This window comes from Nycticebus coucang, chromosome 9 (assembly GCF_027406575.1).
Source record: "Nycticebus coucang isolate mNycCou1 chromosome 9, mNycCou1.pri, whole genome shotgun sequence".
In the NCBI taxonomy this organism is placed as follows: domain Eukaryota; kingdom Metazoa; phylum Chordata; class Mammalia; order Primates; family Lorisidae; genus Nycticebus; species Nycticebus coucang.
This window is the reverse complement of record NC_069788.1, coordinates 1505687-1572822: the sequence shown is the minus strand read 5'-3', so window position 1 is coordinate 1572822 and position 67136 is coordinate 1505687. Positions and strand designations below refer to the sequence as shown.

Here is a 67136-nt window from a genome sequence, read left to right as displayed (position 1 = left end):
CTTTAGCCTCCTATGTAGCTGGGACTACTGAAGCCCACTACAACAGCTATTTTTAAATCTGGGGTCTCACTCTAGCTCAGGCTGGTCGAACTCCTGAGCTCAGGCTAATGTGCTGATTGTTATTTTAGAATCACTTAATAACTATCTTAAAAAATTTAAGTTTTACTTTTAATATAATAAATATAGTTGATATAAACAAAAGCTTTTTAGGGTCCTCAATAATTTTTGAGTTGTAAAAGTATCTTGAGACCAAAATATTTGAGAACATCTGGTCTAAAGTAAATCCTAACTTATCAACTTATTCAACTGGCACCTGTGACCGGTCAATGGACACACATTTGTCCATTTGTATTATCTGTATTTTCTCTCCTCAGTTTTTCATAGTTCCCCTCGTAGAGATACTTTACTTCCCTGGTTAAATATATTCCTGTGTATTTTATTTTCTTTGTGGCTAGCATGAATAGTACGTAGTCTTTGATTTTGACTCTCAGTTTAATTATAATTAATATACAGAAATGCTACTGGGGTGCGTGTACATTGTGCAGCCTGAGACTGGTGGGTTTATTTATCAATTCTCGTAGTCTTTTGGTGGAGTATTTAAGATTTTCTAGATACAAGATTCTATCATCAGCAAAAAGAGACAGTGTGACCTCCTCTTTCCTAATTTGGAAAATGAATTTCTTTATTTATTTCTCCTCTTTATTTCTTTCTCTTGCCTGACTGCTCTGGCCAGGACTTCCAGCTCTGTGTTGGACATAAGTGGTGAGAGTGGGCACCCTTGTCTTGTTCCAGTTCTTGGGGGAATGATATTAACTTTTCCTCACACAGTATCATGTTGGCTATGGGCTTTTCATGTGTGGCTTTTATAATTTTGAGGTATGTTTCTTCTATGCATAGTTTGTTGAGGGTTTTATCACGAAGGGGTGCTAGATTTTATTAAATGCTTTTTCTGCTTTCGGGAAGATGATCACATGGCCTTTGTTTTTTCTTCCATTGATGTGATACTTATTGATCTGCATGTGTTGAGTCAGCCTTGCATCCCTGGGTTGAAACCTGTTTGATGATGGTGAATTATCTTGCTGACGTGCTCTTGAATTTGGTTTGTTAGTGTTTGTTGAGAATTCGTGCCTCTATATTCATAAAGGGATATTGGTCTGTAGTTTTTTTTGTGTCCTTCCTGGCTTCAGTGTCAAGGTGATACTGCATCACAGAGTGAGTCTGGGAGGTTCCCTTCTTCACATTATGGAATAGTCCCTGTAGGACAGGCACCAGAGTATTTTTGTAGGTCTGGCAGAACTTGGCTGTGACTTGTCCTTGTCTGGGGCTTTACATTGTTGCGAGACTTTGATCCCCCTTCAGTCTCGCTGCTGGTTATGGGTCTATTCAGGATGTCTGTTTCGTCCTCACCAAGGTCGTGTATTTCCTGGGGTCTGCAGGGGTTGTGTAGTTTTTGTGGGTGATATTTTCTATTTCTGTTTATTGGTTGTGATGGTTCCTCTTTCATTTCTGATTGAAGTCATTTGAGGTCTTCCTGTTTCTAGTGAATCTGCCTAGTGGCCTATCAATTTTTTTTTTCTTTCTTTTTTTTTTTTTTTTTTGTAGAGACAGAGTCTAACTTTGTTGCCCTCGGTAGAGTGCTGTGGCGTTACAGCTCACAGCAACCTCCAACTCCTGGGCTTAGGCAATTGTCTTGCCTCAGCCTTCCAAGTAGCTGGGACTACAGGCGCCCGCCACAACGCCCAGCTATTTTTGTTTGCATTTTGACTGGGGCCAGGCTCAAACCTGCCAACCTCGGTATATGGGGCCAGCACCCTACCTACTGAGCCACAGGTGCCACCCAACTTTGTTTATTTTTTCAAAGAATCAGTTTTATTTTTCTTTTGGTCTTCTGGGTGGTTCTTCTGTTCTCCATTTCATTTAGCTCTGCCCTAGGCTCTGTTATTTCTTTTCTCCTGCTGGCTTTGTGTTTGACTTGTTCTTCCTCTTCTGCTTTCTTGAGATGTGACAGTAGGTTGTTAATTTATGAGCTTTTTTGTATTTACCTTGTTTATTAAAAGCTATACTCTGCTGATACAATAAAATTTAATGTATACCTTATCATAGAAGAACAATTACATAAAACTGTTGATTTCAAGTTTGATATGGTTTAATAGTATCTGTAGATTTTCCATTTTTAGTGAATTTAAAGTCAAAAATTATATTTTTACCTCCTTATTAGTATTTCTTTATTTTTAATATCTGGGTAGAAATGGGGGGAAATGGACATATCCTATTAACCAGCTCTATGGCCACGCAACACACTGAATGTGCATTACTACTGGAATATGGGCAACCTTGTTCCTTTCCAGATCATAATTTATTAGCCTTCATTTTTAAATAAGTCTAAATGTGGATTATTCACTAGGCTTCTAAGAAAGACATAGTACTTTTATTGACGGTGTCATTAAATCTCAAATGTGTTAGCATATGGTCTGTGATTTATCAATACTCTCTCCGCTGGCATTCAGCAAAGTTCCTGACACCTGTGACATACTCAGTAAATGTTTGTCAACAGCTGACTCTGAGTGACCAGAGAAATGATGAGGTAAGTGAATAAATGGACAAATGAAAGGATCCTTTCATTAAAGGTTAGGTTTAGCCATCTGCATATTATATGAAAAACTGGACACAAGTATGAGGCTTTGAGTGTGTGTTAGGCTCCTGCCCCAGGTCAGAGCTGCCTTCCTGACCCGCAGGTGGTGTTAGGCTCCCGCCCCGGGTCAGAGCCTCCTTCCTGACTGTACACAGGCTGGCCTGACAGCCTGGACCCTGTCCATACCTCCCCACAGGCTTCCTTGATAGCTTCCTTAGCCTGGACTTCTGAGTGCTATCTACCCCAGGTCTGACACAGCCCTTTACTGGGCTTTACTGGGAAGCATCACAGGATAGGGATTAAGGGAGTGGACTCAGGAGATGACTGCCTGACCTGGCTCTACCACCTCCTAGCCAGATGACTTTGGGCAAGTTTTTAAGCCTGTTAGTGCCTTTATTCCCTCTGCATGGTAGGGATCACAGCAGCATTACCCTTATGGGGTTATTACAAGAAGAGATCAGAATGGCAGCTAGCACACAGTAAGCTCTCTATAAATGTTCATTAAATAAATGTGAAACTCAGCATGGCCTGGCTGGCATTTGGATGCCTTCAGACTCTGGCTGGAGAGGAGGGGTTGGGAGTCTCGTCCCCCAGCACCTGCTGCTGCAGTGGGAAGCTCTCTGGACTGGACATCCGAGTCCTGGCTGCATCTTGAGACAGAGCGACATACCTACACTGGGAAAATTTCTACATATAAGACCAGTGGGACAACTGCCATTCAAACACAGCTTTCATGGGGTTTCCTTCTATATTTCTGATATATAAATATCAAAACTGATCAGAAGAAAGCTGAGAAGAACGTCCTCTAAAAATATTAATTACTCAGGGTAATGAAATAGAGGAAGACAGGAAAACAGGTTCAGGCTGGGAATCAGCACATCTGGACTGGGTCACATATCACACGTTGTTGGGAAGAGTCATCCTTCCTGAAAGGGTCATTAAATCTTTTCTGCCTGGAGCAAACTCTGTCCAGATGCTGATTTGAGAGGCCTGTCTCACGAAGGCCCATGGCCTCTGGCGGCTGCTTGCTCACGGGTCATTATTACACACCAGAGTCAGTCTCACTGTAGTGGCTGAGGCTTCAAATCACTTCTAATTGGATCAGTTGAAAACCTTTCTTTTTCCTGTTTAAGCCAGGGTACCTGTAGTTTAGATGTGTTTCATTTCCTGTGAGCTGTTAATGAGGATAATGTTCTTCCTTAAAAGTTGAAAAGGAAGAATTATCTTAAATAAGCACCCCTAAGAAATTTCATGGAACTATTATGCCCCACAGATAGGGCCCAGTCATTTCATTGTAGAAGAAATATCTTAAGATATTAATAGATAGGGCTCATGTGCTTTAATCACCATGCTGTGTGTACAGGAGAATGCCAGTAACAAAACTAGCGTTCAAGAAAGAACCTCCATGAGTCAGCACCTGGAGGCCAGAGCTACAGCCCTTGCCGGCGATGACACTGACCGAGTCCAGACACTGACTACGTCCAGCAGCCGGACCATGCAGGAACAGCGTGGGACCTCTGGAGTTGACTATGCGCCCCTAGAGCCCCAGCTGTGACTCTTGCAGCACAGCTGAGTTCTGCCTGTTTTTGTATTTAAGTAATGGAACCATCTGAAGTCTTTGATTCTGGATTCTTTCCTTCATTGTGGTCTGTGAGATTCAGCCATGGCACAGTTTCATTTTAAGCCTTGCTACTTGCAGGCTCTGTAAGCTCAGGAGAGCTGCTGTAGGGTCAGAGTGACAAGGACTAATTCTTCCATCTGGGTGAGAATGAAGTGAGACCACGTGAGCAGACCCCTCACCTCATGCCCGATTCTAGCAGGTTCCCTTCCTACCCTGTCTCCCACAGCCTGCCCCATCTGGCCCTCCTGTTTGACCCTGAGAGCCTGTGGCTCCCTCCGACACATGGCCTGAGCATTGGTGTCCCTGAGCAATTGGCACCCAGGCTACGGGGGGATCTGTTTTGTCTATCAACAGGCTTCATGAGGGCCTCCAAGTGAGAAGAGGTGGCACAGGCTGAGAAGAATAATTTGAAAGTCACATAACTGGTAAAGAACTTAATCCAGAATGTAAAAGGACCTTTCAAAACAATCTGAACAATTTCTGATCAAAGAAGATAGGTGGGTGACAAGCACATGGAAGCTGTTCAGCGCCACAGTCATCAGGGACACGCAGCCTGAAGCATGGCTGGACATCCCCGTACATCTGTGAGTATGGCTGACATTAAAGAGACAGACACACCAGGTGCCGGCAAGGATGTGGAGCAGCCAGACCCCACTGGTCTATGGCACGGGTGGGAGGTAAACTGGCATAACCATCCTGGAAGACAGTTCTGCAGTCGCTTAAAAATAAAACCGAGTGTCTATCTGGTGACCCACCATTCCTCTTCCATAGATATTTGTTCAAGAGTCACAAAAGCATCTACTCCAAAGCTTGTAAAGAAATGGGCAGGTGACTTTATTCGTGATGACTGCAAACTGGAGACACCCAAATGTCAGTCGGATTGGCAAGAAGAAGGAATTAGCCATCAATAAACACGACAATGTGGATTTGAATGTGATTTTGTGGAGTGAAGGAAACTAGACAAAAAACTGACTACATGCTGTGTGACTCCACTTACACAAAATGCTGGGAAAGCAAACCAATCTGCGTGACTGTGACCGTGACCGCAGACCCGGGGTTGCCAGGGGTGGAGGGTGTGGGCTGGGAGGAGGGACCGCGTGTGGCCCCGTGGTTGTGTGCTTGCTCCAAAACTTACAAAATCAGGCGCATTCAACATGTGATACCTGCTCTGTGTCACTTATACCTCAACAAAGCTGTCACATTTTTTTTTAAAGGTAAAAAGAGGATTCTGGAGCCTGTAGGTCTGAGTGGCACATGAAGCATTCTCAATAATTGGAGTACTGCTTTGCTGGATTATAAAAGGTGATTTTTTTTTTTTTTTTTAAGAATAGCTGGTGACTTTTTTTGTATCTGTTGGGGCTCCTCATGATCTGTTGCTTAGTTGCTCAGGGACCGCTTAAGTGCCTAGCAACCCTCCGGGAACACGGCCGTTCTGCAGACCAGGCTCAGTGGGCTGTCCATTTTAACAACCAGGGAAAATTAAGCTGGGACAATTTTTTTTTTTTTTTGCAGTTTTTGGCCAGGGCTGGGTTTGAACCCACCACTTCCGGCATATGGGGCCTGCGCCCTACTCCCTTGAGCCACAAGTGCCACCCAAGCTGGGACAATTTTTAAGATGTCTTCCACCTCTTGTCTGAAAGTATTTTTATTTTACTTTACTGCAGACATGCTAAAGAACTATTTTTATTCTAATTTTTAACTTAACATTATTTTATTTATGTATATTATCATTCTGCTGATAACCTTTTTTTGAAGATAATTTATATTTTATTTATTAATTTATATTTTTTATTAATATTAAATCATAGCTGTGTACATTAATGCGATCATGGGGCACCATACACTGGTTTTATAAACAGTTTGACACATTTTCATCACACTGGTTGACATAGCCTTCCTGGCATTCTCTTAGTTATTGTATTAAGACATTTATATTCTACATTTACTAAGTTTCACATGTACCCTTGTAAGATGCACCGCAGGTGTAATCCCACCAATCACCCTCCCTCTGCTCATCCTCCCCCCTCCCTCCCCTCTCTCTCCCCTTTTCCCATATTCTTAGGTTGTAACTGGGTTATAGCTTTCATATGAAAACCATAAATTAGTTTCATAGTAGGGCTGAGTATATTGGATACTTTTTCTTCCATTCTTGAGAGACTTCACTAAGAAGAGTATGTTCCAGCTCCATCCATGTAAACATGAAAGAGATAAAGTCTCCATCTTTCTTTAAGGCTGCGTAATATTCCATGGTGTACATATACCACAATTTATTAATCCATTTGTGGATCGATGGGCACTTGGGCTTTTTCCATGACTTAGCAATTGTGAATTGGGCTGCAATAAACATTCTGGTACAAATATCTTTGTTATAATGTGATTTTTGGTCTTCTGGGTATATACCTAGTAGAGGAATTATAGGATTGAATGGCAGATATATTTTTAGATCTCTAAGTGTTCTCCAAACATCTTTCCAAAAGAAATGTATTAATTTGCATTCCCACCAGCAGTGTAGAAGTGTTCCCTTTTCTCCACATCCATGCCAACATCTCTGGTCTTGGGATTTTGTGACATGGGCTAATCTTACTGGGGTTGGATGGTATCTCAAGGTAGTTTTGATTTGCATTTCTCTGATGATTAAAGATGATGAGCATTTTTTCATATGTCTGTAGGCCATGCGCCTGTCTTCTTCAGAGAAGTTTCTCTTCAAGTCCCTTGCCCAGCCTGCGATGGGATCACTTGTTCTTTTCTTGCTTATATGTTTGAGTTCTCTGTGGATTCTGGTTATTAAACCTTTGTTGGGAACATAATCTGCAAATATCTTCTCCCATTCAGAGGGCTGTTTGCATGCTTTACTTACTGTGTTCTTGGCTGTGCAGAAGCTTTTTAGTTTGATCAGGTCCCAGTAGTGTATTTTTGAAGCTGCTTCAATTGCCCGGGGAGTCCTCCTCATAAAATACACGCCCAGACCGATTTCTTCAAGGGTTTTCCCTGCCCTCTCTTCTAGTATTTTTATACTTTCATGTCTTAAGTTTAAATCTTTAATCCAATGAGAGTCTACCTTAGTTAATGGTGAAAGATGTGGGTCCAGTTTCAGTCTTCTGCAGGTTGCCAGCCAGTTCACCCAGCACCATTTGTTAAATAGGGAATATTTTCCCCACTGAATGTTTTTAATTGGCTTGTCAAAGATCAAATAATGGTAAGTAGCCGGGTTCATCTCTTGGTTCTCTATTCTGTTCCAGACATCTACTTCTCTGTTTTTGTGCCAGTACCATGTTGTTTTGGTCATTATCGATTTATAGTATAGTCTGAGGTCTGGTAGTGTGATTCCTCCTGCTTTCTTTTTATTTCTGAGTAATGTCTTGGCTATTCGAGATTTTTTCTGATTCCATATAAAACGCAGTATTATTTTTTCAAGATCTTTAACATTTTTTTTTTTTTTTTTGTAGAGACAGAGTCTCACTTTATGGCCCTCGGTAGAGTGCCGTGGCCTCACACAGCTCACAGCAACCTCCAACTCCTGGGCTTAGGCGATTCTCTTGCCTCAGCCTCCCGAGTAGCTGGGACTACAGGCGCCCGCCACAACGCCCGGCTAATTTTTTCAAGATCTTTAAAGTATGACAGTGTAGCTTCAATAGGGATTGCAATAAATTGTATATTGCTTTGGGTAGTATGGACATTTTAACAGTGTTGATTCTTCCCAGCCATGAGCATGGTATGTTTTTCCATTGTTAACATTTTCAGCTATCTCTTTTCTTAGAGTTTCATAGTTCTATTTATAGAGATCTTTCACATCCTTTGTTAGATAAACTCCCAAGTATTTCATTTTCTTTTGCACTACTATGAATGGAATAGAGTCCTTAACTTGTTTTTTCAGCTTGACTGTTGTTGGTATATATAAAGGCTGCCGATTTATGAATGTTGATTTTGTAACCTGAGATGCTGCTGTATTCCTTAATCACTTCTAAGAGTTTTGTAGTAGAATCCTTGGTGTTTTCCAGATATACAATCATATCATCTGCGAAGAGTGAAAGTTTGATCTCTTCTGACCCTATATGGATACCCTTGATCGCCTTTTCTTCCCTAATTGCGGTGGCTAAAACTTCCATTACAATGTTAAAGACCAGTGGAGACAATGGGCAGCCTTGCCTGGTTCCAGATCTGAGTGGAAATGATTTCAATTCAATATGATATTGGCTATGGGTTTGCTGTAGATGACCTCTATCAGTTTAAGAAATGTCCCTTCTATACCAATTTACTTAAGTGTTCTGATCATGAAGGATGCTGGATATTATCAAAAGCTTTTTCTGTATCAATTGAAACAATCATATGGTCTTTGTTTTTAATTTGTTTATGTGCTGAATTATACTTATAGTTTTACGTATATTCAACCAGCCTTGAGACGCTGGGATAAAACCGACTTGGTCCTGATGTATAATTTGTTTGATGTGTTGCTGGATTCTGTTTGTTAGGATCTTGTTGAATATTTTTGCATCTATATTCATTAGTGATATTGGTCTATACTTTTTTTTTCTTATTGGGTCTTTTCCTGGTTTGGGGATCAGGGTGATGTTTGCTTCATAGAACATGTTGGGTAGTCTTCCTTCTTTTTCTACATTTTGGAACAGGTTGAGTAATATAGGTACTAGTTCCTCTTTGAAGGTTTGGTAGAATTCTGAAGTGAAGCCATCTGGTCCCGGGCTTTTCTTTTTAGGGAGGTTTTGTATGGTTGATGCTATTTCAGAACTTGATATGGGCCTGTTCAACACTTCCACTTGATTCTGGCTCAGTCTTGGAAGGTGACGTGCTTCCAAGTATTGGTCAATCTCCTTCAGATTTTCATATTTCTGAGAATAAAGTTTCTTGTAATTTTCATTAAGGATTTTTTGAATTTCTGAGAAGTCTGTTGTTATTTCGTGTTTGTCATTTCTGATTGATGAGATTAGAGATTTTACTCTTTTTTTCCTGATTAGGTTAGCCAAAGGTTTATCTATTTTATTGACCTTTTAAAAAAAACCAACTTTTTGATTTATTGACCTGTTGTATAATTCTTTTGTTTTCAATTTCATTTAATCCTGCTCTAATTTTGGTTATTTCTTTTCTTCTACTGGGTTTGAAGTTTGAATGTTCTTCCTTTTCCTGTTGCTTGAGATGTCCCATTAAGTTGTTAACTTCCTCTCTTTCCGTTCTCTTGAGGAAGGCTTGCAGTGCTATAAATTTCCCTCTTGGGACTGCCTTTGCCGTATCCCAGAGGTTCTGATAATTCGTGTCTTCATTGTCATTTTGTTCCAAAAGTTTGGCAATTTCCTTCTTAATCTCATCTCTGACCCAGGTATCATTCAGCATAAGGTTATTTAATTTCCATGTTTTTGTAGAATATGCAGGTTCCTGTTGTTACTGAGTTCAACTTTTATTCCATGGTGGTTTGAGAGGATGCAAGGAATAATTTCTATTCCTTTAAATTTAATGAGGTTAGACTTGTGACCTAAGATGTGATCGATTTTGGAGTATGTTCCGTGGGCTGATGAGAAGTATGTGTATTCAGTTTTGTTGGGATGAAATGTTCTGTAGATGTCTGCTAAATCCAAATGTTGGATGGTTAGGTTTAAATATAAGATTTCTTGGCTCAGCTTCTTATTGGAGGATCTATCCAACACTGCCATAGGAGTGTTGAAATCTCTGACTATCATGGAGCTGGAGGAAATCCAGTTGCTCATGTCTGTTAGATTTTCTCTTATAAATTGAGGGACATTCTGGTTAGGTGCATAAATATTCATAATTGAAATCTCATCATATTGAGTATTATCCTTAACAAATATGAAGTGACCATTCTTATCCTTACTTACTTTTGTTGGTTTAAAACCTATTGTGTCTGCAAATAGAATTGCAACACCTGCTTTTTTCTGGCTACCATTTGCCTGAAATATGGACAACTATCCTTTCATCCTGAGTCTATATTTATCTTTTAAGGTAAGATGTGACTCTTGTATGCAGCAAATATCTGGCCTAAGTTTTTGTATCCAGTCAGCTAACTTGTGCCTCTTTAGAGGACAGTTTAAGCCGTTCACATTAATGGAGAATATTGATAAGTCTGGTAAAATTTTGGGTATCGAGTTTTTCGAAAGTCCAGTGGACATTTCTAATCCTTTCGCCACTGTGGGAGTTGGACTTTGATCAAAAGTATCTGAGTGAGTTTACTTTTGTGATAGAGGATTGGGCTGGTTGTTATGGAGGATAGGTCTCAGAATATCCTGAAGAGCTGGTTTGGTTATGGCAAATTTGTTCAACATTGAATGTCATTAAAGTATTTAATTTCTCCATCATAAATGAAACTCAGTTTATGATGTTTGGATACAGGATCCGGGGGTTGAAAGTTATTTTGCTTTAGGAGATTAAAATCGATGACCACCCTCTTCTGGCTTGAAACGTTTCAGCAGAGAGATCTGCAGTCATTCTAATATTCTTCCCTTTGTAGGTTATGAATTTCTTACATCTGGCTGCTTTCAGAATTTTCTCCTTCATATTAACTTCAGTGAAGTTCATTATAATATGCCTGGGGGATGTCTTAATCGGATTGAGTCATGCTGGGGTTCTGAAACTGTCTGCTGTCTGAATTTCAGAATCTCTTGGCATGTCTGGAAAATTCTCTTTCATAATTTCATGGAGAAGGGCCTCTGTGCCTTGCGAGGCCACTTCATCACTTTCAGGGATTCCAATGAGGCTGATATTAGCCTTCTTTTTAACTTAACATTTTGTCCTGAGCAGTCTCACACATAAACTAGCCTTCATAATTACCTTTCTAAAATTTAAAACGAAAGCAACCATATCACAGATGTCTGGAAAAGAAACAGTCACATGTGCTCCCATCAGCAGACGTGGTGGTGATGTTGGTATATTTCCTTTCTTTTTTCCGATGATTTTTTGTGGGGTTTGTAATCACAATGTAGCTGTGCCCTATTTCACACTCTTTAAACATTATTTATTTACTTATCTATTTGTATGCTCTTACTTGGGCTAGAAAGGGTTAAAGTCAGCTTACAAAATTACATAAATTCAGTAAAACATACCCCAGACCTCAGCTGGGACCTCCTGTTCCTCAAACATTTCGGTAACTTACACCAGATACCCAGACCCCCAGCAGATGAGAACCTTTTCCACACATGGGGAATGCTGACTTCTTTGACTAACTTGGGCTCTTTTCTCAGCTTCTCTGTCCACCTGACAGTGACAGATGGCTCCCCAAATCTTGCCCACATCAATCCTGATGATCAACTTCACTTTCACCAGTAACACCTGTACCTACAATGGATATAAATATAAATAAAACCTACTGTAACCAGGCATCGTGTGACTCTGCGCCCTTTGCTAGAGGTTTGGAGACCCCATCTCCTGTCTCCAGCACCCTTGCTCAGCTGCTGATGTAACAAACTCTTCCTCTGAGCTGAGGCAGCAACAATCCTGCCCTCTCTCAGGCCCTTAGGACTGAGTTTCCTCCCAAAGTGGCTCATGCAAGGGCAGGTTTTCTCCTATAAGAATTCTCTGATTTTAAACGGTAAGAAAAGAAAAATATTTTCAGATCTCTGTATTAAATTAAGGGAGTGAGAGGAACATGGGCGCAGAGAGCTGGACTCGGGCAATGCCCCTGACACCTGGCTGGGAAGCCTGTGCACTGGACAGTGCTGGGAGGGCACAGAAAGGGCACAGGCCAACCACACTACAGGATGGGAGAACCCAGCACCTTCTCAGCCAGGGAGGCTGCCGAGCAGAAGAGAGGAGAGTGGAAAGTGACGCCAGAGTCACAAGTCAGGGACTTGTAGGGAGAGTGGCCCCGACTGACATGATATGAAGGAGCTTGAAGGTGATATGTTTATCTCCATAGGGAAGGGGAGGCTGAACGTGCTTATCTCTGGACCTGTAGACACTGGGAGGGCATTGCATGGATTTGATTCCTGGCTGCCTGGGAACACCCTCATTCTATAGGGAGGGACTGTAGAATGACACAGTCACTGTCAAGTCAGTCCCGAGAGAAGAGGGATATGTAGTGAGGGATGAGATAAGTCAAAAAGCACTTTGGGTGGAGGGTAGGTGACAGGTGGGGCGGGGAGATGGAGGTCACACCTGCGAATACTAAGGGTCTAAAATTCGGGCTTTTCTGCTCTGTGTTGATATTTTGCCTGTCTGAGTGCTGGTGTTGTTTTGTGATGGGGGAAGCATCCTAGTGGGGATGAAAAATGATTCTCTGCTACTGCTGGGGCTCAGTGTATCACCATAGCAACCAGTTTCATCAGCCAAGAGGGAGAGTTTCACCAGGCAACCTGTGTCAGACTGTTGTGATTTGCACGAGAAATATTTACAGCTCTGCCAGGGAGGCCATGCCAGATGGTAATTCAACAGCACAGCTGATTAATTCCATTTCAAAGATTTCTAAAGAGCATATTCCTTACTGACTCCAAGTAACACCATGTTTGAACAGTTACCCACAGCAAAAACCCTGCAGAATGTAGGGCCCATGGTGATGGGGGGTAGTTTATCTTTTTTTTTTTAAGTCTGTTAATGATGAAATTAGTTTGTCCCCTTGGGAGGGAGGGGGTTAAATCAAACCAAAAGACTAAAATTATTGTGTGAGGCAGACTTTGGGCCCTGTGGATGGCTTCTGGGTCATCCCAGGCAGAACTCAGCAGTTCCTTCTTGCCCAGTGAGCAAGGCTCTTATCAAGGCCTGGTGGGGAATGGGCCTCCTGCTGAGGGTGTGGTGAGGGGGCTGTTTATATCACAGAGCTCAGAGCTGTCACCTTCTCCCTGTTTGAGCAGCATTTTCTTGTGACTTGTGTTCCAGTCCAAGGCTGAGTTCCCCTTTCCTTCTCTCTCTCCTTCCTCCAGGCCATTCTCCCTCTATGGCCCCATCCTCAGAAAGGAACCAGGCTGTGGTGCAGACCTCTCTGCAGCTTCCTAAACCTGTTCCTTACACCATCTATAAAGACAGCCAGAAGTCGTCATCTTAGAGATTTGTACTCTGCAAACAAAATCTTCTTCTTTCTTTTCTTTCTTTTTTTTTTTTTTTGTTTTGAGACGGTATCACCCTCAGTAGAGTACCATGGCATCACAGCTCACAGCAACCTCAAACTCTTGGGCTTAAGCTATTCTGTTACGTCAGACTCCCAAGTAGCTGGGACTATAGGCACTTGCCACAATGCCCAGCTTTTTTTTTTTTTTTGCAGTTGTCATTGTTTAGCTGGCCCAGGGCCAGATTCAAACCTGCCAGCCTCAGTGTATGTGGCTGGTGCCATAACAACTGTGCTATAGGCGCCGAGCCTGCAAACAAAAAAATCTTTCATTCACTAGATGGTGAAAATCACTAGATGATTTTCCCTCCCTAGATGATGGGGGTTAATTGTAGATAAATATTTTTCTGTGTTTGCTTGCTGTGTTAAAAAAAAATGAGTTATTTTAGGCTTTTGCATGCCACTGCTTACCTTGGCTTTTGAAATAGAGCACATTTCCAGATTCCTACAGTTACCAAGTCTGGACATCTGTCTGCAGAAGAGGCAGAGAGAGGCAGAGACAGGCACAGACTCGCCAAATCAGGTCCCCTTCCTTCCCTTCCAGTGTGAGACAGACTCTGATCTCAGGTAAGTGTAGCCCTGATTCATTCCATTTTTCATACAAATGATTGTTTTACTTATTTCTCCCCCGATCCCCTGGCGGCATTTTCCATTTTGAAAGCTGGTGTTGTTAATTAATCTTATTTGGGGGAACATTGTGTGTGGAGAGGGACCTGCAGGGGAAGTGGGGGAGGTGTTGATAATTCTTGCTGATTCTCAGCCCCACTTATGAAACGTGCGTCACCCACTGTCAAGCACAGTTCTCCAGAGACTTAGTACACAGAATAAGTTTACGGACAGTCACAAGCAAACCTTTAAAAACTTTCTCCCAAAATTTTATAATCAGCTTCATAAAGAAACCCAAGATGACACCCATGTATCTCCTCTTCTCCTATCATAAGCTTTCTTATGCTTTGGGTTCCCAGGCCTGCAGCGTGTAAGGACCAGAACATTGTAATCATTCTGTTCCACTGGCCCTTTTCAAGTTATCCCCAGAAACAGTAGGCTCTGTGCAGGACTGCAGCTCAAGAGCTGCCACCCACCTGCCTGTGACCTCTGGTCCATTGTGGGGGTCAGTGTGGAGAACAGGTCTAAGTATTTCCTGTAGAGCTGGTCTTGTTGCGAATTTCCTCAATGTTTGCATATCAGTAAAAGATTTGAATTCTCCATTGATTTTGAAGCTTAGTTTAGCAGGAGACAGAATTCTTGGCTAAAAATTGTTTTATTTAAGAAGGTTAAAAGTAGATGACCATTCTCTTCTGGCTTGGAAAGTTTCAGCTGAAAAGTCTGCTGTCACCCTTATGGATCTGCCCCTGTAGATCAGTTGATGCTTACTCCTGGCTGTTTGCAGAATTTTTTCTTTTGTCTTGACATTAGACAGTTTCATTACAACATGTCTTGGAGATGTTCTGCTTGTGTTGAGAGGACCCAGGGTTTGATATCACTCTAGAACAGTGCTTCTCAACCTGTGGGTCACGACCCACAGGAACTCTATTAAAAGGTCACAGCTTTAGGAAGGTTGAGAACCACTGCTTTTGAAGGAGTATTTAGAAATCTTTAGTGAAACGAGGGAACTTTTCACTTATGATAGTCTCTAATAGGGCTTCCATTCCTTTGGGACATTCTTCTTCCCCTTCAGAGATACCTATAATTTGTATGTTTGAACATTTTGTGATGTCCTATAATTCTCTGAGCAAACATTCTGCTTTCTCTTTCTTCTTTTCTGCCTCTTTAACTATGTGGGCTAGCTCAAGAGCTTTATCCTGTAGCTCTGAGATTATTTCATCTTTATGGTCTAATCTGTTTTTGACACTTTCTACTGCATGTTTAAGTTTCCTGATTAACTCTTAATTCCTTAAGCTCTGCCATATTCTTTCTATATTATTCATATCTTTTACCCATTTTTTGGTTCTGTTTTTCTACTTTCTCATCAATTCCCTTTATTACCTTTACCATCTATATTTTAAATATCCTTTATGTCATTTCCATTAATTCTTTATAGGTGGAGTCCTTTGCATTATCTGCCTCATAGTCCCTTGGTGGGGGTTGCTCTTTTCTGGGCTTTCTTGTTGCCAGAATTTTTCTGTCGGTTCCTCCTCATGTGTGTTTTCTCCTTGTTCACTTCCTTCCCTTACTTTTTCCTTCTCATTGCCTCCTTTGCTTTAAATGACCTTGTCTCAGAGCTTAGGTGTTGAAGTGGTCGTTAGCTATAAGGCCAAAAGGAAGAGAAGGATAAAGAGTGAGAAGGAAGAAAGAATAGAAAAAGAAAAAAAGAAGGGGGTGAAAGAAAAGAATAAAAGGAGAGAGGATAGAAAGAGAGAAATTTAGTAACAGGTGAAATGGTGTTGTGTGGTAGGATGCTACGACCACACCAGCAACTCTAGGGCTTTGGGGGGCCATGCTGGGCAGTTTCCTCAAATCAGGAGCTCCTTACCAAGAGAGAGAGCTCCTAAAAAAGAGAAGTATATGTGTGTGTGTGTGTGTGTGTGTGTGTTTAACTATATATACATATACATATACATATATATTGCAAGATGTCACCTGAACACTAGGTGGTACTGTGATGTTGGGAGATGGAGAACACAGTGTTTTGCTGTGAAAAATTGTGGCCAGAAGCCACTCTTTAGTTACAGAGGAAGAGGTTGGGTCCTGTCTTCCTGACTTAGTTGCCCTCAATCAGGGCCTGGTTGCTTCATCAGCATTCAGTACCCATGGGATTGGGGTCCTGAAGCTCTTGCTAGATTCCTTAGGAAGCACATTTCACAGTGTCCCCTGACAACAATTCCCAGGGTGCTCAGCTCACCCCAACAGTGAATGCCCAAGCTCAGCAATTACACCATAACCAAATGTACACTAGGACCCTGTGGACTGTTTCTCCCACATGGCCTTCCCACAATGGCAGCACCCTGCTAGCAGCCAAGCTGATGGGTGATCCACCCAACTTGGTATTCAATTCCAGCCACTGGATGCTGTTTGAGTCCACCCACTCCTTTAAGCCTTCCAAGGCAGCCCCAGTGAGCAGTTTAGCCCAAAATCAAAAAGCCGCAGGATAGCCCCTTCCTGTCCCCAGTCCTCTATGGGTGGGCTGGCTGGCAGGTTCCTGCCCATTCCCAAGCATTTGCTTTCTGTGCTAGTTCTCCTCAGATCCAGACCTCCTTGCTGGCTCCTGTAGTCTACCACTGCTTCGCTATGCTCCCAGATTGGTGTCCTTGGGTAGGTTCTCCCAGCTAGAGATGGTTGGAGTTTTGTTTCCCCTGCCTCATTGTGAGTGGCTAATAGGGAGATGGTTCTAGTCTGCCATCTTGCTCCACCTCCCCTACCTTTTTCTTTTTTGAGAAGAATGATGACTAACTCAGAACTTAAAAAATTACATACATTTGTCATAGTAGGAATTTTCATTCAGAATTTTTTTGAGTTAGGATTGGCATATAAATATTTAAATTCACAGCATGATGAGTTTAGGGATAAGCTACTAGGCTAGCTGTGGGCCACCATATTGGTTTCTAAGGATTAAAAGTTAATTCACATCTGGCACCTGTCAAAAATGAAAGGGGTCCCAAACCTCTATTCCAATAGGGCAGAGGTAAGGGCAGATGGCGTGGGATGTCGTAAGAGGACACGGCAGATATCCCACAATTAGAGAGGTTTCCAAAACCATTTCCCAGGGGTATCACTTGTCTGGTCTCTACAGTAAGGAGGGTTCTCTGAGAAGATAAGTAGAAGATTCTGGGAAGTGAGACTGTTTTTTTTTTTTTTTCTTTATCTGCTCCAATTACAGAGTTTATGTACTAAATCTTTATCAGTCAATTTTTAAGGGAGAGTTTGCCTCTCCCCAGTATCTGGTCTGGGTTTTGGATCATTTTGTGTCTCTGTAGGACCTTTGGAGGAGAGAATCCTTCCCTGACATGAACCCATGTGTCACAAAAGCTCTAAGATGAAGAACTGTCAGACTTGATAAGGTGTCCCTGAGAAGGTGACTGCTGCATCAGTAAAGTTTCAGCATTTGACAAAGTCAACTTAGAAATTCAATTAAGTAATTTACAGCTGCACTTGTAATTACTGTTTATTGGCAGCCTTCTTCAAAGCTCATGTGCTCTGAGAAGCAGGTGTTGAGTTTATTTGGTTTACTGATGTATCTGCAGAATTTAGTATAGAGCCAGAACATAAGGCAGTTGGTAATGTTTGTTTTGATTTGTTCCATCATAGTGTCTAGCACTGCTGCTCAGTAATTGAAGGATGAATCACTACTCTTTGGTCTGAGATATTCTTGATTAGCATTAATGTTAGAGGTTTCAGTTCCATTTTTATTGTATTTCCAATTCTATTTTTATTACATTTTTACTCATCTAAATAATATTCTTCATGCCAACTACAGGCTTGGCCCATGGAAGGAATTTATGGAATGAAAGAATGAACAATCTTGGGAGGGTTGTTTGGTAACCAATGGGCAACAATAATTTTGGAGCCTGAGACTAGAATGAGGAACAAGGAGACAGATGGGACCCTCAACTCAGCCCCCCTGATGGAGTCAGAGCAGGGACCAGAGGGCACCTCCCTCGGCAAGATAATGGAGTCAAAGCAGCAGTGGCCAGTTTGTGCTCCCACCTCACATGCCGGGGTTCCCATGCAGTCACCCTTTTTAAATAGAAAGGAATATTTCAAGATAGAGAAAGAATTCAATGCTTTTAAATTTTGTAATGAAAATATTAAATAAGGCACAACAGCATAATGGATAAGAGGCGGGTTCTGGAGCAGACCAGATTCTGGGTAGGCAGACTGTGTGACCCTGGGCAAGTTATTCACACTCTCTGCGCCTTGGTCTGCTCATCTGCTAAGTGGGGATGGAGATAGTAACAGTGCCTATCCACTTCACGTGGCTGTGATGGGAATGGAATGAAGCAATCTTCACGGGGTGCTCATAACCGTTCATGGCATAGCGTCAACGCCATATAAACCTGTTATGTAAAAACAAATTGGGAGAAGAAAGGTAAGAATCTTACCATGTTTATTAACCTCCAAGGTCACCTATTCTGTTGCAGGTATTTTATATTTTATGTTCTTTAGAGCATGCAGAAATTCACGATCTGTACATGAGATTTAGGGAAGTACAATTATTGATTTAAACCTTGAGTCTGGTGTAGAATTAAGCCTCTCCTGCCCAGGGGCATCTGGAATGCAGGGCACAATTGATTGCTCTTTGATGACTCATTTTCATTCTGCTTCTAAAATCTGGGGGAGTGTCCATTATAGGTCAGCAAAAAGTCTGTTCTCTAATCAGCACCCCCAGCCCTGAGTCTGCCTCAGGTGCTGGAGGGAAGAAATGGTTTTCGAACAATGTAATTGTCATCTAAAGACACACATGGCTCAGTTTGTCTGATTTATGAGCTAGATGACGTCACCTGGTCCTGGGAGGGAACTGACAGCTCCACAGATAACTTTCTGTGAGTAGAGCCACCACACGTGCATCCGATTCTGAATTTAACCAGGCAACATGCTTCTTGTTGATGCATTCAAGTTGTTCAGCAGGATATTCCAAAGAGGATAAAATAAAGCCATTTCTCCTTCTGTTACAACAAAGTGCCTTGTGAACTTTGTTTTTTTCTTATAAAGCAAGTCTCTTACCAAAGATGAACTCAGAGGGAATCAAAACAAACAAGAGGCAATGAGTAGGAAATCAAAATGATAAGGAGTCTGAGGACAGGGGACTTTATAGAACTGATGGTGGGTGGTTAAGAGGCAGGGTTGGAGGGACGGCGCCTGTAGCTCAAAGCGGTAGGGCGCTAGCCCCATATGCCGGAGGTGGCAGTTTCAAACACAGCCCTGGCCAGAAACTGCAAAAAAAAAAAAGAGGCAGGAGGCAGGGTTGGAGGTAAGTCGAGGGTGGGGGCAGGAAAACGTCAGCATTTCCACTTGCCCCAGTTGCCTCTTGATAAACTACTTTGGTGTTAACACTCCATGAGTCTGGCAAGATCTGGCGATGCTTGGTGTAGCCTTCTGGTTCTGAAGTTGCAGGCTGTGGGCTTGGCTGCATTCTTCGAGGAGATTCAAAGAGCAATTTATAATGACAACTATTTTTAAATTTGAGAGCAATCTGTCCAGTTGGAATAGCATCACCACTTGGTTCTAAATTCCATCCCTTCATCCTCTTAATGGCCATTTAGATGACCTCTTCTTTGAGGACCACAACCCAGACCCTTGTGCATGCAGATCTCACAGGGGACTCAGACAGGGCACCTGTTTATAGTTATAGACACTCCCAGGAAATTCGCCTCCCAGGTTAGCTCTGCTGCGACATGAGCTCAGCCCTCCCTCTCCCTTCACCACACTCCTAACTGGTGGGGGGGTGGTGGGGACTGTCAGCTCAGACCTGCATGAGTCAGTGAACTTCCCAGTGACAAGCTTTACTAATGATTCCAAGGGGACAAGTAATGGAGAGTTGCAGGCTGAACAGGGACCAGAGTGGTGTCATCCACACAGGTGTCCAGGTTCTTTCCAAAGGCCCAGGGGAACACGTGAGTTGTCAAAGAAATGCATGCAGGTCGAACCACTCTTACGGAAGAGAGTATTTTTAGTCTTGATATCTGTCCATTTTGTGCTGGGCTGGTTATAGCTTCAGTGACTGTGACAGGGAGTGTACCCTGGAAAGTCACAGATTTCAGGTTTATTTACCAGAAGCAATCCGAGGCGGTCCTGACACAGATTAAGCTTTTCCTTACAGAAGGGCTCTCCCATGAGCAATGTCATTACCTGACTTGGCAGGAGACCCATCGTTAGCGTCTTTACAAGGAGATTAGAGCAGATCACAGCCTTCTTTATTTCTTAGGGCACATCCTGCCCCCTTAATGAGGAGGACAGATTGTACACCTGCTGATCCATCTTCCCTTCTTACAGAGTGAGCAGCTGCCCATGTGCAGCCGGGTGAGTCCTGCTCCAGGGAGTCCACGTGTAAAGCAAGCACCCTCACAGAGACCACTCCTCTCAGTAAAGGGAGGAAGAGCGGCATTATAAGGTCTCCCCAAACAGCAGACAGTGAACAACCTCTTTTCTATTTGAGCTGACCGCTTCTGCATGGAGATTTGTTTTCCTCATTATGTTTTGCCTGGCTTTCTTTAAAAAAAAACAAATAAACAGTGAATTATAACTATAGCCTAGGATGAAGGAGGGAGGGGAGGGGAAGGGAGGGGAAGGGAAGGGGGTGGGGCGATAGAGGGAGGGTTAGTAGGGGGACCACACCTATGGAGCACATTGAAGTACAAGGTGGATCTATCAGGTGTAGAACACAAATGTCTTAACACTGTCATTGGGCAAATTAGGGGAAGGCTATTTTAATTAGTAGGATGTAAGCACCCCAATTTGTACAAATAATGAACACATTGAATCCTGTAATGGCATAAATGTATTCATGATCTATGTACAAATGACTTAATAAAAAAAAATTGCATATGATGAAATGGAAATGATAGGAAAAAATGCCTTATCCCTAATTTTAAATGACCTTATGTTTCACAAAGCACCGCAAGCATAAATTAAAATAAAAGAACAGTTGTAATACCAAAAAGAAAGCGTTTGAGTTCCCTAAACAGCCACCATTTCTAGAGAGGAAAAAGCTCTAGAAGATGCTCTCAGGGGAACAGAGAAAATCTGACCCGACAAAACACAAGCCACAGAGGACAATTGCAGTGTGTCCTGAGAAAGGATGTCCTAGTTTCATGGAAAGCCTATTTGAGGCAAAATGTGTTCAAATCCTGAAGTGATACTCATTGGAGGGGCCATTCATGGTACCACTTTTTAAGTGACTCTGGAATTGAAGCAAAATTGATTGTGAGGATTGGATGACTGAAGCTTTTTGTCCCCAAAACAGCATAAACAGATTCATACCTCTCCTGATGTACATCTGGGGCTACCCACAGCAGGCTCCTGCTTGCAAAGGTGGACATTGGAGGGCTCACCTATGGCTAGACATCTGAGAAACATCTGCAAATGTCAAATGAATATTAAGGTACCAAAAAAAATCACTCTATTTTATCATATCTGCTGTTCTATAAGATAAATGTAAATATCATTGCAGCAGCACTAAAAGTAGCAAAAAAGTCTGCAGCCTAACTAAATGCTCATCAATAAGGACACAGTTAAATAAATTGTGATATTTACTCAATGAAATATTACAGCCAGTAACAGTTGGTACCTGGAGCCAGGCAGAGTGGACTGTACCTGTGGTCCCTGCTATTTCAGAGGTAGGGGTGGGAGGGTCACCTGAGCCCCGAGTCCAGCCTGGGCAACATAGTGGGACATATTTGTTTTTTTTGCATACAGGATCTTTATTATTATTATTATCATTATTGTTATTATTATTATTGCAATTTTTGGCCAGGGCTGGGTTTGAACCCACCACCTCTAGCCTATGGGGCCGGCACCCTACCCCTTTGAGCCACAGGCGCCGCCCTAGTGGGACCTATTTGGAAAAAAAAAAAGTTGATGCTAGTAAGTTCATGTAATAAAATAGAAAATTCCCCATGTAGTGTAACTATGTGAAAGAACGTATACAAATTTATAGGTACTATATGATTACCATGTAGTCATCCATGTTTTATAACAGTCCAAAAATAAATGCAATGTTAAGTGAAATTACCAGGCACAGAAAGGCAAATATTGCATATTCTCACTTATGTGTAAAGAAAACCAAAGTCATGGAGATAGACCAGAATGATGGTTACTGAGCCTGTGCAGGGTAGTGGGGAGGGGGATAAAGAGGTGCAGTGAGGCAGAGGGAAGAAGGCCTAGTGTTGATAGCAAATAGGGCAACCCCAGCATCATTGAGTGTGTATTTCAAAATAACTAACGGAGTGGAACTGGTGGCTCCCAGGTGGTGGCCGGCTCCCACAGAACCTTGGCATTTTGGGGGGTTGCTGCTGGGTCAGTTTGCGTTTTATGGTGGCAGAGCTGCTTGGCATGGTCAAAGGCTGAAATCAGGGGACAAAGACCTGCCTAAGAAGATGGAGAGGACAGAGGTCCCTTGAGGAAAAGGCACCGGATGGGAAAGGTGGCCTCCGTGAGCAGGTGAAGCCACCTAGGGCTACAAGGCCTCATCCTTCCCTCTGCTGGGATTGCCAGGCTAGCATGCAGGTGTGCAGGAAGAGGGCCTGGGTACTTGTGGGCACCACCCACACAGCCGTCGCTGCCAATGTCTGGACTCAGCATCTTTCTCCACTTTGGAGTAATTTCCTCATGCCCTGTATTGACGGTGATACCATGTAAGGAAGAGCAAGCAGCCAGGAGCTGGGGCGTGCTGGTCTCTCCTCTCCCATTGCTGTCAGGAGCTGCTGAGCTCAGAGTTCATAAGCTGCGGCTTCCTCACAGAGTGCAGCAGCAAACTCACTCCAAAAGGCACCGATTCAGTGCTGGGAGAAGCAGCATGGGAGAGTGTGCCCAGGGCTGTCCGCAATCGCTGGGGGCTGCGGCTTCTCTGGTGCCTGCCTCTCTCCCTGGCAGCACAAAATGAGCTCTAGCTGGTGCTTCCCAGTGCGTCACAGCTCCGTCTTCCAGACTGAGTGCCAAACACGAGCTAAAGTGTGTTAGATGTTTTGTCCGCCTGTGCCATACTGTGTGTGTGTGTATGCGTGTGGCAGGGCCTGCGCAGTTCTGGAGGATTAATATGATCCACAGGGAGAGGGAAGCTCCATGCCTGGGAGTGGGGAGGAGGGCGGGACGGCGTTACAAGAGGATCCGTGTCCATGTGGTGCTCCTGGTGTGGGGGCTGCTCCTGGTGTGGGTGCTCCCTGGGGGCTGCTCCTGGTGTGGGGGCTGCTCCTGGTGTGGGTGCTCCCCTGGGGCTGCTCCTGGTGTGGGTGCTCCCAGGGGGCTGCTCCTGGTGTGGGTGCTCCCCGGGGGCTGCTCCTGGTGTGGGTGCTCCCTGGGGGCTGCTCCTGGTGTGGGTGCTCCCCTGGGGCTGCTCCTGGTGTGGGTGCTCCCCTGGGGCTGCTCCTGGTGTGGGTGCTCCCTGGGGGCTGCTCCTAATGTGGGTGCTCCACGGGGGCTTCTGGGCCCTGTGTGTGTTTCTCAGAAGAAAAGGGAAGGACAGACAGGAAAGCAGTGTGCATATATGCTGGAGTATCTGTGCTAATTGAAAAGAGCAACAGTATAAAACCAAGATAGAGCAAATGAATCCAATTTATGCCAAAAAGTGAGAAAAAAGATTATAGTAAATGATAACTCTTAAATCATGTAAGAATGAGAGAACTACGTTCATTAGTGAGCAGGGGGAGGGTCGTGGTTAGAACAGGACCAGCTCCTCATGTCTTAGCAGCCTCGGAATTTCCCCTCCTCATCCTGCCTCCTGTTTATTTTCTGAAACTTAACTGAGCACAAGGAGGAAGCTGTTTTCTTGAAGTGCGTTGGCTTGCTGCTCCCTTGGATGGCTGCGGCTGGCAGAATTATTGGGGTTGCTTGTGTGTGTGTGTATGAGAGAGAGAGAGATTGCTTCTGCCTTTCATTTGGCAGCATGGTAGATTACCCTAGTTTCTAAAGCAAATAATCAAATTAAAAGGCAACTGTGTCATGTATTTTAGCATCTGGAAGCAATGTCAATTTTTCTTTCTCATCATTTTCTTTAGTTTTTTCTGGCCTGGGTGGGCTCATTAAAAAGCAGCCAGGTTTTCCATGTCTAGACTCATCAGCTCTCAGGGACGCCTCCTGCTCTGCTTCCTGCTGGGCTGCTGGCACAGGCCCTAATCAATTGGAAAATAAACAAAGCTGAGACCCTGTCCTCTGGATCCTGAGAGCTGCCCACTGGCCCACTACCAGGAGGCTGCGTGAGAGCTGTGCCCCGCCCTGTCTCCTCTGCACCTCGTCAGTGAGGACTCTGTGTGTTCTCTCTGCTCACTTATTTCAAATCGTTCTTACTTACTCAGACACTTGGGAACATTCTTGCTGTGTTTCATTGCTGTGTATATTTTTTTTCCATAAAAGACTTCTCAGCTAGATGGTGTCATCTTGAAGAAATGGAAGAAAATACATGTTGTGATTTCTTCTGCGTCCATTCGCCCCCCGGCCCCAGAGAGTTCCCCATCCCTGGAAGGGCCCAGGACAATGCAAAATACACTGAATGGTTCAATGATTAAATTTCCAAAATTCCTCAGACTTTTTTCCTCCAGAAGTTCTCTTGATTTATTTTCTTATGCTTTCCCCTAGTATCTTATTTCATCAATTATTTCCTCTCTCAACTCTGCCTCCAATTTCTCTCTTTGGGTTCCTGCTCTCAGTCTGTAAGCATGTTTAAGTCTCATGAAACGAATGAAGACAAAGCAAAAAAACAAAACAACAAAACCACGTGGCCTTTCCCTGACTCTGTATCTCTTTGATTTGTCCAACATGTTTACTCTGCCTACTACCTGCTTGCTGCCGTTCCTGGTGGCCACTCTTGGGGAGCTGGTGAGAGGACCCAGGCTGTAACTACGCAGGCAGGCCAAGCCCCAGCTGGGAGCCGAGCCGTTTGGTGCCTTCGTCAGGAGGCCTTCCGTGGATCCTCCTAGCAGCCTGCCACAGGGTGTGGGCTGGGTTTCAGGACCCCTGGCCCCTTGACTGCCCTAGGCCTGCACAAAGGCAGAACCGAGCAGGTTCTCCCCAGCCTTCTTGGAAGAGTCACCTGCAATTGTGCGACCTACTTCTACACAGCAACCTGGCCCTCTCCAAGCATTTCACCTTCTGGCTGAGGCATGTGGGCCCAAACGCCTCCCCTGGGCCTCTCCTTCCTTGGTCACTTTCTGTTCTCCCAGGTGCTCTTTCTGACATCAGCCCTCTTCTCTTTCCTCTTCATGTGCCTAGGGAGCGGTTTCTAGGTTCCCCCAGCATCAACCACCCCTCTGCACCTATGAGCCCTGGGTAACCTCACACCTCCATGTTCAAATTCCTGAGGACGGCTGCACCGGCATGTGATCAGGGCAGTGGCACAACAGTCCCCAGAGCCTCACCCACCTCTTGGGATTTGATGGTCTGCGTTTACCTTCTTGAATTCCTTTTTTTTTTTTTTTTAATTTACAGAGGTAAACTTTCCAATAAAAAAGTAGATGGCAATTCGTATTTGAACACCTAGTATAAGACACAGAACCCCCCACCTTATTTGGCACAGATACACTCAACATGCTACATTAAGTATAATTTCCATTTTATTTTTATTTATTTATTTTTGCAGTTTTTGGCCAGGGCTGGGTCTGAACGCGCCACCTCCAGCGTATGGGGCTGGCACCCCACTTCTTTGAGCCACGGGTGCCACCCATTTCCGTTTCTTTTTTTCCCCCCAAAGGATTGTTATTCTTCAGTCCTCAAGAACGCAACTCCTTTTTTTTTTTTTTTTTCCTCGCAGTTTTTGGCCGGGGCTGGGTTTGAACCCGCCGTCTCCAGCATATGAGGCCAGCACCCTACCCCTTTGAGCCCCCAGGCGCAGCATCAAGAACTCAATTCCTTACATGGGCTTTGGTGGAGGTCATGGGGCTGCACCTACAGGTCTAAATCTGGGTGGAGGTGCTGGGTCCTTGAGAGCTCCCCGAGAGTGGTTCCTGACTACCTTGCTGTGAATAGCACAACTCACACAGTAACATAGCTTCACACAAGGCTTGGGAACCACATGGTCATGGAAGACCCTTGCTTCAGAAATGCCCCTCACAGCTGCAGCCTCCACTATGTTCCCAGTGACGAACTTCTTTATAGCTTTGTTGGGCGCAGTTCATGCAGTGAATGGGTTGCACATGGCCTTGGCCTTTTTGGCACAACTGTTGTCCCTTCTTTTCTTTGTCATCTTCTAAGCAAAGATGTGAAAGCACCTTCTTGAATTCTTAAAAACTTTATCTTGGAGTTTGGAATTGGCGCTGTGGGTCTAACTACAGAACATAAGTCTATTCATTTTTTTTTTTTTTTTTAGTAGTAACAGAAGGAAAATTCTTTATTTTGATCATGGTATTTTGCATTATCTAATAGTAAAATAATCAATTATGACTATCATAACCACTAGATGAAGACACTTTAAGGTAGAAAAAAGACAAGGATGGCTGCTAATTTTTATGCAGCATTGGGCTAGAGATCTTTCTTTTTATTAAATCATACCTGTGTACATTGATATGATCATGGGGCATCATTCACTAGCTTCACAGACCGTTTACCAAGACATAAGTCTATTCAATCAGCCCAGGTGGCTGCCCAGCAAAATACCTCAGAAGTCTGGACTGGTGGGGAGGAAAATGCATTTGAACAGTCAGTGGCTTAAATATCGGCTCTGTCAATGACTAGTGTTGTGACCTTATAGAAATTATTCTAAAGCCTCGGTTTTCTGATCTCAAGATAGGGCGAATGGAACTTACTTCAAGGCAGACTGTTTTCAATCTATATTAACAAACAGCTAGCATAGCCACATTTAACTCAGTCTGTGCACTAAATTTCTGTGAGCTCAAAAGCTATTCTGGAATGAAATGGCAAAACATAAAAACAAGGAGGCTGTGTGTCTCTGCGGTTAATTTGTTAGTAACAACACACTCATTAAGTGTCCAGTGGGTGCCAAACATTATGCTAGGACATATTACACTTATGTAATTATGTGTAAATTAATTTTTAGCTTATGAAGGAATTAGATAATAGAGTGTAGGCTACACTTTAAAACAGAGTAGAAAATGTTGTGTGCCCTGATTGGGGCGTCAGTTTTGGAGTGAGTGCTTGCGTGTAGCTGGGGCAGGGAGGAAGGCTTCCCGGAGGCGGCGGCATTTGAGACAGAGGGGAAGGGAAAGGAGAAGACTCTGGCTTTGGGGAAGGAAGGAGGAGCGCAGCCCGGGAACAGAGCTTCGCTGGACACAGCGATTTCAGATCCGGAAACTAAGGGTTGGTGACCTGCGCCTTCCACAAAGCTCCACGTGGACCCCTGACCGTCTGCCAAGAACCAGGCCCTGGGGGGCGGAGGGGGCGGCGGGTCTGGGCCGGAGGCTCACGCCGCGCTGACCACACGCGTGTGGCGCGGGGGACGGGTCACATTCCCTCCAGCACGAAAGTCATTCCCAAGGTCCCAAGGACGTTACTCTGAATTAAACTGCCCGGAGGCGAGGCCGAGGCGCCCACACACAGGCTGTGAAAACGGTTTTCAGAGCAATGTCACTTTGCGTGTACAGTGAGACTTCGCTCATGGAAACAAAACCAGCGACTCAGATGTCCCTTCCAGGACCCCTTGGCTACGGCTGCGTCCCCGCTGCGGAGCGGCCTCGTCTAACTGTGGCCCGGGCGGGCAGCAGGCTTCCCGCCTCCGTTCACTAAGGCGTGACCTTGGCAGTTCATTTGACCTTCCTAAGCTGGTGTCTCACTTGTGGGACGAGAATGTTGGTGACACCGACCTGATGAGGGACCTGGAGGAGTAAGGCAGACAGCGTCCTGGCGCGGTGTCCAGATACCGGGTGGGTGACCTGCCCTGGGCCCCGGGGACCTTCGCTCCAGCGGGAGGTTAGAAGGGCACCTACACCCCCTAAGTACCTCACTGCTCGCGTCCTTTCTCGTCCACAGCTGTCACTGTCGCATCTGGTCCTTTTCTTGTTACGTTCATTGTCTTTCTGCTAAAGTGCAAGCGCCAGAGACCACGTCCCCAGTGCCCCATCAGCTCCCGCGGAATCAGAGGGGAAGCCAGGCCCGCTGACCCGAAATTACCGTCGGCCGCGTCCCCACCCCCGCCCCAGGATTCTCCCCGGGGACACCTGACTGCCCGTCGGCACCTGCATCCGCGGGCAGGGGGAGAGACTAAAATCCAGCGGTAACCAAGCTGCGCACTGCGAGGCCCGGGCCTTCCTGAACTTGAACCCAACGCTGAGCATGTTTGGTGAACCCTGGGGGCCCTGCTCCCTGGCGGAAGCCCACGGGCTGCTGTTACCCAGAGTTGTCCTGAGGGACCCTCGGCGGAGCCGGGAGCGCAGCGGGCTCGGCTCGTTTCCCCTTCCGCGCGCCTCCTCCCGGCGCCCCGCCCCGCCCGCTCCCGCCTCGCTCCTGCCCCGCCGCAGGTCGGGAGCGCGCGTCCCGCGTCCCCGCGTCGCCGCAGGTCGGGAGCGGCCCCCACTCGGCCGGACAGGCGCTGCGCTCGCGCACTCGGAGAGCCGGGACCCGCCGAGCCCGCGGGCCGAGCGCGCAGCCGGTAACCAGGGCGGGAGCGGGCGGCTCGCGTGGGCTCCGGGTGGGTCTAGTTTTGGGCTCGGGGTGAGGATGGGGGAAGAGCTGCGGTTGGAGGGTCCCCAGGGGCAGAGCGTGGACCCCGCGCGGAGAAGCCGCGTTTACCGCCCCCCGCGGCGACGCGCACCTGCCCCGCCCGAGGCCGTCGGACGAGCCTGGGGGCCCCGCGCCCCGCGCCCCGGCCAGGTGCGCCCCCTCCCTCCGCGGGTCCCAGACGCCCAGACGCACCCTCGACCCCGGAGAGAAAACTTTCCTCCCGGGCCCCAGCGACGTCCCGGACGGGTCCAGCACCTCCAGGCGAAACGCGCGGCCCCTCTGGGCGCCGGCAGTGGGCAGCGAGCAAGCCGGGCTGCCGGTCAATTCATTCTGTTTGGACGAGCGGCCAGCCTGCAGGGTATTCTACTGATTAGAAGGAAATGGCAGTTTCGCCATCCCTGCTCCAGTCAGGTCGTCTCTTTAGAAACCGGTCTGGAGGCTTGTGGTTCCCACGTTTTCCTGACGTAACTCCCAGATGTTACTCTGCATTTAATCTGACTACAGTGCAACAATGGTGTTGCTTTTCTTCTCTGTCACCCAGGCTACAGTGCCATGGCCTCAGCCCAGCTCATGGCAACCTCGAATTCCTAGGCTCCAGCGATCCTCCTGCCTCAGCCTCCCCAGCCACCATGCCTGGCTAGTTTTTCCTGCTATTTTTAGTAGAGATGGAGGGTCTCTGTCTTGCTCAGGCTGGTCTGGAACTCCTGGTACTGGGACGATAGGCCTGAACCACTGCCTGAAACACTGGTGTTTTGAAAGTGACAGAACCCTGGGGGAAGTGTCCGTGCTTCTCCAGGGAAGAGAAAACGAGTACTGACACCTAGATTAACTCTGCCGGGAGCCCAAAAGTGAGTAGTAGTATTTCCGGTTTATGGGAGAAGAAAATTAGGTTGCAATTCGCCTATCCCCAGGGCGAATAGTGGGGTTTGGGGCTCAGGTCTGGATGCTAGGGCGTGAGTTTGGTGCTTTTCAGGTGCTTTTCACCTGGGCACATCACTAAGAACTGGTGCAAGACCCTGACCTGGCCTGCAGGGTCAGGGGGGCAGAGCAGCAGCTGCTATGAGCTGATGTTCACAGCAAGGAGTTTTTCTGTGAGCAGGTTGGGGGCAGCGTGTGTGGAAGCTGATATGAGGCAGATGCTGATGGGCAGAGCTGCTCCCTCTGTCCCTCTCTTCAAAGCGGGAAAGCCAGTGACCCTTTTAAGACACCTGTAAAGGGGAACTGCAGTGGGGCTCAAAGCCTACTGGGTGGGTGCCCTAAAACAGCGAAGGGGGCTGTAGATGTCTTTGCACACATACAATAGATGTCAAAAGCCAGAAACACTGAATCCTCCAGAAAAATATTTTTTTTTTTTTTGTAGTTTTTGGCTGGGGCTGGAACTGAACCCACCACCTCTGGCATATGAGCCTGTGCCCTACCCCTTTGAGCCACAGGCGTCACCCCCAGAACAAATTTTTTGGAAAGGTATCTCAAGACAGCTTGTGCTAAACTAACGTCTTTCTCTTTTCCATTGATCTCCTGGGCTAGACTAGGGTGTTTCCTATCCACTGTCTTTCACATGTGGGCTGTAACTCATGAGACTAATGGGCAGGTTATCTGGTTGCAACCAGTGGTTTTCAAAACATGAAATTCAGTGGAAAATAAGAGAAAACACGGTGTACTGATGCAGAATGAGAGCGTTGTTTTCAAAAGCAATGTGTGTGTGTCTGTGTGTGCATGTGCACGCGTGTGTTGGTGTGCGTGCGTGTATGTGTGAGTAATGTTGTGTGCTGCCCACCCTGCTGGCCTCTGCAGGCGTGTTCACACCCATCCCTGGCTGCTGCCTTTCAGCCTTCCGGGATGACCCCACTGTGCTGGGGGTGGCATCATTGTCCCTTGCCTTTTTAATGACATCCTGACACTCTGAAGAGTGTGGCCTTCCTCCTCCCCATTCCTAGCAGCCCCCAAGTGCTGAGGTATGTTGTCAGTCAGAATTCATTATTTTTTACTTCTTTTTGATACCGTAGTCTGTAGGTAACTTTTATTAAACATGCCAAATTAGTTCAAATTATTAAACTATAGAGAATAGCATGTCTCTTCTTTTTAGCTTTCAGGATGGAAATGTTTTTGTTACTTGGAGTACAAAAAATCTTGGAAGGATGATATTCTTATGGTATTATATAATACGTTTACCAGCAGCGTGGCTCTGTGATGCACAGCTCCCTTTAGTTCTCATGGCAAAGTGACTCGGTATTTCCACTTTATAAACAGGAGTAGACTCGCTGACCACCACCCCTCAGTGGGCAGCCTGCAGTGCCCTGCTTTGCACAGACACTTGTTCCAGTCTCAGCCTGTCCCTGAGGATGAGGAGAAGGGCAGACTACAGGGAGGCTGGGCCCCCCAGCATCACTCATCAAGAGGGAGGCCTGGAGAAGACACTTCCCAGTGTTGTAGCAGCTGCAGCAGCAATGAATCTGGATCATCTGTGGGTCTGCTTTAAGGCTAGACAACAGATAACAACACTAGAAAATTGGGCTCAGGAGAGTCAAAGGTTTAGTTCTGCATTGACATCAAGGAGATTTTAATACTCCTTTGCAGTGTTGGATAGATCCTCCAGCAAGAAGCTGAGCAAAGAAATCTTAGATTTAAACCTAACCATCCAACATTTGGATTTAACAGACATCTACAGAACATTTCATCCCAACAAAACTGAATACACATACTTCTCATCAGCCCACGGAACATACTCCAAAATCGATCACATCTTGGGTTACAACTCTAACCTCAGTAAATTTAAAGGCATAGAAATTATTCCTTGCATCCTCTCGGCCCACCATGGAATGAAAGTTGAACTCAGTAACAACAGGAACCTGCATACTCATACAAAAACATGGAAGTTAAATAACCTTATGCTGAATGATAGCTGGGTCAGAGATGAGATCAAGAAGGAAATTGCCAAATTTCTGGAACAAAACAACAATGAAGACACGAATTATCAGAACCTCTGGGATACTGCAAAGGCAGTCCTAAGAGGGAAATTTACAGCACTGCAAGCCTTCCTCAAGAGAACGGAAAGAGAGGAAGTTAACAACTTAATGGGACATCTCAAGCAACTGGAAAAGGAAGAACATTCCAACTCCAAACCCAGTAGAGAATAGTTTATAAACTTCAAGACCAGGTGCATTTGCCTTCCTCATGACAATAGCTTGGTAATGACAAAAACGACCTTCACGCAAAGGCAGGGAGGCTGAGGGAGCAGCTTGGTGAGGGCAGGCTCTGAAAGTGCCGTTGATCAAGAAAGAAAACTCAGCAGATGCGTGAGGGGTGTAGCTGAGAGCATTTCCTGTCTCTCTGCACACCTGTGTGCAGGTTGTTCTGGAAAATAGAATTCTATCTTGTGTGGGAAAAGAAGAGAAAGAAACAGAAATGTGAGATGAAGCTCTGGAACTATCATATAAAACTGCACCATATTCCTACTGGGGCTTTAAAATATCCACTAAATTATCTCCTTGGAAGAGGAGACTTAACCCGTATTTCTGGGAGTCTGCAGCAGAGGCCAACGTGATAGAAGCTTTTGTTTGATGCTTGCGGTTTACTCTGTAATGTCTTTATATTTCTTTAATATAAAAAATGATCCTTTAAATCTTGTAAAACTGATGGTCCAGGAACATGAACAAGGTATGACCCGAGACCTGGGGGCTTCTTGGCACCTTGTCTTTCCTCCCTGCAGGATGAGGCAGCTGGGGGTACCTGGAGCCCACTGCCCTTGCTTCACTGAGGTGGCGGGGTGGGGTCAGTGACGAAACTAGAAAAGACACTCATCTAGTTTAAGAACCCCAGACCGAGGAAGACAGGAGGGCCATTAGGCAGTTCACCTTTTCTGCTCTGTCTCAAGTTTGCGTTTCCTTTGCTGTGGAACAGAGGTGGAAATGCTGGGCCTCTCCCCTTTTTGCTTGTTTGTCAAAAGGATGATCCAGCTTGGGATGGTAGTGAGCTGCACCCAGGAGCTATCAGCAAAAGAAACCATGTGGTCTTGCTAGAAGTTATCCTCAGAGTGGTTTAAGACAGGACCAGTTTCATTCTCCTTGGGCTTACTGTGCGGAGGGTTTCAAAAACACCACTAATTAAAATTTAAAGGGTGGCTGATTTCCTACTACTATTAAAATGATCCAGTTTTAAAGTTTCAAAACTTAAAATTTTTAATTCCTCCAACTGTGATGTTTTAGTATAGCAGCTATATAAATTAGTACAATGGGTTTGATTTGGGGGAAAGTGTCATTTTAAGGGTGTATGATCTATATTCTCTTGTTATTACAATGGAAGAGTCACATGTTCCCAAGTAATGAGATTTGAGAGAAAAGAGAGATCTTTGTGGGGTGCAGTAGTCCTGGACAGGACTTTGTGGAGCTGCTGAGACCTGCCCTTGAAGGTAGGCAGGAATCGGAGAGGAGAGAGCTGCAGGCGAGTCTGGCAGGCAAAGCAAAGAGGCAGAGGCCTGAGGGCCAGATTCCATCACGGTGGACTGTGATGCGCCCCCCCCCTTTCTAGATGCCCCTGTTACACCTGCTGTCTGTGTCATCGGGTTCCCTTCTTGCCCCTGAGCCTGTGTGTGTGTGTGTGTGTGTGTGTGCGCGCGCGCATGTGTGTGTATTTGACAGGGTGAAGCTCAGCTGGGGAGAGGAGGCTTTCAGACACAAGCCTGAATTCTCTGAAGGCAGCACAGGTCTTGGCTGTGTGGTCCTCCCCACATTCCTCAGAGTTCAGCTCAGAGTGTTTAAAACATCCTCGTTGATCTGAATCGACTCACACTAATTTTAGCATGCTCAAAGCCAGTGCTCTTTCTTTTGGATGGGTTAGTTTATGAGAACTAAGTGAATGTATTTGTTTTGCAAAGGTTTTATATTTGTTTTCTAGTTACAGTAAGAGTGATTATTATAAATTAAGTCATTTTAATGGACTTTCTGGGACAGTTTAATCAGTTCATCAAAAAGAATGTTTTCCCCAAATTCACTTTAGTGCCTTTATTAGTTTGCCAGAACTTCAGTAACAAAAATACCACAGGCTGGTGGCATTTTTTCCACCTCCGGGGACTGGAAGTGCAAGAGCCAGGTGTGGGCAAGTGGGTTTCCTTGCAGCCAGCTACCCTTTCACTGCTTTGCACAGGGCCGTCCCTCTGTGGGGCGTCCTGGTGGCTCTGTGTGTTCTAACCACCTCTTACAGAGACACCCAGCAGATCGCATTAGGGCCTCAGTTTGACCACCTCTTTACAGGCCCAATCTCAATACAATCACAGTCTGAAGTCCTGGGGGTAGGACCACAACATGTGAGTTTGTGGGTGGGGACACAGTTCAGCCTAGGTCAGTACCACATCCAAACGGTAAAACATGGTGTCTGTGAGTTCCACATCTGCAAATTCAACCACCCATGGGTAGAAAATATTTGAAAAAAGAAATGGATGGTTGTGTCTGTATTGAATGTCTACAGAATTTTTTGTGAGCATTCCCTAGGCAAGGCAGCCTAACAAGTGTTTACATAGAAGGTGCCTCGTATTAGGTATTATAGCAACTTACAGATGACTTACAGTATACAGGAGGCTGTGCACAGGCTGAAAGGAAATACTACATCATTTTGTATCAGAAACTTGAGCATCTGTGCAGTATGGTGTTTGCCAGGGGGCCTGGAGCCCATCCCCTGGATACTGACCAAGACCGCATGCTTGTGTGCATACACACACACCCCCATGCGGACATGCACACCTGTAATTTTTATAGATAGATATAGATCATTGAGTTTGTGATGCAAGTGGAAAGCAATTTGGTCTTTTATTAAGCTATAGAATTAGATCGGGAGGAATTTCGCTGCTCCGCTTCCAGTCCTAGTCCTTTGTTTTCAGAGGGGGTGGTTCAGGTAGGTAGCTGTCACCTGAGGCAGGACACAGAGGCACTGTCACACAGACCCTGCGAAGCATCTGCTTGCTGTGAACATAAGGTGTCAGGCTCCTCACTCTCCCTCCCTTCAGAGGACTGACTTGGTCGTGAAGTTGTATCTTCCCTGATTGGAACGTGCTGAAGATAATTCTGAGTATGAAATAACTGTTAACAGTAGTTGTTAAAAATTTTCCCTACTTCGTAAAATACAAAATGCTGACAACCCTATTTTGTCCTGGTCCCTGAAATCCAACTGGTTTCCAGAAAACCTTCCCGGAGACTAGAGCTGGTGAGTGAGGTTGAGCTGCTTCCTTTCTGTCATCGGGGAAAATTTTGTCATTTGAGGTTGCTGTGAGCTGTGGTTCACGGTACTCTACCCAGGGTAACCTTTTTGTCATTGCACTGACTTTAAGTATAATCCCTGGGGAGGGCTGGAAGGCTCTGGAATGATAACTTGCAACGGACTCCTGAAGTGAGCTGGGCTAGTGCCAGGGGCAGCAGGAGGACCGGTCGGGGTGACAGGACCAGGGCAGCTGTGTGCTCCCAGCATCTGGGACTCTCTCTGGAGGGGAGGGCTGTCTCCTCACAGTGCAGGGAGGGTCCTCTTCATTTGAAAATGGATCCCATAGGGTTCTTTAAACAGCAATTTGGATTCCTGAAATTTGGCGTGGTAGGCAGGACCCCCGTTGGAGGGGCCTGGACGTCTCATGCCATTTTTAATCTTCTTTTTCTTTAGAGAACTCTCAGTTTCCTCTCCCTTAAGTGTCTTGATTGGGAGGCACTGCTTTTTATTATTTTTATTTTTTAAAACAATTTTAGAACCTTTTGTGACTTTTTTTTTTTTGAGACAGTGTCTCACTATGTTACCCTGGGTAGAGTGCCGTGGTGTCACAGCTCACAGCAACCTCAAACTCTTGGGCTTGAGTGATTCTCTTGCCTCAGCCTCCCGAGTAGCTGGGAATACAGGCTCCTGCCACAATGCCTGGCTGTTTTCTTGGTGGTAGTTGTCATTGTTGTTTGGCAGGCCTGGGCTGGATTCGAACCCGCCACACTGAGCACAGGCACTGAGCCTGCAATTGGGAATTTTGCTGTCAAATCTACATGGGTGGTTAGGTCTCCTCTATTCTAGTCACCAAGGGCCCATGGCTGGGGGGCCTTGTCTGGCAGCTCCCTTGAGTGCCCTTCCAGCCAAGCTCCCATTGGTGTTCTGAGTGTGCTCAGGGCAGCTGTGCGCCTGTTGGTGCTCTGAGTGTGCTCTGGGCAGCTGTGCTTCCATTGGTGCTGTGAGTGTGCTCTGGACAGCCGTGTACCCCTTGGTGCTCTGTGTGTGCTCTGGGCAGCCGTGTACCCCTTGGTGCTCTCAGTGTGCTCTGGGCAGCTGAGCTTCCCTTGGTGCTCTGAGTGTGCTCTGGGCAGCCGTGTACCCCTTGGTGCTCTGAGTGTGCTCTGGGCAGCCGAGCTTCCCTTGGTGCTCTGAGTGTGCTCTGGGCAGCCGAGCTTCCCTTGGTGCTCTGAGTGTGCTCTGGGCAGCCGTGTACCCCTTGGTGCTCTGAGTGTGCTCTGGGCAGCCGAGCTTCCCTTGGTGCTCTGAGTGTGCTCTGGGCAGCCGAGCTTCCCTTGGTGCTCTGAGTGTGCTCTGGGCAGCCGAGCTTCCCTTGGTGCTCTGAGTGTGCACGGGGCTGGCTTCTCAGCTCTGTGGGATCTTTTGGATCCCTCCTTAGCAAGCCAGGCCTGTGCCTAAGCTGGTGCCACTTAACAAGGTCATCTGTCAGTGCTCAGTCCTTAGCATGGAGAGGGAGGTCGTCCTCCCCAGGAGATAGACCTGGTCACATGTGCAGTCATCACCCTTTGAGGACACGGGGGCAGAGCCTTTATTCACTCCACAGGAAGGTCTGTGCTGAGTGCCTCTCCCCAGACCTGGGCGGTGGGGAGAGTGGGTTGATCTGCTTATAGAAAGGAAAAGAGAGTGCCCAGGAGCAGTGTGGGGCTGGGGCTGGAGAAGGGAACATCGGGCAGCCCGAGGTGGAGGTGGGAATGCCGGAGTGTGGCTGGGGGTGGGGAGGACTCAGGGACAGGGGTCTGGGGCCTCTTTCTCTATCTGGATCTTGTCTGGATCTGCAGTCCCCTCCACTCCAGTAGCCTGGCCTGGCCACACTCCCCTGTGCACACCTGGAAAGGGCAAACTTCCTTTCAGTGACACCCTGTGAGGTGCAGCTGTGATTTTTATTTTTGCTTTTGTTGGCAGTGGGGCTTTCATCTGCTCAGGAGAGCAGTTTCTGTCTCCCTGCAGCTGCTAGAAGTGTGTTTAGAATGTTTCCCAGCAAACTTATGTTTAGTGACTCGGATATTGTGATGAAACCTGGTGTAGAGAGAATCTGGGTCAGGTGTGGGGCTTGGGAGTAGCAGAGGTGGAAGGCCGGGGGGCTGCCCTGCCCCTGTCTCTGCCGTGTGTGGAGGGAGCAGCTGCCGCATGTCAGCCTGGGGCCAGGCGCTGGAGGCAGCCATGGGAATGCTCAACAGCTTCCAAGCAAGTGGACAGTTCTATCCCGTGTTTTGGCGAAGCTCAGAGTTGCCCTGGGCTTCAGTGACCAGATTAGACTGCCAGCCCAGTGCGGCTTCCTCTTGTCTGCCCCGAGCACCTGGCGGTGGTAGCTGATCACTTAGGGACTCGGAAGCTAAAATAATGCTTCACAGACTTTTCCAAGCCAGGCGTCGGCTTCAAAGGATAGGCCAGAGGTTCAGTCCTCCGCGCCTGTCTTTGGGATTGAAGAACTGAGAGGAAATAGCTGGTGAGGAGGAAAGTGCCTCCTTTTATGGGAGGGCTGCTGCGTGAGGAGGCTGATGTCATATCCCATCCGGGAGTCCCTGCTGCCCCTGGCCCTCGCCCACTTTTGTTCCCTGGGTGTCAGGACTTGGCCCACCTCCCCGCACGGTCCCTCTGCTCTCAGGGCCTCTGCCCTGCGGTGTCCACACGGCCTCCAGTGCTGCCCTGGGGGGTTCCTCCCCGAGGAGCTCATGTAGAGGAAAGTGACAGTGTGAGCACTACTAAGCCCTGGCAGCCGGAGGGGGACGATTCCTGACGGGGACCCTGGCACAGATGCACTTTATTCTCTGGTTCAGCCACAGCCCAGGTCCCACTGCAGCTGACGTGAGGACCGTGGCTGTGCAGAGCGGCCCTCAGGTCTGTGTGTGCTGCGCAGAGATGAGGCTGACGCCGTCCTGCATCTTAATTCTCTTCATGTTCACATGCTTTGCACTGGTTTTCTGTTCTAGAAGAAGCCTAGGGCCTCCCTTGCTCTGCTTATTACATTGGCTGCAAAGCTGATTTCCAATACAACAATATAATCAAATCACACTTCATCTCATTTTCCTAAAGAGACACAAAAGATTATTATCCTACTTTTGAGTTGGTAAGACAGCATGAATCCCAAGACACAAATGTTATCATTATGACTTTTAAACAAAATGAACAAGTTATTTCTTAGTAGACTGTATTTGTTTTTCTGGTGCACACAGGCCCATGGGCCACAAAATGAACTTGCTGGGACCTGGCTGACTGGGTGGGTGGTGGTGGCTGTTCTGTCCTAGGCCAGCATTCTTAGCTCATGATAATGGCACTGGCTGCTGTTTACTGACCTTAGCCTGGGGGTCGGCTGCTCACTCCTCATGCGATGTCCCAGGCAGTCGTTACTGCAGGGCCTGACGTGGGCACCGGTATCATCTCAGTTTCCCTAGTGGGAGAACCTAGAGCGCGTATAATTCTTCTTTCATGGCCCTAGAGCAGGGTTGGAAAACTTTTTCTATAAAAGACCTCGTTGCCTGTGGCTTAAGTGGCTAAGGCGCCAGCCATATACGCCTGAGCTGGCGGGTTAGAATCCAGCCCGGGCCCCCCAAACAACCATGACGGCTGCAACCAAAAAATAGCCGGGTGTTGTGGCAGGCACCTATAGTCCCAGCTGCTTGGGAGGCAGAGGCAGGAGAATCGCTTGAGCCCAGGAGTTGGAGGTTGCTGTGAGCTGTGATGCTATGGCACTCTACCCAGGGCGACAGCTTGAGGCTCTGTCTCAAAAAAAAAAAAGAAAGAAAAGAAAAGAAAAAGACCAGCAAGTAAATATTTTAGGTTTGGGGGGCCATACATTCTGTCGCAGCCATCACCCCTGCCACCATAATGCTGCAGAACCCATGACAAACACAAAAATACGTGGGCGACCGTGTTCCAATCGCACTTAATTTATGGACACTGATATTTAAATTTGATATAATTTTCTTTAAATTTTTAATTATTATAGATACTAACATTTGTGTATCTTTGTAAGGTACACTGATGCTTCGATACAGGCATACAATGTACATTGATCAGTGTAAATCAGGATAATTAGAGTATCTATCGAATCAGGCATTTAACATTTCCTTGTGTCAGGAACATTCCCATTCTTCTCTCTTAGTTATTTTAAAGTCTACCCTAACTTGTTGATTATAGTCACTTTGTTGTGTTATCAAACATTATTCATTCTGTTTAACTATATTTTTGGACCTGTTAACTATCCCCGCTTTATCTCTCCCTGGACTCCATCATTCTACTTTCCATCTCTGTGAGATCAATTGTTTTTAACATTTCACGCCCACAGATGAGTGAGAACAAGTGAGATTTGTCCTTCTGTGCTGGGCTTGTTTCATTTCACTCCACGTAATGTTACATCCCTGTTGTTAAAAGTGGCAGGATTTGATTCTTTTTTTGTGGCTTCATATTTCTCATGTCACACAATATTATAACCTTTTTGATTTTTTTCTAACCATTTAAAAATGTAGAAAACATTTTTCCCTTGCAGACTGTACAAGCATACAGGTGGCGGTCAGGGTGTGCCAACTGCTTGTCTGGTGGCCGGGGCAGCGGCTGAGTTGGGAAGAACACTCGGGCCAGGGGAGCAGGCAGCAGAAGCATGAATCCTGGAGGAACTGTAATAAATCTTTACAGTTTGATCGGGTGTGGGCAAAACAGCACACACAGGCCAGCAGTGGGGCCACATGAGCCCCTGGGGGCATTTTAAGGACTTCGGACTTTGTCCTAACAGCCCTAGGAAACTACTGAAGTGTTAAGGAATGACAAGAGTAAGATGTCCTTTTGAAAGATCACTGGCTGTGAGTGCAGAAAGAATCCCAGGAATTAATAAGAGTAACAGCAGAAAGACCAGTTTGGGAGTCCAAGCAGTGGGCCAGATGGACGACAATGGTGTCCATCACAGGCCAGGCCCAGAACCGTCCCCTGACAACGGTATCCACGCAGTCATGGTGATGGTGCCACAGACGAGAGGGAATGGGGCCGGGAGAGAGTGCGTCTGGCCTGGCAGTGTCACACAGAGGCAGAGCGGAGATAAGGCCCTGCCCTTCTGACTCCAGACCCCGTGCGTTTCCCCGTGTGGTATGAAGACCTGACCATTCTCGAGTGGAGGGGAGGTTTGTTCTGATCAACAGTTTATCTCTGAACCTTGAAGAGCCGTGTCCCTCATCTCTCTCCCAGGTGCTCAGGAATGAGGACAGTGCCTCTTAGGTCTGTGTTGTTAATTTTCATTTCCTGGGGAAATTTATTTCATCATTGAGGGAAATAATCTCTTGTTCAAATAAATGATAAAAGGGCCAAAGGTGATATTGTGGTAAGGATTTTCTTATTCCTTATGCTGGCGTTACAAAGATGACTGCTTACTTAGAGGTCGGCTTTTCTTACCATTTGTGTAGCTTTCTTTCCCAAAGGAGAATTAACATCTTCTTTCCTACTTTCGCAAAAATGACTTGTCAGAGGGGGTTCTGGGCATCACACCCTGCTTCCCGACACTGACAAGCATCTTGGGGTCAGAGGATCCTGTGCTGTGGATGTTGTGATGATGTGGGGCTGGGGTTGGGGAAGTAGGGATGAGGGAGAGGGGAGCCTCATGTCTTGGGGCAGAGGGTGATGGTGGCTTTCCCTCTGCTTCCCTGAGGTTTGAGTTTTCGGTTGCGGTGGGTGGTTCCAACCATGGTGGGTAGACAGAGGGAACTTCGGGGAGCACTTGGGGGCAGCATGGGGGCCCCTCAGCCAGTCCTGGTTTCTGCTAAGATTTCATTCAGGTTTTCCCTGCTGTTGTTACTTGTCAGCTTGTTCCTGTGATAGGGGAAGGACTGTGGGGGGACCAGTGTTTGCACATGAGGTGCCCTACGTGTCCCCGCCACGGATGCCCAGGCACAGAGACTGAACACGGGCCGCGCTGACCACCCCTTTCGCGTCCACACTGCACACCACAGCATCTTATCCCAAAGAAGTCAGAATTTTTCAGTCTAGATTAATCACAGTTAACAAAGAAGACATTTGGGAAACCCTGAAAATACAACAATTGTGGGAGTGAGCAGTCCATAAATCATGGGCTTCTGTTGAAGGTCTTTTCCTATCACGTGACTTTCCTTGTCTCCTGGTTCTTGTCATCACACCTGGGCTATGAGTCTGCGTCTCTGAGAAGTCAGTGCACTGTGGTCCATGCACAGCCGGCTTATTTCCGATACCATTTTATTTATTTTCTGTAGGCTCTGTTATTATTCATGCAGGTCTGGGGGTGAGGCTGACATTATAAGCTCAGAGATTTTGAGTCTCTCTCCCTCCTTCCCTCCTTTCTTTTATCAGTTATTGAAAGTTGGTCATGCGCCAGACATTGGGTTAAGTTCACAAAAAATAGTGTCTGACTTCAACTACACAGGGTGTCCCAGTCTAGTGGAGAGAAAGCCTGAAACTTGAACCATGTGGTATGACGGGCGGGAGCGGCTGGTGCGAGCCTCTCCCTGGCCTGGCATAATACCCCCTGAGGCCTTGACTCTGAGCTTCCGGATGTGGCCAGCAGTGGTCAGGCTGCCCATGCAGAGGAGGATAAACTAACAGCTTCTGCCCTTGCCTTTCTCCGTTTGTGCAGGGTGGACATGGCTTCCCAGAGGTTAATTTCTAACAGAACCTCCCAGCCATCTGCATCTAATTCTGATTACACCTGGGAATATGAGTATTATGAAATCGGACCAGTTTCCTTTGAAGGCCTGAAGGCTCATAAATGTAAGTCCCATGATTAAGTGTAATATGTGTGTGTCTTAACCTGTGAAACTCCAGGCAGTGATTGGTTCTCTGGAATAGTCTATCTTCTTACAGCACCTCTGCCCTCTTCCTCCCAAACCCCACAAGACCCTGTCTCCACAATTAGGCTGGTTGCTCAGGGATGGTGTTATGTGAGGGCCTGGTGGTTCTGATGGATAAAGACTATTGGGGGATCATGAATCAATGTCAGTCTCAGACTGAGATTTTTTAAAATGTTTGAACCATTCCCTAAACTGTTAATATCTGAACTCTCAAAAATGTGTACCAATACAGAATCTGAAACTGTTATTTGAAGACTTTTCTTTTGCAATACACAGTCAGCAGCATCCTTTCCTCTGATTGGAGGTGGGAGCTGTGGACACTTGTCTGTCAGTCTGTCTGTGTACGCGTGTCCATGATGGCAGACGAGAGTGGCTTGTGACCTCTCCCAACTTCGTGTCACAGGAAGGAGCTGTGCTTCCTCTTAGCACCGTGCTTAGTGATGCAGCACAGAGCAAGGAAACGCAGTCCCGTGAAGGTTACTCTCAGCCAGTGGCATCGGATGCTGGCTGGCTGCGTGAAGTGGGAATTCCTCCTCTGGCGGAGCTGGTGGAGCCGGCGGGTGCTGCTGCCACTTCCAGGCCCCACACCAGGCCCTGGTGTGCTTCCCACAAATACCCCTGACGTGTTCAGTTTTGTTTTTTTTTTTGTGGTTTTTGGCCAGGGCTGGGTTTGAACCCGCTACCTCTGGCATATGGGACCAGCACCCTACCCTTTTGAGCCACAGGCGCTGCCTGACGTGTTCAGTTGTTTCAGAGTGAATAGCCACAACACTGTGAGATTTTTCCGTCTATAATGGGTCCAGATTATTGGGACACATCAGGAAACACAGGCAGGATTAGACTCAGAGATGCAAATATGGCGGGTGAAATCCTTTCTCCTCTTTGTTTCCCGGCTGTTTCCTCTCTGCTTGTCTTGGCTTTTCCGATCCCTCACAGCTTGTCTTGGCTTGTCTTGGCTTTTCCGATCCCTCACAGCTAACTGATGCTCCCTTGTAAGAAGAACTTTCTGCATTTGTTCCGTAAACAATATTCACTAACTAACCACATACCCTTTCCTCTAAAGAGCAGTAATGATTCAGTGCTCCCCTGGCTCCTCACTGCCATCTGTTTTTTTTGTCTTGCTGAATCCGTTAGGGCCGACTGTCACGGTGGTCGCTTGTCTGAGGTCACCCTCCTTACTTCACTTAAATTCTTTAACCTGTTGTTTTTCTGGGATAACTTTGATGTCAGGACGCTTACTTGTTATAACTAGTGATGAAAATGAAAATGACTGGGACAATTCCCATGTATTTCCCTGTGAAGCTCTTACCACTTGGTGACATGAACTTTATTTTTGTGTCAGTTTGCTCCTGTCTCTTTTCCTACATTTAGGGGACACAGAAGACAGGCCTGCTGCTGTAATTCTAGTTGATACATTTCCAGAGGAAAGTCTTTTGTGAGCAGATGACATCCTAGAAATGATGATAGCTGGGAAAAATTCCTGCAAAACGCAGGCAGAGGCAAGGCTCATTGTGTGCTTGCTTCACCTGTTATCCCTTTAGTAAAGATTGCCTTTGTTAGTTTTAATGTTACATGAAGAAAGAACAGAAATACGCAATACTTGGGTACTTACGGTTCTGATATGAGAGATCTGATCACAGCAGAGACCTTCAGCTTCAGGAGCCTGACAATACGTGAAGACACGCAGAGACCCAACCAAAAACCTCCAACATACATGAAAATGAAGAGTCAAGTCAACTATTGTGATTATTGGCACAATAATGTGGAGATTCTGACTGTCAAGGGTGACTCTTTGTTTTACTGGGAAAAACATAAAGCCAACTAGGTGTAGGGTCAAAAGAATGAGAACAGGACATGTCAAGGGGAGGTGCTGACTGAGAGCAGAATGACCCTCGTTTGCTCTGCCCAGAAAGGACCTTGAGACAGATTAAGGGCCTCTGCTGCTGACTCCAGGTTCCTGCCTTCCAAGGGTCTTGCATCTGAGAAACAAATTCCATGGTCATTATGAATTCTCCTTTGCCCTTCTTTTTGAATCCAGAATTAAACCTTACAATGTGTCAAAGTGGATATGTGTCTGACACACATTTTGCATCAGCAGAGTGGAAATTTATTTTTTCATTCAATGATGCCATATGTATTTATCAAGCACTCATTACGTATGACACCGTTTTAAAAACTGGAGATAAAACAGTGAACTGTGAAGACAAAGATGTTTCCTTCTATAGAGCATGTGTTCTAGTACGAGAGACAGTCAGTAAATAGGTCAAACACCCTGTACCAGGTGGCAATGAAAAAGGACAGAGTTGGGAGAGGGGACGTGGAACGTGGGGGTGAAGGCTGGGGAGAGTGGTCATGAATGTCTTCCTGAGCTGGAGAGATTTGTGAAAAGACCTGAACAGAGGCATATACTCAGTTTTAAGTATCTAGTAAATGCACCGTGGCAGGAGTGAACTGGAAGGAGCAAAGAACTCCAAGAAGGCTGGGGCAGCATCGGGGACTGCTAAGGGGCATGGGAGCAGGTGACAGATCAGAGGTCATGAGGGCCTGAGAGGTCATGCCCAGGACTTTGGCTCTTTACTCTGAGAAGTCCTTTGAGGGTCTGGAGCAGTTGAGTGGCATCTGGCATCTGAGTCAGATTTCAGCACGATCCCAGAGCAGCTGGGGAGTGAGAAGGATGAGATGAAATAGAGACTGGAGGCTACTGCACCGTAGGGGGCTCGGTGGGGCCATGGACGCGGTAGGGACCGTAAACTGGTGACAAGGGCATAACTCTGGATAATTTTAAAGATAGGTCAGGGAGGATGCCTCAAGGGGTTGAAAGGGGATGAAAAGAGAAATAGTCAAGGATGAGCTGAGGATTTGAGGCGTGAGTGACTGGCGGATGGGCTTGCCTGTAACTGAGAGGGGAAGGGTGTCGGAGAGGAGGTTTCCTGAAGGAATTTCCCGACCTCAGTTTGGTGTCCTTCCACTGCGGCACCTGTGCCCATGACCCCAGCGTGTAAATAAGACTGCAGGACGGTTTTGGTATTCCTGCCCAAGATGGAGGCCTTCTAAGGGCCTCGGTGAAAAAGTGCCCTGGGTCAGGTTATAGGGCAGAAGGGAGTTGGGGAAAAGTAGTATAGTTTGAAGAAGCAGAATTTTGTTCAAAGGGGAGTGTGAATAAGCAAAACTAAATTGAAGCAAATTGTCCTGGGTGGTGTAGATGCCACATTGCCAGGGAGATGTTCGGAAGTGCTGTTGGGTCATAGAGATTCTCATGTCTTCCCGCAGATCCCCCACCCCCCGACCTCCAGCTTCTCTCTGTGACCTGCCCGAGCCCCACATTCTGGCTGCTTTTTAATAAGCTCCTTGGACCACCAGGAGGGCAGAGGGAAGGGACTGGGGTGGGTGATGGGCACCCCACTTCCACCCTCAGGCTGTGTGCCCGCCATTCATGGTGAAAGCTGTCTCAGGAGGAGACCTGCCAGGCAGAGTGACCAGATTCCCAATCAAGGACTTGAGCATGACAGTGGCGCACAGTGTTAGCACCAGTCCTGTTATTTGTCTTAAGTCTTTCTTTTAACAGTTGGGATCAGAATTCATTTTTAACTTCAGGTGTCAGTCTCCGCTAAAAATTGTATTTTCTATTAAGAGACACTTCAGTGAAGCTGGAGGACGCAGATGACCTAAGATGCTCCCCCGGGTTCCTTCACGAGGGTGGAAGGCGGGAGTCAGGGAGTCCCGTCACTTCACGGTGTTCCAGACAGAGGCTGGGAGGACATGTGCACTCTCCCCGCCCCCACCATCCTCTGCTGTCCCGTCAGTCCCCAGCCAGTTGGGATCAGGTTGTTAATTTCCTCTCATGTTTCACGTACAAAACGTCTCCAGAAAGCTCTGATTCCATGAACATCTGCATTTTAAACGACTGTGAGATGCTAACCCTGGTGTTACCTGTCTTGCAGATTCCATTGTGATTGGATTTTGGGTTGGTCTTGCTGTCTTCGTGATTTTTATGTTTTTTGTGCTGACCTTGCTGACCAAGACAGGAGGCCCACACCAAGAGTAAGTTTGGCCGTTCCTAACAATCTGTTAAGCTCCCTGCGGAAGTGAGGAAGCAGAAACGATTGCCTAGGCTGGGGATGCTCCCAGCCGGGAGAGAAGGGGTGCTGGTGGGTTTGCTGCCCAGACCTGGGTACCTTGGGTGGGATCCCACTTTCCTCCTGGCTTTTTCCTCTTGCTTCTGGGGCTTATTTTCACGTGCACTCTCGTGAAATTGGATTTCTTGGTCCTTTCCTACAGTCTGAATGCTGATTCAGGCCTGATTTTTATGTCAAATTGCTTATTAATTAGGATGTATTTTCTTCTTATTCCAAAAAGAATTTAGATTATCCACCAGATTAAAAACAGTGGAGAAGAACAGCAAAAATAGGATGAAAACTTGTTGTTGTTGTTTTTTTTGTTGTTTTGTTTTTTGCAGTTTTTGGCTAGGGCTGGGTTTGAACCCACCACCTCTGGCATATGGGGCTGGCACCCTACTGCTTTGAGCCACAGGTGCCGCCCTGAAAACTGGTTTTAAAAAGTATTTTGAGGCTTGGTGCCTATAGCACAGTGGTTATGGTGCCAGCCACATACACCAAGGCCGGCGGGTTTGAGCCCAGCCCGGGTCAGCTAAACAACAAAGACAACTGCAACAAAAGATAGCTGGGCATTGTGGTGGGAGCCTGTAGTCCCAGCTACTTGGGAGGCTGAGAAAAGAGAATTGTTTAAGCCCAAGGGTTTGAGGTTGCTGTGAGCTGTAACACCATGGCACTCTACCAAGGGTGACATGGTGAGACTGTCCCCTCCCAAAAAAAAAGTATTTTGAGAAGCAGAGACATAATTGTTATTGGACACTCGACTAAATTAGTTGTTGATAAGGGTCATGGAGTTCAACCCTGAGTTCTCTCGAAACCAGCATAGAGGGAAACACTGCTGGTTCTACAATTCTCATAATGTGGTGCAGAACATTAGTGTGGGCTTTGGATTCAGGAGGAAGTCACTACCTGGTGCTTAAAGAACGGTGAACAGCACCAGCATGTGTTCAGTTATGGTTTGTAACAATTTAGAAGTGTCTGGCAGGGTGTTCAACCTTTTGGCTTCTCTGGACCATGTTGGAAGACGAGCTGTCTCTGGCCACACATTAAACACACAAACACTAATGAAAGCTGATGAGAAAAAAAAACAAAAAGTCTGTGCATAATTTTCATGACATTGAACACCGCAGATAAGCAAAAAAGTCCTCACATGATCTACACGTGGCCCACAGGCCGCAGTTTGGACACCCCTATGACTTAAAGGACATGTGCATATTTTATACCAGAGCTTCCAAAGAAGGGAAATTAGCGTTATTGAATATCTTATTACTGGTCCCAGCGGGCACCAAATACCAGACTCACGTTGCTAATTACGAGAGCTTTTGATAAAGGGCTACCCACAAGCTGCCAACAGGGACCAGAGCAGGACCCCAGGGCCAGTGACACCACAGCAGTTACAGTCCTAGATCTTGAGGGAAAGGGGGAAGCAGCACCCAGGAGACGGCTGAGAGGGCTGTGACCTTGGGTCAAGGTACACAGCTAATCCAACGTGGCATCTCAGGAAAGGAGCCTTAAGGTAAAGACCAAGACCTCACTCTGCGCCTCGTCCATCTCCTGCCTTTGCCTCCAGTGGGCTGAACATATCCTGCAGCCAGGGGGTCCAGCAAAGGCCAGTTCCCTGACACAGAGCAGGAAGGGCAGTGGGGGAGACCCAGAAAAGTAGGGGGGGCTAACAGTTCTACCTTGAGTGTCACACTCGCCCCTCGAGCCCAGGCAGCCCCACTCCCCATTACGTCTCCACCATCTCTTGTCCATTTTCCAGCCTGCACTTGAACTTGAACAAGCGTGTGGGCAAAGGGGACAGTTCTGTTCTTCACTCTGCTATTTCCAGACATCAAGGGATGGGAAAAAAGTTAAACACAGAACATTTTAAACAAAAGGGGTATCATTGCTTTATTGAACCCCGTGGAGACACGTGGCAGCCACTAAAAAAACCACGAGCTCCCCTTTGCTATCTCATGTCCTTGTAAACACCTCCTTGTGCCTTTGCTTCTGTTACAGGGTCCAGGGAATTGGGAACCTGGTGTGGGTTGCAAGGGCATTTAGAAGAGCTGAGAATACACTCAGAGCAGTGCACATCTCAGAGGGGTCAGGGGATAAGAACATTTATTTTCTTTCTCTGCAGAGGACAGAGGGGTTACTGGGGGTTGCAGGGTCGCTGAGATGGGCGTGTGAGAAGACAGGTGATTGCACAGGTGGGGATGCTCTACCACAGAGCAGAACGTGACCTCCTGTGATGGCTGATCTTGTGTGTGTATCTACTAAACTAGGCCTTGGTACCTGCATATTGGGTAAAACATGACGATGGGCATTTCTATAAAGGTGTCCCTTAGATAAAGGTCACATTTAAATCAGTACACTTCCAGTTAAGCAGATCACCCTCCACAATCCTAAGTCGAAGGGCTTAGGAGAACAGAGACTGACTTCTCCAGGCAAGAAACAATTCTGCCGTTGCTGCCTGGGACGAGCCACAGCTCCTCCCGCATCCCTAGCCTGCAGGCCATCTCTGTAGCGTTGGGATTTGCCAGCTTCCAAAGATGAGCAAGCAGTCCCTGCAACAAATCTCTCTTCACACAGGCACACAGTCATATTGGTTCTTTTCCTCAGGAGAGCCCTGGCCCGTCCACGGCCAGGAGGTGTCGTCGGGACCCTGGGAGTCATAACTCACACTTGCAGCCGTTCTGCTGCCTCTGGATGGGTTTTCTTTTGGAACAGAACAAGGCCATTGTGACCTTGTGTGCTTCTTCCAAGATTAAGGGGAAACTCTACTTTTATTTTTAGTAAACTAATAGATTAGCCTTGAGGACCATGGTAAACGCTTCTGGGCACAGTCAGGTGGTGTGAAATGTGGCGCTCAGCTGCAGGGTTATCATCCTACAAACCCAAAAGAATCAGACTCCAAAACACCCTCAAGTGAATCCACTGAAAAGACGATCAGATCTTAGCAAGCTTGACATTAACTTGACAGGAATTTTCTCCTAACGTGGACTTTGTTTTTTTTCCATATAGCCAACCTTAATAGGAAAGTCAATTTTAAGTTTGTGATAAATACAGGGTGGGCTGAGACATTGTTGAGAATAGTAATAGCCATTTTTGAGTGTTTGGCATATCCACAAATCACTTTATAGGTGCCATCTATGTTCTCACAGGAAGATGAGGCGAGTTCCAAAAGTTCCCACTTTACAGATGAGAAAGATGAGACCAGGCACTTGTCTGAGGTCTCCTGGGTTAAAATCTACAGAACCAGCCCTCAAACCAAAGTCTTTTTAGCACTGGATTACCGTTGTTAACTACTGTGTAAAACTATTTCAGAAGAGTTAATTTTTAATCCCTTCTTTCTGTTGAACCAAGGATGTTTGCAAGCAGCCGTCTTTATTTTCTTTTCTCACATGAACTCTGGAGTCAAAAATTTCTAGGTTTGCTTATTCGAACTTGGGCTGAATTCTTAACCTCTCAGAGCTTGAGATTCCTTATCTATAAAAAGAAAGTAGGTGCATCTCCTAGGATCAAAGACAAACTGAGGGAAGTGAGAGGCCTTGGAGCTGCCTGTGAAGCCGGCACACAGCGTCCCCCAGTAAAGGTCAGGGTCTGGGTGAAGAGTTGGAGGGGCAGGGAACAGACCCCATCTTCCCATGGAGAGCCTTGTACCCACCCTGGACAACATACTGCCTTGTTCTGCCCCAGCTTCAGTAAGAAGAGTCTGGAAAGACCACTGAGGAGAGAATCCCAGCCCCGGTCAGAACCTGTATGGGTTCTGACTACCTCACACAGCAGGTGCTCTGCGTGGCTTGTCACAGAAAAAACTCACTCCTTGTGTAGGACAGCGGCAGCATCCTTTTGAAACATACAACTTTTAACAGCTTGGTTAAGATGTCTGATGAGGTCCAAAAGCTCAGAATGGGCCGGTGCTGGAGTGACCACTGGAGTCCAGTTTGTCCTCCATGGAGGTGTCTTGGGGAGGGCGGAGTGCTGCAGTTGGAGAGGGTTTGAGCCTCCCTCTGATAGCGTTATGAGCTGCCAGCTGCGGTGCCTGCACCCGACTGGCTGTGCCCACATCCACGAGAGAGGCCACTAACTAACTGCGTCCTCTTCCCTGCATAGCCCAGACCTTGCCTCACAAGCATTTTCAAAACAGACCTCCAGGCTGCCGCCAGAAGCTCTCTGTAGTGGGAGTGCCCAAGAGAGCCCTTGGCTCTTGTGGCCTGACTCACCTTCACAGTATCAGGGGGTGCAACTGAGATTCATTCCCTTACATGAGGCCAATGATACCACAGTAAAATAGACATTTTTCCCCTGAATTTTCAGCTTGGGATCCTGTGAGAGTAAGAAGTCAATGCCCTGGGGCTTCTGAGAAGGGAAGGGATGTGTGGTTGTCATGCCAGGCTGGGCTGAGACAGGACAGCTCAACAAGCTTATTTCCTGCTCAGACTACAGGTCCCACAGAGTGGGCAGCCCTTGCTGCCGGCCAGCTGCCCTCCCTGCTCCAGCCGGGGTCACTGGCTGCCAGGGGGCGGCTTCCCCACGGAGAGCAGGACTCTAGGGAGGCTTAGTCAGAGGCAGAAGGACAGCCATAAAGCTGACATCACCCCTCTTAAAAGCTTTCAGGCCTAAGAAGCAGCTTTGATGGGGATGATTTTTCCCATGGATCACTTGCTGTTGTGTGGGAGGAAAAAGCTCTTATCTGGATTCTTTATAGACAGTGAAGATAAAAGGACCATTACCTCCAGCTCTGTGGGCCAGGCCCATTTGCTTTACCAACCGCCTCGTTAACGGGCAGCCACATCGTCGTAAAGCTGCCTGGCAGAGAGTAACAGGAAGAGTTGGATCCCATTTCTGTGTTGAACAGTTTGGACTTCTTTAAAAAGAAAATTATCATACCCAGACATGATGTGCCTCCCATATCCTCCTCCTATAGCTGCTGCTAAGCCGCCCTGTCCAGGTGGGAATGTCCTTCCTTTAGGGCCAGCGCAGGATTGTTCACCACCTTGTAAAAAATGGAATTGCATTTTACCTTGAATAGTAATTGGCCTGAATCTGGTACTCACTAAAGGATGGGTGCAGGGAACTAAAAGCTGATAGTGAGAAAATGTCAGTTCAGAATGTTCAGAAAAATTTCACAATGGCCGTGGCCACAGAGCCAGCTGGTGTGGGAGTGGTTCCGAGGAAGGGCTCTCTCCCTGAGAGAGCCGCCAACCTGAGGTTCTGACCATTCTCTGCATCTGACCCAGTCGATAACCTTTGCTCATAGTTATTTCTACTGGATGTATGCTGTGCATACAGCTTTCCCAGACAGTGCCGAGGGCAGCTCTAAGGTGTGATATCATCCCTGCCCAGTTAGACTAACATGCTCTTGGAATGTTGCTGCCACCATGGAAGCAGCACAGGCACCCACCCCCCCAAACACAAAGCACAGGCGTCCTGAGCTCAGAGGGTCCAGCTGGCACCTCTGACAGGCCTTCCTGCCTGGAGTGGGCACCGCTGTGGCTCTGAACATGGGTGGTTATTATAAAAGTCTCACCTGTCACTAATCACAGAAGCCTTTGCTCTTGCAGAGCCCTGGTTTAGTTCACACATATCACTAGCCTGCTAGACATGCAGAAAAGAAAAGAAAAAAGAAACTGGTAGCTGACATGCTCATGAGAAGATGCTCGGCAACATTGGACTTCAAAGCACATTAAAATCACAAGGAGAGGCCATTACAATGGCTGCACACCAAGACTACTGGCAACACCAAATGCTGACAAGGAGATTGCTGTGGCTTGAATATGGTTAGTTTGTCCCCAAGAAAGCTCATGTTGAAATGTGACCCCCAATGTGGTGGTGGTGGGACTTGGGGGCTAGCAGGAGTTGTTTGAGTTTTAGGGTAAATCCTTCATGAATGGCTTGATGCCATTCTTTCTATAGTGAGTGAGTTCTTGGTCTCCCAAGTCTGGATGCATTATCTGGGGAACAGGTTCATTCCTACAAGGGGAGGAGGTGTTATAAATGCAGGACACCACTAAGGTGTCCCCCTCTGCACAGACCCACTTGTCCTTGGACCTTCACCAGGGAGTGATGCAGTGTGGAAGCCTTTGCCAGAAGCCGGCTGTGCTCTTGAACTTCTCAGCCTGCAGAACCATGAGCATATGAACCTCTTCTTTATACATTACCCAGTCTTAAGTATTTTTTATAGCAACAAAAAAACAGGCTAAGGCAGAGGTAGGACAACTGTTTTTCATACAGTACCAGTATATTAACAAAGTTCTATAGGTCAGTAACAAAAAATATTCAGTGTAACTGGTTTGGAGAATTCTTTGCAGTTTCTTATAAAGCTAAGCATAGATCTACTATATGACCCAGAAATTCTACTCTTACATATTTATCCAAAACAATAAAAGCAGGAAGGAAGAGACAAGATGGCAGATGGAGAAGACTAGCCAGCTTTCCACAGAGGCTCCCCTCCAGAAGGAGAGTTAAAGGACAGAAATTTAGCAAGTAACTGGATGGATTTGAGCTGCACCGAGAGAGAAGGTTGAAGAACGCACATCAACCCCGCTGAGGTGAGCTGTGACACCAAGGATACAAACAAAAGGTACAAAATCCATCACCAAGCAGATGGGAGTCCCCTGCCCCATGAGAACGGCTGGGAGTGCCCCACAAATGAACGAACAGAGTTCAAAGGTCCTCCCACTACACTCCACAAGAGAGACCCTCTAAAAACTGGAATTACCTCCCCTGCCAGGCATAAAACTGTATAAAACTGTATATATTCTCTACATGCAACTCTGAGCTCCCAGAACTCCCCTCCACTCTCACTCTGAGGTCTGGAGGCCTCTCCCTCAGGAGTCCAGATTCTTGGGTGATTTCTCGAGGGGTGTGGACAGGGCCTAAACTGCAGCTGGTCAGTGCTGACTCTGGGGCACGGAAGTAAGGAGAGGACAGTTGGCTGAGAGGGAACCACACCGGAGTGGCGGTGCCCCGAGGCACAGAACAGCAGCCATCTTTTATCAATAATAGGGCACAGTCCTGGATACTCTGAAGCCACACCCCCTGTCTCCCTGGGCAACCAGAAGAGGATGGGCATCTACTCAGGTGGCAACCACCACAGAACAGACCTGGGACGGAAACGCAGGCCCCATGAGTAAAGAGTTTGGCTGAGGTGGTACTGGCCTGGGTGGAGTGTGAGTTCCCAGGGCGGGGCTGACCCAGAGGACCGCTTTACTGAGCCTAAGACAAACCCGGCCCTCAGGGGATCATCAGCCTATAGACAAAGGAAGACAGGAGGCTAGAACTGACAGCTAACCGAATACAAACGTGCAGGAGCAAAGACAGGGCCTGAGGCGCAGGCTCAGGGAACTCAAAACAGCTTCTCTTCTGCAGGGGAATTTAGCAGGGACAGAAACAAATTTCCACAAAGTTGTTCTGTTCTGTTCTGTCAGTAACATCAATCGGGGCGGGGCTGAAACCGAGTGAACACTCCCCAGCCTCCATCAAGTGCCTGAGGTTGTCAAGCCTCACTTCCCCCTGCTAGATAGAGGCAGAGAGCAGCAGCCTGGCTGAGCAGAAATAGATTTCCTTGTGATTCAGGCAGGTGCAACCCCCTGGAGTATCTATTCACTATAGGTAACTGGGTGAAAGCCCTGCAGGACTATCAGTGACTGGGTGTGACAGAGGTGCAAGGTGGGGAAGGAGGCATCAACCTTCCCAGACTGATCTATTTGCGGGGTGGGTCCTCCTGACTCCAAGGAGCACGGGAGCAAGCCATATCTGAGTAGTCACCAGACCCCTGTGATACAGTTGCCAGAGACCTTTTAAACTCTCCCACCTGAGACAGGTGCTGAGACAATTGATTTGGACTTTCGAACTGAGCCAATCACTCGAGGACTATTCAGGTGGTGCCCTGGGTGTGTGGTTGTAGGAAAGTTTGATTTCCCTTTTCCAATTGTTGCCTGTGGGGGGTGGGGTGACTTCATTGCTGGTATTTCTCCACAGCTGACATTTCAACCCAGAGTAACTATTTTACTAGGGTTGAACAGAGACCAGCTGAAAACAAGACAACCAATTAGCCCCACCACACCAAACAGGTCCCCAGTTTCTCAGGACATAGCACTGTACGGATCCTTGACAAAACTCCAGGGGAAAAATCAAATGGTGTAAAACAATCATGGGGCAGAATCAGTGGAAAAACTCTGATAACATGAGTAACAAGAATAGATCACCCCTGCCCCCAAAGGAAAGATATGGCAGATGTAACTGAAGATCCTATTCATAAACAGCTGGCCGAGATGTCAGAAATTAAATTCAGATTTTGGATTGCAAACAAGATTAATAAAATGGAGGAAAATTTGGAATTAGAAATTCAAGCAGCAATTCAAAAGTCAGAATTATAAATTCGAGGAGAAATTAAAAAATTGTCTCAAGAATTTAACGAATTTAAAGACAAAACCACCAAAGATTGTGACACACTGAAGCAAGAATTTGCAGCCCTCAAATATCTGAAAAAATACAGTAGACTCCCTCAGTAACAGAGTGGAACAAGCAGAAGAAAGGATTTCTGACATTGAAGACAAAGCCTTTGAACGCTCCCAAACTCTCAAAGAGGAAGAGAAATAGACAGCAAAAATGATTCATTCTCTCAGAGAGCTCTGGGATAATTTGAAGAAGGGTAATAACCGCCTCATTGGAATCCCTGAAAGTGATGAAGTGGCCTCACTAGGCACAGAGGCCCTTCTCCATGAAATTATGAAAGAGAATTTTCCAGACAAGCCAAGAGATTCTGACATTCAGATAGCAGACAGTTTCAGAACCCCAGCATGACGCAATCCCAGTAAGACATCCCCCAGGCATATCATAATTAACTTCACTGAAGTTAATATGAAGGAGAAAATTCTCAAAGCAACCAGACATAAGAAATCCATTACCTACAAAGGGAAGAATATTAGAATGACTGCAGATCTCTCTGCTGAAACGTTTCAAGCCAGAAGGGGGTGGTCATCAACTTTTAATCTCCTAAAGCAAAATAACTTTCAACCCCGGATCTTGCATCCAGCTAAACTGAGTTTCATTTATGATGGAGAAATTAAATACTTTAATGACATTCATATGTTGAAGAAATTTGCTATAACCAAACCAGCTCTTCAAGATATTCTCGGACCAATCCTCCATAATGACCAGCCTAATCCTCTTCCACAAAAGTAAACTCATTCAGAAACATTTGATGAAACTCCAACTTCCACAGTGGCAAAAGGATTAAAAATGTCCACTGGATTTTCGAAAAACTTGATACCCAAAATTTTACCAGACTTACCATTATTCTCCCTTAATGGAAATGGCTTAAACTGTCCTCTAAAGAGGCACAGGTTAGCCGACTGGATACAAAAACTCCGGCCAGATATTTGCTGCATACAAGAGTCACATCTGACCTTAAAAGATAAATATAGACTCAGGGTGAAAGGATGGTCATCCATATTTCAGGCAAATGGTAATCAGAAAAAAGCAGGTGTTGCAATTTTATTTGCAGATACAATAGGCTTTAAACCAACAAAAGTAAGGAAGGATAACAATGGTCACTTCATATTTGTTAAGGGTAATACTCAATGTGATGAGATCTCAATTATTAATATCTATGCACCCAACCAGAATACACCTCAATTTATAAGAGAAACTCTAACAGACATGAGCAACTTGATTTCCTCCAGCTCCATAATAGTTGGAGATTTCAACACTCCTTTGGCAATGTTGGATCAATCCTCCAATAAGAAGCTGAGGAAAGAAATTTTAGATTTAAACTTAACCATCCAACATTTGGATTTAGCAGACATCTACAGATCATTTCATCCCAACAAAACTGAACACACATACTTCTCATCAGCCCACGGAACATACTCCAAAATCAATGACATCTTAGGTCACAGTCTAACCTAAAGTTAGATTCACAAGTAAATTTAAAGGAATATAAATTATTCCTTGCATCTTCTCAGAACAGCATGGAATAAAAGTTGAACTCAGTAACAACAGGAGTCTGCATACTCACACAAAAACATGGAAGTTAAATAACCTTATGCTGAATGATAGCTGGGTCAGAGATGAGATTAAGAAGGAAATTGCCAAATTTTTGGAACAAAACAACAACGAAGACACAAATTATCAGAACCTCTGGGATACTGCAAAGGCAGTCCTAAGAGGGAAATTTATAGCACTGCAAGCCTTCCTCAAGAGAACGGAAAGAGAAGAAGTTAACAAGTTAATGGAACATCTCAAGCAACTGGAAAAGGAAGAACATTCCAACCCCAAACCTAGTAGAAGAAAAGAAATAACGAAAATTAGAGCAAAATTAAATGAAATTGAAAACAAAAGAATTATACAACAGATCAATAAATCGAAAAGTTGGTTTTTTGAAAATGTCAATAAAATAGATAAACCTTTGGCTAACCTAACCAGAAAAAAAGAGTAAAATCTCTAATCTCATCAATCAGAAACGACAAAGATGAAATAACAACAGACTCCTCAGAAATTCCAAAAATACTTAATGAATATTACAAGAAACTTTATTCTCAGAAATATGAAAATCTAAAGGAAATTGACCAATACTTGGAAGCATGTCACCTTCCAAGACTTAGCCAGAATCAAGTAGAAATGTTGAACAGGCTCATATCAAGTTCTGAAATAGCATCCACCATACAAAACCTCCCTAAAAAGAAAAGCCCGGGACCAGATGGCTTTACGTCAGAATTCTACCAAACCTTTAAAGTGGAACTAGTACCTATATTACTAAACCTGTTCCAAAATGTAGAAAAAGAAGGAAGACTACCCAACACGTTCTATGAAGCAAACATTACCCTGATCCCCAAACCAGGAAAAGACCCAACAAGAAGGAAAATTATAGACCAATATCACTAATGAATATAGATGCAAAAATATTTAACAAGATCCTAATAAACAGAATCCAGCAACGCATCAAACAAATTATACATCATGACCAAGTCAGTTTTATCCCAGGGTCTCCAGGCTGGTTGAATATATGTAAAACTATAAGTATAATTCAGCACATAAACAAACTAAAAGACCATATGATTCTCTCAATTGATCCAGAAAAAGCTTTTGATAATATCCAGCATCCTTGCATGATAAGAACACTTAAGAAAATTGGTATAGAAGGGACATTTCTTAAACTGATAGAGGCCATCTACAGCAAACCCACAGCCAATATTGAATGGAGTTAAATTGAAATCATTTCCACTTAGATCAGGAACCAGACAAGGCTGCCCATTGTCTCTACTGCTCTTTAACATTGTAATGGAAGTTTTAGCCACCGCAATTAGGGAAGAAAAGGTGATCAAGGGTATCCATATAGGGTCAGAAGAGATCACACTTTTGCTCTTCACAAATGATATGATTGTATATCTTTAAAACACCAGGGATTCTACTACAAAACTCTTAGAAGTGATCAAGGAATACAGCAGCGTCTCAGGTTACAAAATCAACATTCATAAATCAGTAGCCTTTATATATACCAACAATAGTCAAGCTGAAAAAACAGTTAAGGACTCTATTCCATTCACAGTAGTGCCAAAGAAGATGAAATATTTGGGAATTTATCTAACAAAGGACGTGAAAGATCTCTATAAAGAGAACTATGAAACTCTTAAGAAAAGAAATAGCTGAAAATGTTAGCAAATGGAAAAACATACCATGCTCATGGCTGGGAAGAATCAACACTGTTAAAATGTCCATACTACCCAAAGCAATATACAATTTATTGCAATCCCTATTGAAGCTACACTGTCATACTTTAAAGATCTTGAAAAAATAATACTTCGTTTTATATTGAATCAGAAAAAACCTCGAATAGCCAAGACATTACTCAGAAATAAAAACAAAGCAGGAGGAATCACACTACCAGACCTCAGACTATACTACAAATTGATAGTGTTCAAAACAGCATGGTACTGGAACAAAAACAGAGAAGTAGATGTCTGGAACAGAATAGAGAACCAAGAGATGAACCCAGCTACTTACCGTTATTTGATCTTTGACAAGCCAATTAAAAACATTCAGTGGGGAAAAGATTCCCTATTTAACAAATGGTGCTGGGTGAACTGGCTGGCAACCTGTAAAAGACTGAAACTGGACCCATACCTTTCACCATTAACTAAGATAGAAAGATAGACTCTCACTGGATTAAAGATTTAAACTTAAGACACGAAACTATAAAAATACTAGAAGAGAGTGCAGGGAAAACCCTTGAAGAAATCGGTCTGGGCGAGTAACTTATGAGGAGGACCCCCTGGGGCAATTGAAGCAGCCTCAAAAATACAGTACTGTGCCCTGATCAAACTAAAAACCTTCTGCACAGCCAAGAACACAGTAAGTAAAGCAAGCAAACAGCCATCAGAATGGGAGAAGATACTTGCAGGTTATGTTTCCGACAAAGGTTTAATAACCAGAATTTATAGAGAACTCAAACGTATAAGCAAGAAAAGAACAAGTGATCCCATCACAGGCTGGGCAAGGGACTTGAAGAGAAACTGCTCTGAAGAAGACAGGCACACGGCCTACAGACATATGAAAAAATGCTCATCATCTTTAATCATCAGAGAAATGCAAATCAAAACTACTTTGAGATATCATCTAACTCCAGTAAGATTAGCCCATGTCACAAAATCCCAAGACCAGAGATGTTGGCGTGGATGTGGAGAAAAGGGAACACTTCTATACTGCTGGTGGGAATGCAAATTAATACATTCCTTTTAGAAAGATGTTTGGAGAATACTTAGAGATCTAAAAATAGATCTACCATTCAATTCTATAATTCCTCTACTAGATATATACCAGAAGACCAAAAATCACATCATAATAAAGATATTTGTACCAGAATGTTTATTGCAGCCCAATTCATGATTGCTAAGTCATGGAAAAAGCCCAAGTGCCCATTGATCCACGAATGGATTAATAAATTGTGGTATATGTACACCATGGAATAGTATGCAGCCTTAAAGAAAGATGGAGACTTTACCTCTTTCATGTTTACATGGATGGAGCTGGAACATATTCTTCTTAGTAAAGTATCTCAAGAATGGAAGAAAAAGTATCCAATGTACTCAGCCCTACTATGAAACTAATTTGTGGCTTTCACATGAAAGCTATAACCCAGTTATAACCTAAGAATAGGGGGACGGGGGAAAGGGAGGGGAGGGTGGGGGGTGGGGTGCAGAGGTAGGATGATTGGTGGGATTACACCAGCGGTGCATCTTACAAGGGTATATGTGAAACTTAGTAAATGTAGAATGTAAATGTCTTAACACAATAACTAAGAAAATGCCAGGAAGGCTATGTTAACCAGTGTGATGAAAATGTGTCAAATGGTCTATAAAACTAGTGCGTGGTGCCCTGTGATCGCATTAATGTACATAGCTATGATTTAATAAATAAAAGCATATATTCACAAAGAGAGTGTTCAAAAATGTCCATAGAAGCTGGAAACAACCCAAACACTCTTCAACAGGAGGTGAATGAATGACAGTGATATGCCTATGAAATGTACTATCAGTCAACATGAAAAAGGACAAACTATTGTTACATGCAACAAGAGGGATCAATCTCAAAATCATTATTCTGAGCAAAAGAATCTAGGCACTGAAGACTATTTATTTTACGATTGTACTTGTGTGAGTTTCAGGAACAGGCTAAACTAATCTGTGGTGATAGTCAAAACACATTTCCTACTGATCATAATTGGCAACTCGAGAACAGACAAAACTAATTCATGGCAAGGAAATCAGAGCCATGTTGCCTAAAGGCTCTAGAAATGGAGTGGAAGGAGACTTTCTAGGATGAAGGAAATAATTGCTCTGTGTCTTGATGGGGTGGTGGTCATGTGTGTGTGCACATTAAGAAAAGCTCATCTAATTTTATGCTCAGGATCTGTGCATTTAACATTCACACATACTCTGTGTAGATTCTACCGCTGGGATAGACAGTAATGGAATTGACGCAAGCCGTGTCACAGTCAGTGCTTCATATTTTAGTCTAAGTAAAGCCTTCACAGGCTCTCCACGGTGAAGTGATGCTCGTCTGGGAACACAGCACTGGAACTGGAATACCCGTGTCATAGAAAGCTCACGCGTGTACTGCGGACTCTGGGGGTAAAGGAAGGCCCTGGCTTTTAAAGAGTGAGGAGGATTACACACTTTTGAGATAAACATCCCTGGAAATCAGGGTCAAAATGAAGGTGGCAGCAGCCCTAGGTTGGACAGGCAGTTGCTGGGAGACGTCCTTGCAGAAATGATTTTCCGTGTAAGGCTGTGATGACCTTTGTGCAAAGCTGTGGTCTCTGCAATCTTTTATGGCAGTTGTGGGTGTCAGGCCTGAGAACCCCATCTTCACGGCCTTCCTGGCTCTATTTGGCAGGGACTTTTTAAAATATAAGTGCCTCTGCTTACAATCTCTCAACTTTCATAATATACAGGTTGTTTAGTTTATTAGTTGAGAAGATAAAGGAGAAATACAGGATGGTGAGATGAGGATGTAACATTTACTGGACTCTGAGAGTCCCCAGGTGAACTTTCCGTTGTTCTCAGGGAGGGAGAATCACACATATTGCACTGTTGTCACACCTTAGGTCCTTGGGACAAAGCAGGAAACGGGGTGGCCATGGGAGCCCAGTTTAGTTCAGGGGAGGGGCAGGCATCTCGGAGGGGCTTTAATGCCCACTGCCTGGTTCCACCCTGGACAGGAGCAGGACTCTCTGGGTCTCTTGTGCCTCGTTCTCTAGCAAGAGAGGTAGTTCTGAGGCGATGTGGCCGAGTTATGGAGGAGCCACCACATACTGTGGTGCTCTTGGTTCCCTGGCAGGTGGAAAAGCTGCTCCTCAGAGCACCCCAGCCCTGGAGAGGTGTGGGCCCTGCGGTCCTCAGCGTGCCCCAGCCCTGGACAGGTGTGGGCCCCGCGGTCGTCAGGGTGCCCCAGCCCTGGAGAGGTGTGGGCCCCGCGGTCATCAGGGTGCCCCAGCCCTGGAGAGGTGTGGGCCCCGCGGTCCTCAGCGTGCCCCAGCCCTGGACAGGTGTGGGCCCCACAGTCCTCAGGGTGCCCTAGCCCTGGAGAGGTGTGGGCCCCGGGGTCCTCAGGGTGCCCCAGCCCTGGACAGGTGTGGGTCCCGCGGTCCTCAGGGTGCCCCAGCCCTGGACAGGTGTGGGCCCCGTGGTCATCAGGGTGCCCCAGCCCTGGAGAGGTGTGGGCCCCGCCGTCCTCAGAGAACCCCAGCCCTGGAGAGGTGTGGGCCCCGCGGTCCTCAGCGTGCCCCAGCCCTGGACAGGTGTGGGCCCCGCGGTCGTCAGGGTGCCCCAGCCCTGGAGAGGTGTGGGCCCCGCGGTCGTCAGGGTGCCCCAGCCCTGGAGAGGTGTGGGCCCCGCGGTCCTCAGCGTGCCCCAGCCCTGGACAGGTGTGGGCCCCACAGTCCTCAGGGTGCCCTAGCCCTGGAGAGGTGTGGGCCCCGGGGTCCTCAGGGTGCCCCAGCCCTGGACAGGTGTGGGTCCCGCGGTCCTCAGGGTGCCCCAGCCCTGGACAGGTGTGGGCCCCGCAGTTCTCAGGGTGCCCCAGCCCTGGAGAGGTGTGGGCCCCGCGGTCGTCAGCGTGCCCCAGCCCTGGACAGGTGTGGGCCCTGCGGTCATCAGGGTGCCCCAACCCTGGAGAGGTGTGGGCCCTGCAGTTGTAATCACGGCTTTTCCCAAGCACTGTAAGCCCCTCTGTTTCCTAGGTGACATTTTAGTTTATTAGGTCACAGACTGCTGTCCACTCATCTCAGTTCTCAGACATCTTTGCACTCCAGTGAAGTGGTAAGTGAGGGAAGAGTCATTTACATAAAGGCAAAGAAGGCCATTGAAGGCTGCATTAGGGCACAGGCCTCAGACTTTCTGATTTTTCTCTGAATTCTGAATACTGGACATGGTGACATTGTATAAGCCCTTGATCTCCACAAGGCATGTGTTTAGTGGGCAATGAAAATTAATAACCAGGCTTATTACTGAGAGGAAAGATTCAGGCTTCCAAGAGGAATTCCTTGCCTGGTGTCACCCAGGTAACCGTGCTCAGAGATGGATTTCAGCCGGCTGGATTGCAAAGCTCCTGGGTGGTTAACCTTGCAGAGCTCCTGGGTGGTTAACCTTGCAGAGCTCCTGGGTGGTTAGCCTTGCAGAGCTCCTGGGTGGTTAACCTTGCAGAGCTCCTGGGTGGTTAGCCTTGCCGAGCTCCTGGGTGGTTAGCCTTGCAGAGCTCCTGGGTGGTTAGCCTTGCAGAGCTCCTGGGTGGTTAGCCTTGCAGAGCTGCTGGGTGGTTAGCCTTGCAGAGCTCCTGGGTGGTTAGCCTTGCCGAGCTCCTGGGTGGTTAGCCTTGCAGAGCTGCTGGGTGGTTAGCCTTGCAGAGCTCCTGGGTGGTTAGCCTTGCAGAGCTCCTGGGTGGTTAGCCTTGCAGAGCTGCTGGGTGGTTAGCCTTGCAGAGCTCCTGGGTGGTTAGCCTTGCCGTGCTCCTGGGTGGTTAGCCTTGCAGAGCTGCTGGGTGGTTAGCCTTGCAGAGCTGCTGGGTGGTTAGCCTTGCAGAGCTGCTGGGTGGTTAGCCTTGCAGAGCTCCTGGGTGGTTAGCCTTGCAGAGCTGCTGGGTGGTTAACCTTGCAGGGCTGCTGGGTGGTTAGCCTTGCAGAGCTCCTGGGTGGTTAGCCTTGCAGGGCTGCTGGGTGGTTAGCCTTGCAGAGCTCCTGGGTGGTTAGCCTTGCAGAGCTCCTGGGTGGTTAGCCTTGCCGAGCTCCTGGGTGGTTAGCCTTGCAGGGCTGCTGGGTGGTTAGCCTTGCAGGGCTGCTGGGTGGTTAGCCTTGCAGGGCTGCTGGGTGGTTAGCCTTGCAGAGCTGCTGGGTGGTTAGCCTTGCAGAGCTCCTGGGTGGTTAGCCTTGCAGAGCTGCTGGGTGGTTAACCTTGCAGGGCTGCTGGGTGGTTAGCCTTGCAGAGCTCCTGGGTGGTTAGCCTTGCAGGGCTGCTGGGTGGTTAGCCTTGCAGAGCTCCTGGGTGGTTAGCCTTGCCGAGCTCCTGGGTGGTTAGCCTTGCCGAGCTTCTGGGTGGTTAGCCTTGCCGAGCTCCTGGGTGGTTAGCCTTGCAGGGCTGCTGGGTGGTTAGCCTTGCAGGGCTGCTGGGTGGTTAGCCTTGCCGAGCTCCTGGGTGGTTAGCCTTGCCGAGCTCCTGGGTGGTTAGCCTTGCAGGGCTGCTGGGTGGTTAGCCTTGCAGAGCTGCTGGGTGGTTAGCCTTGCAGGGCTCCTGGGTGGTTAGCCTTGCAGGGCTGCTGGGTGGTTAGCCTTGCAGGGCTGCTGGGTGGTTAGCCTTGCAGAGCTCCTGGGTGGTTAGCCTTGCAGAGCTGCTGGGTGGTTAGCCTTGCCGAGCTCCTGGGTGGTTAGCCTTGCAGGGCTGCTGGGTGGTTAGCCTTGCAGAGCTCCTGGGTGGTTAGCCTTGCAGAGCTGCTGGGTGGTTAGCCTTGCCGAGCTCCTGGGTGGTTAGCCTTGCCGAGCTCCTGGGTGGTTAGCCTTGCAGAGCTGCTGGGTGGTTAGCCTTGCAGAGCTGCTGGGTGGTTAGCCTTGCAGAGCTGCCGGGTGGTTAGCCTTGCCGAGCTCCTGGGTGGTTAGCCTTGCAGGGCTGCTGGGTGGTTAGCCTCTGAAATCCAGGTGATTTTGATACTGTGGAGCTTTTACCAGAATTTCTTCTTCAGGGGGTCCTTGATCTCAGGAATTTGAAGAATGAACCCACAGAGTAATATATGGTCAGTGCTAAAAAGGATTTTACTGGACAGAAGGGAACAGAGGAGTAAAAAGCACCAGAGCTTTTGGCAAAGAAATCTTCCCGGGTCTTTTGTCTAGGAGTATATATTATCTGGAGAATAACATTTTGGCTAGGATTTGGTAGGTGGAAAAATATCCTTTCAAGGTTGAACGCATCCCTCCCCTGCGGCAAGGTTATTAGGTCTTTGGGGTTTTTGTCTCAGGGAAAGGATTGGGTTATGCACTTGCTTCTCAAGGTGAAAGCACCCCCAAAAAGTCTCAGGCTGCTTTGTTCCTGATCTTGTTAGAGCGCAGACAGTGTGGCCTGGAAGAGGCAGCCGATTTGTGCTTGGAAATTGGGGTGTGATTTCTGAGCTCACCTGGGTCTAGAGAGTGGGGGAATCCTGTATGAGAGGTTAGTAATATATGGTCCATTTTCCAGGCCTGTAAATTAGATCTGTGCTCCCTGCCTGTGAGAACTTGGTGGTAAGTGCTTTGTCCTGAGTCATGGAACGGAGGAAAGAGGCTGAGGTAGAAGCTCTGGGAAGGTCACATGTTTAGTGAGCACAGACGCTGGGGCTGGGTGTTTCTTAGGTTCTGTTCTGGATTTGGAAGTGTGTTCACTAATGATTCTTACCCATAAGGAGTTGCTGCCTTTATATGAGCAACCCTTACATGGGTCATTATGAAAGTTTTGAGATAAACAAAATCAAGAGATGAAAAATCTGCTCAGACGAAACAAATGAAGCCCTCCCCGCATTACCAATAAGTCAGCAGGCTGAAACCTGCATGGGTGACCAGAACGGATGCTGCCCACGCGTTTCTTAGAAATGATGGACCATCACGCAGTCTGTCTCAAAACTTTCATAGTGACCCACGTGTCAGTCTGGAAAGGTTGGTGATGAGAGTAGCTATGGTATCAGGCTGTTCAGCTTCCCCAGACTCTTTCTTCCGCACACCTGTAAATTGACTGAGAGCTCCTTTGTCCACTGTTCACTCGGAGCCACCACCTGCCGCCGACAGCCATGTGCTGAATGGAACGAGGATTCCGAAATCAGGGTCTCTCTCCTGCTCCAGTCACTCACCCAGGTCTCTCTCCTGCTCCTGTTGCTCACCCGGGTCTCTCTCCTGCTCCTGTCACTAACCGGTTGTGCAGCTGAATGCAAGTCTGACAGCTCATTACTTCCGTTTACAGATGTGTAAAATGGGCAGCACTCTTGTTCTGAGTGACCTCACGGTCAGTTTTGAGGATGGGGGAGGCGCACGGCAGTGGGAGCCTTGATGGGCCGTTGACGCCCCTCTGAGGTATTGTTGTTTCAGGCTGGCATGATGTGGCTGGGGGTTCTAGACCTCAGTGTGAACGGTGGCCTTGGAGATTCTCTGAATCTTTATACATATTACTGAGGCTGCCTTCTGAGCTCTGAGCGTCTGCTGCCCAAAACTCTGCATTCTGAGAGCCGCCTCCGGTGACTCTGATGCCCGTGACCCAGGAGCCCCACCAGGAACTGCTGGTGTAGCCACAGAATGGTGAGGAATTGACAGTGGAGTCTGTTCCCAGGATGCTCCAGGGTCCTTGTCTGGAGGCGTTTATCTTGGGTTATCTGTGCATGTTTGGGGTGTGATGCCCTCACTGCCTGCCCTTGCCCTGCCCTTGCACAGACTCGCCCTGAGCAGGTGCCGAGGGAGCTGTGCGGTGCCCTCCGTGCAGGTGAGCGGCCGCCATGTAAGCCTCTTCTCTTATTCCTCCCTTTACAGCAACGCAGAGTCTTCGGAGAAGAGATTCCGAATGAACAGCTTTGTGTCAGACTTCGGAAGACCTCTGGAACCAGACAAGGCATTTTCCTACCAGGGCAACGAGGAGTCCAGATCTCTCTTTCACTGCTACATCAATGAAGTGGGACACGTGGACAGGGCCAAAGCCTGTCACCAGACCACAGGCCTGGACAGTGACATCCAGCTGCAGGAAGCTGTCAGAGGCAGCAGGCGGCCAGAGGAGGAGCTGGACAGGCTCATGACGTTCGACATCCCCAACTTTGTGAACACGGAGCAAAATGCCTCCTTTGGGGAGGATGACCTTCTGATTTCCAAACCGCCTGTTGTTCTGGAAAATAAGCCGCTTTCCCAGGCATCGCACAAAGACCTGGCCTGAGAACTGTGCTCTGAGGAGGTGTCTGTCTGAAGAGGTGGATTCTTGTTTCTGTATAACAAGAAATTTCCATCCACCAAATCTGTGTGTGTGTGTGTGGCAGGGGGCAAGAGAGAGGCAGACAGAGAGAGAGATGGACAAGCCCCCTCAGAGGAAGGCTGAGTAGTCACGTGGTTTCCTGTTTTCTGCCGCTTTGGCTTCCAGCACATTCAGGGCTGCCAGGGGCTTGGCTTTCCACTGTCTCTTCCCCCTGTTAGAGTTTGGGCAGTTATCTGTTGCAGGCATGTTTGCGTGAGGCTCAGCCTCACTCTGTCTCTGGCTCTGCCCTGGCCCAGCTGCCCATCACACCCTCCCTTTTGCAAGTTACTTTGCCTCTGTGGCTGCCACATTTTTAACTGTGAAGTAACGTGTCTAGAGTGGCCCATCCAGCCCTAACATTTTGTGAATTTGTGACTTTGCACCCAAACAAGGCTGAGCATGCATGGAGTGGTACAGAGGAGAGCCATGCCTCCTGGCGCTGGAGGGTCTTCCCAATCTCTGCGCATTGCACTCAACCCTTAACTGAACCAGCTTTAGTCAGGGTCAGGGTGAGCACCAGGGTGTCAGGAACCTCACCTGATGTGGTCCCGGTGCCTACGTTTCTACTGGGATGTGCTGAAATAGCTCTTCTGAGGACCTTCCACCCATGCTCAGACCTGGGGAAGCCCCGAGCCTCTCAGAGTGGACAACAACAGGGCACTGGCAGCCCAGGGCGTGTCAGGACGGCTGTCAGCTGTGTGTGTGTGTGTGCTGGGGGGGAGGCTTTGGTGTATCCATGTCAGTGGTTGTGTGGTTCCACTGCCGGGCCACTGGCAACAGAACACAACAAATACTGTTTAAAAGACACTGTTTGCCATGCTGTCTGCTAGCTTGGTCACTTGGCTTTGAGCTGAAATGGGCAGTGGGCTGTAAATACCACACTAACAGATACGTAGGGTGGTCAGGGCATGCATGGCCAGCTGCCCCTCCCTGGGTGGCATTTTATTACAAATGTGCGCACCACTGTCTTGCTTAACCTGTGAAATAAACGCATTGACCGCACAGCAGTGCTCTCCAGCTTTGTTCCACACATCTGAATTTTCATTTCCTACACAGCCGTGCTGTGTTTGTGACAACTCTTAACTCCCTGGAGTGAGCAGTGCTGGCTGTAAGTAACAGGGGCTCTGCCAGCAAGTTCAGGGTGGGAGACGTGAGCAGAGGGGCACAGGAGGGCCTGTGAACTATGGGGGCTCTGCCAGCAAGGTCAGGGTGGGGAGATGTGAGCAGGGCAGTACGGGAGGGCCTGTGAGCAATGCGGACACCGAGTAAGAAAACCCCCTGCGGGACGAGGGAGGCTGTATATGCCATGGAAGGTGGGTATGAGAAAAGCAAGATGTGAGCAGACAAAATACAAAAGTGAGAAATGTAAACAAATGGGAGACTGAGTCAGAGGACACACTGCCAAAATA

At 46.8% G+C, this 67136-nt stretch overlaps 1 protein-coding gene across 2 annotated transcripts; it reads left to right on the top strand.

The window, feature by feature from the left end:
- The first annotated feature begins 28373 nt into the window (after window positions 1-28373).
- MRAP2 (melanocortin 2 receptor accessory protein 2) lies at window positions 28374-66890 on the top strand. Of its 2 annotated transcripts, XM_053602605.1 has the most exons (4): window positions 28376-28498; window positions 41408-41541; window positions 45563-45662; window positions 65259-66888. In XM_053602605.1, exons 2-4 carry the CDS (start codon window positions 41415-41417, stop codon window positions 65650-65652), a joined length of 621 nt encoding a protein of 206 aa, XP_053458580.1. In that variant the 5' UTR covers window positions 28376-28498; window positions 41408-41414; the 3' UTR covers window positions 65653-66888. The 2 variants fall into 2 exon arrangements, with proteins under 2 accessions (XP_053458581.1, XP_053458580.1); XM_053602606.1 differs by lacking the exon at window positions 41408-41541 and having other exon boundaries at window positions 28374-28498; window positions 65259-66890.
- Window positions 66891-67136: the final 246 nt, after the last annotated feature.

Coding starts and splice junctions, on each gene's coding strand:
- MRAP2 (XM_053602605.1), top strand. CDS start 41,415: ATGGCTTCCCAGAGGTTAATTTCTAACAGAACCTCCCAGCCATCTGCA. Junction 41,542..45,562: donor AGGCCTGAAGGCTCATAAAT/GTAAGTCCCATG, acceptor CCTGTCTTGCAG/ATTCCATTGTGATTGGATTT. Junction 45,663..65,258: donor ACAGGAGGCCCACACCAAGA/GTAAGTTTGGCC, acceptor CTCCCTTTACAG/CAACGCAGAGTCTTCGGAGA.